The sequence below is a fragment of the Cyanistes caeruleus genome, chromosome 1 (genome assembly GCF_971803275.1).
Source record: "Cyanistes caeruleus chromosome 1, bCyaCae1.hap1.1, whole genome shotgun sequence".
NCBI classification, from domain to species: Eukaryota; Metazoa; Chordata; class Aves; order Passeriformes; family Paridae; genus Cyanistes; species Cyanistes caeruleus.
In genome coordinates, this window is record NC_141701.1 from 116,367,434 (window position 1) to 116,427,876 (window position 60,443).

Consider the following 60,443-nt stretch of genomic DNA (forward strand, 5'->3'; position numbering starts at 1 on the left):
AAAAACTAGTGGCACCAAACAACAAATAAGAGCAGATTTGTTCTGATCTGTTAATTATATCAAATTCTTTTATGGCTAGGATGATTACCTGAAAAGCCTAAGAAAATAGATGTAGCCATAATATATAGAGTCACTTAGGGTACTCAGAAAATAGAGTTAAATATTTCATAAATATTTGAGTTTTCAGAATTTTTCTTAATGAAAATTCTGAGAAAAACTATACCTTGAAAAAGGTATAGAAAAATCATCTGTGAATGGCAGGTGAGTGGACAAGTGTACACAAGGCTATGGAATAATTTTCCTCAATAATTTCTTGTATTAATTATATCACCTGGTAATACCAAGTAAATCACTGCCCAACAAAAACCTCGTTGTAAGGTATTTTCAAAAGACAGTTTCTGCTTTAAGATTTTCACTGCCAGTCAAAACATCACAAAAAGGGACTAAGTTCTTCCATCAAATTTGTGAGGAAAAGGAAGATAATTCTCTTTTCCCTTTAAAAAATGCAATCTGAAGAGTGGAATTTGCAAATATTATTTCTGGAGAACTCAGTAGCCTTTCATGCCAAGATAGTCTTGTCCTATTGCTGCCTGCTTCTTCTCACTTGTTAGTAGTCCCTTAGCCCAGAAGAAATGACAGTGAAAAGGTAATAGAAATTAAAATCAATTTTCAAATAGTAAAAATGGCATTTGAACAGCAATACAAATGGAAAAATGCTTCTGAGATCTATCTAATTGTGGTAAAGGCTTTTTAATGAGAAATACTATGTCTCTGCACTGCTTCATAATTCACTGTGCCATTCTCAATGCCTCTATAGTTTAAATACAATAAAATTTTAGTGGGATTTTGAATACTCCCCAAGTTAACAGGTAAGTCAATTTAATGTCATAAAAATAGATGTAACTCCAGAGATTTTAAATAGTTTAATCAGGTGTAACCATTTCTTCTAAAGTTCTGCGATATTTTCTATCATGCTAAAAAGCACTACAACATAGTCAAGTGTGGAGCTACAGGCACCTACAGTGACTGATTTCATTTCATGTGCCTGTTGCTGAGCAGTGAAGTCATTCTGCACAAGCCAACACGGGTTTGAGAAAATCTACAGAACCTCTGCCCAACAAAAAAACTGCTCAGGTTTGACCTTTGTGATCCCACCACAGCAAACCCACATAATTTCGATTGGAAAGGGAATAGACTTTCTGTTTTAGGTAACTTCTAGGCAAAAATAGTGCTCTCATGCATACAGCTGAAAGTTTACCATTGATTTAATATGAATATCCACAAAAAAACCCTTTTAATTAAAAACATTAATGCTTTGATTTGAAGAGGAAAACCATGATCAGTTCACCCTGCCTACCTGTGATGGAGCTACTACAAGCCCCTTTATCATCTGCCTGCCTGTGTTGATGGGCAACAGAAAAACAAGACTTTTAAACCATTTTTCCATTTGCCCTGCAATATGTTTTGCAGCAGGCAGGAGTTACCACCAGTGCTGCTCCAGTCCTTAGGCCATACTCATTTTTCAAGGCTGACTAAATACAGATCTGTTTAGAGCTTTATTTCTCTTTCAGATTTAATGACTTTCTGTTTATTTTGTATTTTATTGTGCACCCTCCTACATCCCCACCCACTATTTACCCCATGTGGTAACACAGCGGAAAAACAAGGTTTGGTCTTGTTCTGGGAATTTATTTTATGTTATTACTAGTTTGCATTTATTAACTGAGTCCTGGGGGAGATATGACATTGACAATATTTGTGATTTTATTGTAAGCCCTCTTATTCTGTGGAAAAAAAAAAACAAAGCAAAACCAAAAAAAACCAGAAAGGGGAAAAAATAAAAAGAGCGAGCTTAGGGATGATAACATCTCAAATTCTGGAAGGTTAATCTGAAAGAATACACGTGCATGCTTAGACAAAAGCAGATATATTTCTTTTAAAAATCAAGCAACTTTTTAAGCTGGTCACATTACTTAAAAGCCTGACTTGTGATACTGAACACTTTTGTGGAAGTATGGGGCAGTTTAGCAGAAATTGCTTGGGTTTCATTCCCTTCCAGTGGTGATGAAATAGAGAAGGATACATGCAGTAAAGTTAGTCTGATTCATTTTAGAAACCCATTTTTTTCTTTATTTTCCTTATAATTCATTGTTTATCCCTGTTCTAACAGATTTTTTTTCCTTTTATTTACAGCCTAAATGAAAGCAGGATGTTAAAGTAATCTTCCCAGAAACCAAATCCATGAAACAAATTTTACTACTTGCTTTGAATTGCCCCAACTTTCTTATTCAAGCTTGGAAAACTCTAGGTTTACTGGGCACTAAAGCCTCATTATCTATACTGAATTAAAGTTAGACTTGCTTTTAAAAGGTCATTACACAAAATGGTGGATAGCCATATTTTCACTCATACTGTTACCTCTTCAGCTTCACATTTAGTTTTTTGCTTTTACCTCAACATATTACCTTAATTACCTTTGATGAAACAATTTTCCAGCTGCAGTTGCTTTGCTTCTTTGAAAAAAAAAAATGGGGCTTGATTGGCATTTGTAAAGGAAGGTAGATTTCAAAAAATATTTAAAGACTGAAAATGTCTGTTATGTAACTAAAAAAAATCTAAAAATGGAAACAGTTTTTAGTTATTAATATGGAATTTTTAGAGCATGAAACAAATGGATCCTATCATGCATGAATCAGTATGAACTACTGAACATACCTTTTTATTCATTGCTGCATAAATATTCTGTGACTGATTATGATTCGTAGTGAATTAAAGAAAAAATATCAAATGGCTATAGAAATAGAAAATGATACCCTGACCTACTGGTTAGTCTTATTTGTATTGGCATGACATTCCCTGATAGCAATAAGATGAGAGGAGGGGACACTGATAATGATTTATTAGTGCTGTGGCTTGGTGAAAAACTACAAGTTTGACAGAACACCTAGAAAATACCATTTATCTCTTCTAAAAGATTTACCCATGTCTGTTTGGATACTATTTACACACAACCACATTTGTAATTTTGTCCTGATAGCTGAAGTAATGGGAAAGTAAACAAGTAAAGCCATAAGGATAAGCCAAACATACTCCATACCTGCTGCACAGAGCTGGTAACACATCCACTGAGTATATCCATGGGACCTGCCTGCACTGTTCTGTCAACTTTCTCTTGAGAGCCAAGATCAGCCTCAGACATAAGCAAATTGAAAGTGCCCCAGGGTGAAGGGACCCTGTCTGTATCCCAGCTGCTTGACCCAGGCACAGTTGCTTCAGACATGCTGATTATTCAACAGGCCTCTCTAGCACCCCTGAGAAATCTCAGGTAGCCCTTGAGTTGTGCCCCACTCGTGAAGCCCTCAGGCTGTTTGCCCTAAGTAATTGTCTGCCTCTCACCATTACCTACCAGCTCTTCTGTTTATCAGGAAAATGTGGGAAGGAAGGAGAGAGCATGAATCCAGACCCCTAGGCTATTAGCCTTCGCCAGTTTCCAAAGAACTGTCTATACCTGTATCTGGCAGCATGCAATAAAACAGCAGAACAAGTACCTGCCCCACAGGCTCAGCCTGCCTGAATCCTTGATGGAACACAATGGCCTTTCCCACTGGGGAGGGGACAACCAACATATCCCACAGTCACCCTCCATCACTCCCTACCTGAACATTCTCTGGAAGAAAGCTTTGCAACTTGGCCGTAGAGCTGAAAAGCCCACCAGAATCCTCAAAGGAAAATAGAAAATCCTCATAGAGCTTTTTTGGAGGAAAAAAAGTGTGAATTTGCACAAGGTACAAGAGTGCCAAGTCAGAAGATAAGCTCCTGGTTGTGTGAAATCGCACCAGCATGGACACTCAGAGAGAGTGATAAGTAAAAAAGAGGGAAGATAAGGAAAGTGGGTTGGATAATACTACACAAGGTTGTATCTTAGCTGTCAATAACTTCTCTTATCTCTCAGCACATCTCTGGCTTTGGATGCAGGCGGGCCTCTTACCACTTCAGCAGCGATGCACCTGAGCATGCCTCCCCTGGGCTTTGGGAAAAGCTGGATGCTAGGCCCAGGCTGGTCACCTACACCAGGGGCTTGTGGTTGGCCACCAGCAAGTGAGGAAATGGCCACTGGCCCAGCTGGGCCTGCTGCCGTGATCCATCATCAGCTGGTGCAGGCACTTGCAAGGGAAGGTGCTGCCAGGCAGAACAGGGGCATCCAGCAGCACAGAGCAGGGGGTAGGCAAGGGTGAGGAGGGTGAGGAGATCTCAGCACCCCTCAAGGCCAGAGGACAGGGTCTGCCTGCATGGCTGCCCCCTCTTGCCTCTGGCTGTGTTCAGTCACACACATAGACCGTCCCCATGGACCATCAGGAAGGTTTCCTAAGAGTGGGGGTGCAGGCCATCCTGCCCAGCACATGGGGTGGCAATACCAATTTCCAATGTAGGCATTTTTATGAGGCATTTTTGTGAGCATTTTGTGCTTTCAGGGCTGTGAAGTAACCGACCCCTCTCTGTGGGGCAGGTGACAGTGTCCTTTAGCAGGGGTTGACCCAGGAAAAGGGAGGACAGTGTTTCTCCAAAGCACCTCTGCCACAAGGCTCTGAAAATGTCCCTCGGCACCACAGAGATTGAGGGGAAGGACACTCAGGATCAAGGGCAGGTATGCAGCCAGGCAGCTTGGCATCAGTGGGCTGACTGTGAGTTAATCTACACAATACAGAGGTAACCACAGAAATGAAGGTATTAAACAAGGAGTGAGGAGGCGTTCATTTTTGTGACTATGCACAGACATTGTGAGAAAATATCTTCTCTTTCAATGATGTGTAAAAAAGCAACATAGCAGGTACCATAGAACTATATACAAAGTTTCCTTATTCTTTTACCCACTGACAACTTTACATATGTAACATAATACGGTGTATGTGCTTGCAAAACATATATTTACATCATTAGCCATGCACAAAATAATGAATTAATTAACATCAGAATATTTCTGATATCAAGATGAAGTGGTCCTGTTTGTGTTTTATGTTTAAAGGGAAATGCATATGTCAGAAATTATATTAGTCTTAGTTTCACACATAGATTAAAATTTCAAAACTTTGTGGCTAAATCTCACTACCTCAAAAGAAAGGAATAGAAATCCCCCTTTACTAGTCTTGTTTATCTTTCGCTGGTTTTTGATGAGTATCCTACTGTTATCTGCAGAGCATCCAGCACCATCACTAAAATTCAGTGGTGAATTGACTTATGGTGACTTTCTGTTGTGATTCCTCTGTTAAAAATTATAGAAGTGGAAGGAGAAAAAGAAAATACGATGAAGAGCAGCAGAGAGGAGCTTTCCACTGGTAGTTCCATGGAACAGTCCCATGAAAAATTATGCCAGGTTTGAAAATATATGTCAACACTTTTCTACCACTAAGAGTGAAAAGAAGCACCTATCATCCATGAGCTCCACAGTAAGAAAAGTGTGGTGCATACAGAACTCCACAGTGTTCCATGCAAATATTCCTATATTGTCAAGCACCCTATCTGTGACATCATGCCACTGTTTTTGGGTTTTTTTTTTCAAACCTACCTTCTACAGAGAAGTTTCTTTAGTGCCGCATATTAACAGTAGCTATTAATTCTTCTGCTCAGGCTGAACTCTTGGAAATTAGTAACTTGTTAAAAATAAAACCCTGCCAAACAAAAAAACCTGGCAGTATACTTAACAAAATGTAGTAGAACTTTTCTGCAAATCAAATGAAACCCTAAAAGGAAGGCTTTTGGAGTGATAGGCAGAGCAAACCTAGAAATGGAAACAGAGACAGGAAATGAGCAGGAGTGTTGGTTTTTCTTGGCTTATGACCAGGGTACTTAAAGAAATGTTTTCTTTCCTGAAAGTTAAGAGGAAGATAAAATATGAAGACAAACTATAGTCAGTTCAGACAAGGATTTTAGGACATCATTTGCTCTGAAAGCACATGACATGTTGCCATCTTGAAATAGCTAGATGAACCCTAGACTTTTTCCCTTTACCTAGTTGTTATCTCAGCTGGATATATTTTTTTGTAAGGATAACAAAGCCCAGTATTTCATGTGTGACTGGTGTGAGCCTTCATACCTGTATCTAGGTATTCATATTAATTTATTATTATTTAGTATTTTTATTTTATTTAATATTAGTAATTTATTATTGATTAGTGTTATTTATTAGCAGTAAGTTAAATATGTTATAAAGAGTAAGCTGAGTTTTGCCTCCAAAAGTGTTTCCTTAATTACATGTTTCTGAAGCAAACTATTTTATTAATTGACTTAAATAATAAAATATCATCATTGGAAGCTAAGTGTTATAGACTTTGCAGAAAAAAAAACAACTTTAAATGCTTATACATGGAATTGGCTCAAAAACTTCAGGAGAGATACATTTTACTACATCTTCTTGTTAGAAGTCCATTTTCCTATAAAACACAGATATTCTTATCCTGCATAGAATACCGTCTCTTCATTTAGATTCCATATATTTATCTTACTTTTCAAATTCTAGCCTGAATTCATGAATACTATAAAGGGAAAACTTACATATTTATAAATTTCCCCAAATCAGCTTTTTCACTGTTCCCAAGTAGATGCATTGTATTTGCCATCACTTCAAATCATTACTGCTTGTTTGGTAATATTTATTAAGGGTATTTATTCTGATAACTTTGTTTATCTAGATACCTATCTTTGTCTATCTAGACACCTAGAGTTAGATACTTGGGGATTTTTTCAGAATCAAGGGATACATGCCTCTTTTGACTGGAGTTCAGTAATCTCCTGGAGTACCCAGTTCTGATTCCATCAATTAATCTTGCTCTTATTCTTGATGGTTAAAGTCATCACCTAAATTAAAGCACTTCCTACATTATTGAAGCCAAATCTAGGGGATGTGCTGTCTTTAACACCAATTCCTGACCTTACAGCCCACCTTTCCTTTCCCTACTCTGTATATCCTGAAGAACTATTTTTGCCTTAAGATTCTGCCTTTGAGGCAGATAAAGATCCAAACAACCGCAGAAAGCTTTGTAATGAATGCCAACACCTTGAACTACACTCAGGAACTAATTAGCAGTTGATGTAGTAACAAGTCAAGAAGCTGTTAATTCACACACAAAAAAAAAGTCAAGTTTGCTTGAGTAATTCATTGTCAACACACTCATTTAGACAGATGTTTACAACTGGCACACATACTTAGTACATATGTACACACATCTGTCATGGGCTGTATATATACACACAGTAAAGTTTACAGGTGATGCTATCTCACTAAAGTACAACAGTGTACAATTTTTTAAATAGGACTGACCCTACTTGAAGAAAGCAGCACATATTTTACTGAGAAATATGTATAGGCAATGGACCCAGTCATTGCTAGGATCCTGGAGGGATGACTGCTTGTGTGTAGTTGAAGAACACACTGAAGGTCATAGATCCAAGTCTTTATTCCCAGCAACCAAAGGGAGTCAGTCTTCCCTCACACCTCTTTGAGAAGAGATCCTCTTCATGAGTAGTGCATGCCAAATGATATGGAGATAATACCTAACAGGATTTACTGCATTAGTATAAAAAATGGAGATTGGCCATGTGTTCTCATGACACTCCCAGTAGGTTAAGCAGGTTCACTGTGCTGTAGTGTTTCACTTGTAGCATTTTTCCTGGTTATAATTTCATCTAGAGCACAGAAGTGTTTTTGATAGGTCCCAGGCACTGTAGCTGGTCACCCCAAGTTGTTCTGCTCTGCTGCCATGCTCCCTGCTGCTTCATAGGCCTTGGGAGTTTCTGCGTACAGTGCTCCAATTTCCATTCAGAAATTAATGCAGTTGCATGGCTTAGAATCAAGACAGATGTTTCCCATGGTTCATTTTACTTCAGCTGTGCAAGCACCATTTTCCAAGAGTAGTTGACTAACATGGGCAGAACACCAGTGAATGTCACAGTGTCCCTAAATAAATATAAACAAATTGCCACCAGCAAATATATAGTCATGTGATGATGGCCTATGCCTCAGGGCACTGAAGGTTTGTTTACAAGATCACTGAAAACACATTCCTCCTCCTACATTTTTCCTTCAAGAAAATGTATTGGTATATTGCTTTCAGACCCAGACAGCAAAATCTCTCTAGTGCTGCAGATAATCAGTCACATCTTTAGGATGTCAAAAGTAAATTTTCTAGAACTGTGCTGGGTTTATCCTGGAGTGGTAGTGACAGAAATCTATGTGTGAGTTCCTCTCTGCATGAAGAATCACATGGAAAGCTCTCAAGAAATGTTTTTCTTAGCAGTAGGTAGTCTGCTGCTTTTTTTGCTAAGGGCAGATAAATCACTTTTTTTAGTGGCAATGAACACAATTCTGAATACTGTTTTCCTACATCATAAGATCCAACATAGATATAGTTATGAAAGTGTCCATATAGTTAGGGTTATAAAATTATCCTGAAAGCACTCTTCCAACACAGACCTGTTAACTTCCATCCCTTGTAATTCAGATACATAGAGCTGATTATTTATGGTATTGCAACATTTGATTAATCAGTACTATATTACTATTCATATGGATGTTCTAAAAAAGTAAAAGATCCAATTTTTTTTTTTTTTTTTTTTTTTTTTATTTGTGGAATGGAATAAAATTTCTGCTGTGATGGCATTAACACTAAGTTGTTCATCTTTACCCCAGTCATCCTGAACATCTCAATTATCTTTTGTAACCTTGGCTCATGATGCATTTACTGGACACTTGCACAGTGATACATAAGAACATCTGTCTCAGAGCAAACACATTATTTTGGACAAGTCTGTGTTCAGATATTCTGGAAAGCATTTAAGAACAAGACAAAACTGCCATACTATTTCCCCTCCCAGCTCAGAAATGTCTTAATGCTAGAAAAATGTCAATGGGGACTTAATTGGTGCTTTTGTCCAGTTGTATTCTGAATTAATGAAATATTTTAACATCCACAATGTCCTGTGCCAAGGAGCTGCGCACTTTAAACATACACTATTTGAAAAAGTATCCTCTCTTGGTTTGATTCAATCTGTTATCTGCACAGGAGTTAAGGTCTTTACAGCCAAAGTGGATGTGGGATTAAAATTGTGTATTTGAAAGATTTAGGACTAGAAGGAAGATACTGAAGCTAGAAGTGGAAAAGAAGTAATTTTTGTTGTGATATGAATTTTCTTTTCTTTTGATTACTGTGATAGGACAAAGAAAAACTATTTTTGCATAGGATGGAGCAATAAATAAACATCTGATCCCCATCAAGGCTTTACTTGGCATATTATAGCCCATATGGAGAACTACCTGGTACAGGATTTACATATGGCACATATGATACAATTTCTGGCATGACCATTGTACACTGGGATGATATAAGGAGATCCCATCTCAGCTTTAACATTTAGGCAAGGTGACTTGCTACCAGTGTTAGAATATTGTCAGGGCCGTATGGGACATCCAAGTAAGCAAAGAGCTGACCCCAGCAGCCAACAAAGTCATGTGGAATAACCTGGAAGGGTTTAGGCACCTATTGATTGTTCTATGAGGAGCATATAGCCCTTCACACTTTGCAGCAGGTCAGTCTAGACCACATCTCAGTGAACATATTTGCAAACTTTAGTATCTTGCATGTAATAAAAACTGTAACAAATGCAAACTGTAACAAAATTTGCAACAAATAAGCAGTGTGAAGAGAAAGTGTTTTAATATGTGAGGACTGAAGGTGAGTTGCCACAAATATGAAGTGTACAGTACAAATATGAAGTGTACAAAATGTACAGTGGCTCTTACAAACTAAAACTTAATTTTTTGGTTTGTTCCCACTGAGAGCCTGACACATAGATGTTTTGTAAAAAAAAAGTAGGTAGGTCTGTGGCTTTCATCCTTACTAAAGAGTTATTCCTGTTCTACTCCAAAAATTTAAAAATCAAAAGCAATATATGCAGAAGGGCATATTTGTCAGTATGGCTACCTATATACTGGGTCAATACAATATTCCTTTTGTACATGCTAGCATCATTTGTTTCCTTTGTTGATACAATGATTTTTTTATTGTTGCTGTCAGTAGTAAGGGTGATAATGGATTTGTTATTCATGGAATTATCTATCTATGACTGGGAAGCAGACCTGACTGTAGCACTCGTATTTCTATAATATATCTGTAATTATGCATTCAGGAAATTTGACAGTAAAATGTCAAAACAAAAGCAGATTTGCTCTGTTGAAGGTGCTTGAAGACAAACAGCGTTACATCAGAAGCTTGTATCTGGTTCAGACAGACTATTTACTGCAACAAAAAAAATAGCCTTTAGAATTACTTTCAGCCTTCCATACCTCATGTTAAAAGGCTACTGTGGTTCCCTGTCACTTATCACCAGGACAGGGGGCAAAGATGAACAGGAGTCACAAAATGAGTAAGAGAAAATGATCACTTCAGAAGAATGATTTCCTGTAGCTTTGAAAAGTGAGGGTTTCCTTCAGTATCATTTAGTAGTTATGGCTGAGTACCTCTCTAACTTTACAGGCATTTCTAACACCCATGTGAGGCATTATTGATTTTCACACAAGGCAATGCCTGTTTGTTTGTTTGTTTGTTTGAGCTACTGTAGTGCTCAGAGGAGGTTGTACCAAGCTCCAAAAAGAAGCAGTGATAAATTCCCTCACTCTATATGAAGGGCAATATTTTCTTTTCCCTTACCCTTCAGTATCTACAGTCTGACAGCTTCATATGGTGGTGTCTATGAATCACTGAACAGGCAGTGGGAGTTAATTCTATGAAAAAAATTAGAAGGTGATACATTTCAGACTATAGTTGAAATGGGAATTTAATTGTCTACCTGAGAGGAAGTTAAAACCAAAATAGTTTTTCTCACCAAAAGAATTTAGGCTTACTGCATTCAATTTTTCAAAATTATATGATTTGATTACTGTTATTTCCAAGGACTATAACAAAATTGCAATTAGCACTAACATCAGGCTGAATCTTTTTGCTCAAATTTTTTACATAGATGGTAAGAAAGGACTGAAGAGGAAATCAGGGTTTCTTGCTAAAGACACAGGTGTGACTTCTGTACCTGCATTGAAGGTTTCCAGCAGACCCATATGTAGAGAGGCATCTGAGCATTCAGTCTGGAAAATCTATGGTGGCTGTCACACAACACTCTCTCTCTTCACCTTCTTAATTCTTATTTTGCTTTTGACAGTTGGTAAGTCATCTTTTTAATGGCTTGCCACAGTTTTAATGCACAACTTCAGACCAAATTGTTTGAAACCATGACTTAATTCATGGAATCTATTAAAAAATGTGTTGACAGCCTTCATTCCAGGAAGAAAATGTTAATTACTTGTATCACAGTAGCACTCAAGATTCAGGCCATATTGCCCTAGATTATAGATATGCATAGTTCTTGTATCTGTTTTTTTGCTCAAAATGAAATTGACTGATGTGAAATACTGCCACACTTATTTTGCACAATACAAAGCTAGCTGTTATTATTGTACACGTGAGGAATGGTGACAAAGGCATGTTAAGCGAGCTGCAAAGAGGTCTATGGCAGACCAAACAATCAGTTTCTCTGGCACATTAAGAACGAATCACCTTTCCAGAGGACATAATGTCTATATGATACTAAAGAAAGCATATGATGGAGAAGCAGGACTTTTAATAATAGGCATTTCCTACACGTTTTTTATTCTGAAGCTCAATTTTGAGATATCTTTGGGTTTGGGTCTCAGAAAAAAAGTACTCTACAATGCCACCAGACCCAAAATACTTCCAGCTGGGATTTTAAAATCTGGGCCACCCAGATCAGTGGCCATTTGCGAACATTTGCTCTTACAACTGTGATTTGACCTATATAAGAGAGTAATTCAGAAAATGTCTGGAGTCTTATTTTGTTCAACAGATCTGTAACTGATATGGGCTAATGAAATATCATTCACCATAGTTCCTAGCCAGATTCACAACAACTTCTTGGTCCATCTGTTCACTGAAGACACAGCATTTTACATATCTCTTTGTACCCATATTTGTAAAGTCTGTATTTAACTTACTTAAATATATTTATGATCCTTTCTTCATCAGAAATACAGAAATGAGTGCATTTGAGAAATAGAAAATAATGTAACTTGAGTACAACAAAAACATAAACCCCCCACTTTGAAAAAAAAAACCAACCAAAAATCAAAATACCAAAACCCAACATGCTTGAATCTTTACTGCATAATCTTTTCCTATTCAAAAATGCATACTTAGGTGAATTCAATTCAGAGTTGCTCTTTTACCAATAAAGAACTACACATAGCTAAATTGAATAGCACATGAATAACAAATAGGCTAAATATTGATCATTCAAAATATTCACTAAGTACTTAGAAATTTTAACTACTTTTAAAGAATGACAACTTTGTCTGCTAATGACATCTTCAGCAAAAAGGAAATGCAATTAATATGTAAGGATTTTATGAAACTTCTCTGGATCATTATTATTATGCTTTTACATACATATTTTTCTTGCAGATACTGGTTACACGTTGGAGAAATTATCATATTTTTTAAATAAGCTGTTCACTCATTCATTAGAATTTCTGATTTTTAAGTTGTATTTCTTTGTTTATAAGGTATAGTTAAAGGCAAGGGCTCTTTAATTTTTTTTCAACAATTTCATTTAGTGGATATATATATGAAGCCATAGCATTTAATAAAATGTTCCAGGTCATAAACACTGAAGATTTTCATTGGCTGGAATAAAAAATGGAATATTCATGAAAGAGTTAAGTTTCTCTTTATCACTGTGGCTGTTCTCTTTTATTGTCTTAACTGCCAGGAAATGAAGCCTGATTATAAAAGACTGATGGAAAAAAAAAGTTAAAGGAGCCCACATTTCATTTATGAATTTTTAAAGAGAGATTTGCACAGGTAACTCTTATCAAGACTGGCTAGGTATAAACAAAAGTGTGTGTAAATATATTTATTTATAATAAAAAAATTTGAATCCCCAAAGTTTTAGTGTCCCATTGATATACTTTTCTGTCTTTTTTTGAGTAAAAAGCTGTTGGTGAAAAGGGGTTAAATACAGCTTCTAAATGAAAAAGGGTTTTATTGTGTCAAGTGTCAGGAAGTGAGTAGAGGTGCAAAGGAAAGAGAGAGCGAGAGAATAAGATCGTTAGAGCTGATACCATGAAGTGTAACATAAATTCAGAGATGACAGAGCAGGTGAGGTCTTTGAAATGCAGCCGTCACAGTAATGTCACCTACAGCTGAGAATCCATGGAAGAAAAAGAAAGGAGAAGGAGAAAAAAAAACAAAGGGAAAAAAAAGAAGAAAAAGCATAACTGCAATCCAAATGTGATCTAAATACAGAGCAACAGACTTTACTACAGAGCAACAGACTTTACTATGTGGAGCCTACTGAAATGATTTTTTAAAAAAAAAAATTCTGGTAAGCATTGAGAAAAATAGTAATAATATCATGCAGACCCTTCATAGGAAGTATGTCATCTCTCCTTAGCAAGTAAGTTGCTTACAGTGCCAGATTCTGTCTTATAGAATCAAATTAGATACATAAATTGCATGAACATTTGGCCCTACACATATTGTTACTTTGACTGTTCCTTTTATCTTGTCAGATACCACAAACTTTGACAACTTTATTTCTACTCGCTCTGATAAATTCTCTAGTAGTGCACATAAGTGTCCATATTTGCCCCAGTTGAGAATGTTATCTTATGCCAGATATACTTTTATTTTCATGTGAAGCTTCTTCATGGTTATCCAAGGGAATGATGTCAGGAAATTTCCCTTCTATTATTTTCTCCTACTATTTCAACTCATAAGCAACATGTTGCTCTTAACTCTCTGAGCTATGCTCATCCCATTGATTTTGCCTGAGGGCAAAATCCTGCAGTCAGGATTACTCAAAGATCATAGGGAAGTGAATAGGATTGTTACTCCTATAAGTATAAAAGCCCCTTGTCTGGTTTAATATACAAGGTGGGCCAAGTTTTCAGGTGGTATAAATCAGTGTAGCTCCACTGCAATGGAGCATGTTTCAGCCAAGGAAGTGGTGCTACATGGGCCACGCTTTCATGCTATAGCAGAGATGTTTGTTACACAGGAAACACACTTGATGCTGCAGCAACCTTGTCAATTAAAACAAAAAAGGAAACTTAAAGAAAAACTAACGCTGATAGTTAGGACTCCTTCAGTCCAAATGTTGCATCTAATTAAGATAAGAGAACACATAACAAACCATATTTCATCAAAGACCAAAATTTACAGGGCTCATGCAAGATTCATTCCTATTTACATTACATGTCAGATTCCTAGCAATTTCTTTTGCTATGATTGTACTAGCAGCTACGTTGCATCTTATGAAATCTATTTAAGTTTCAGAATTTGGAAGAGGACTATGTACTTTTCAAGAAAAGTATTAGAAAGAAAGGCACTAGAAGTCAGAGTGAAAAATGTGCGTTATCTAGAATAACAGAGAGCATGTCAGACTAGTAAACAAGAGAAGCAAGGCACACTGAAAAACTCAACAAGAAAAAAAATATTTCAAATTCGAACATCTGTGTGTTACCAAGCACTCTAAAAGTAAAAGAGTTTTAAAAGTTTGCCAGAATAGGAAGTTACTTGACAAGCTTCAGTGATTTATATGACATTTGCTTGGCTGAGAAAGTTAACATGGGACAATATTCTAATAATTAACATTTAACTTGCCATGTGCAAGCGATTATTTCAGTATCATCTTTTTCTTATACTTTCCTATAGCTTACCTATAATGGAAAACAAGGACTAAGGGGAAAAAATAATTTAAAATATATTTTATAAAATAAATAGTTTCTACCTAACTGAATGTTTTTTAAAATGATATGATGAACATAAGAGTCAGTTTAATTACGCTATGAGACCAAACCAAAGTTGACTCCTGAAGGAGATACTGGTATAAGGCTGCAAAAACAGGTCAGTGCAGAAAAATCCTAATTTGTTTTCATTGATGACAACTAATGACAAAATATCCTAATTTGGACAAGTTATATAACAAGCTCCTTTGTCCTGAAACCTAAGCACCCTAATGAATCAGTTGCCCATGTAACATATTTTTGGAGGACTTTTTAAAGCTGATGTATGAACTGAGGATATTTTAGACCTCTGTACCCAGTACTCACCCAATATTTGTGATACAGCTCTTTTCACAGCTATCAACAAATAAACTTGACAGCTTTGAGCAGGAGAGGCTGGAATAAATGATCTGTGGAAATCTCTTCCAACCTCAACTATCTTGTAATTCTGTGATCTTTTCAAAGGAATCTCTGTCCTCTTTTTAGTATGCTCTGTTTCAAGCAAAGGTTCAGCTCAGATTTAAATGTCTGAACTCCATTTTTGCTCTTACATGCACTGGTTTTTTTTGACAGTGAGATGTCTTTGACAACATGGAGTTACCTTGCAAGCTTTCTACTATTTCTGTAGTACTTTTGCTACTGCATTTGACTTGGCAGAGGAAAAAATCCCAAAATAACTGGTGATTCTTTGTTTTGAAATGCATGCCCTGATCCTTTTATTTCTGTTGTTCTAAACTGTATTTCTATTGTATTCCATTTCTACCTTCATTCTTAAATGTATTCTGACCTTTTTACTCTCTGTGACTTCTGCAGTAAATAACACTATTTCCATGCAGTATTCCCTTGCCCTTGGACAAGAGATAAATTGGCAGATAACTTCTCAGATTCTACTAGAACTAAGCAAAAAAGGATCGCAGTCTTCCTTAATTACCCAGATATGCTATGCATGTACTGAACACCAGACTGGGCCTTTTCCACTGATCTTTCCTATTGCAGCTTTTTCTAATGTACAGATTTGAGATCTGGAGTATGGCAGGACTGGGCACATTGGTTCTCTAGTGGCAAGGGACTACTTAGTGAAAATAGGGTATATTAGATAAATACACAGGGCTTGATCCCAGATTGAAAGGATAACAAGACAACTTGGTTTAAGAAGTTTTAGACACAGACAGAGTGCTGGGCTTTATGCAGGATATAAAGCATGTTCACAGAAGGAGGAAAAACCCTGTGTAACAGATGTGCCCTCAATAACTAGGCCTCCGAGTACAACTGCCTTCTGTAGACCCATGTGAAAAGAAGCTCAGCAGGAAGATAATACAGCTCTTGCAGTTTCATGATTTCTCACCAGAACTGAGCAATAATTCTTATTTCCTAGTGTCCACTGAGGTCGTCACCTGCCTGCCCCTCTCCGTGACCTCATTTGTAGCAAATCTCAGCTAAATCAGAGAGCATTCTTACGCAGCCCAGGGAGGCTCATGGAGCAGGATGTCATGCGGGAAATAGCCATTCTCAGCTATCTGTAAGCACATTTTCCTCTTTACAAAGGCACTGGATGCTGCAGTGCTGGGTACCAGTGAAAGGCTGCAGCTTGAATAATGCAGATAAAGCAAGGGATATTCACAGAATCAGTTAAATATTTTCAGTAATGACAGAAATGGATAAAATAGTGAAGGAGAAAGAAATAGAATCCTCCAGAGCGTTTTATAACTTGACTAAAGGTATCATGGATAGCAGGGACTTTACAGGCTGTCAGCATTAACATTAGCAGTTTTTAACCATGACCTGAGCTCTGACAAGCTGTTTCCACACTGTCAGTCTCTCTGCTTGAGCTGGCAAGTCATATATACTAAAACTGTCCAGACTTTATCTGTGCAGTTACTTAAAAAGCCTATCTGGTGTGTGTGCCTGTCCCACCAGTACAAAGAGAGCCTGGAAAAGTCTGAGTGACCTGTTAATCTGAGCAATCTTATTGGATAGTTAAAAACAAAATATCAACATGCATCGTCAGGTTGGCTTGAGACTCTTCATTGCCTTTCTACTTCAGCAGATTTTTTTTTTTTTTTAGAAAATACCTCACTGCTCTTTAGAGCAGGCATTGAGTAAAATACTATTTATTAAAGAGAAAGATAAAAGGAATTTCCCCACTTAACCACTAAAATGTTAATTTAAAAAAAATGTGTTGAGTAGGGTGAGTAGTGATTTAGAGGTATGTATGTTTCTGAATTTAAGTATCATCTGGACTTTTTGCTGTGCCTGTGGATTCAGTAGCACTTTTCAAATACCAGCTCTGGCCATGCTACTAGAGTGGGTTACAGTGTGGCAATCTTACCAGATTCCCAATCAGGACAGCAGACTAGACAATGGGGAGCTCAATGCTTTTCAATGCAGATACAGCACATAATGCTTCAACACCTCTACATATTTTGAGATTGCTCTCTTTTGACAGTTTATACCTGAGTAAATTAATTCCTTTCTTCTTTAACCATCTAAGAGATCCTAGAATAAGAAAACTGCAAACTAAATAAATGTGTGAGTGTAAACCTGATGCTAAGCATGATGTATATGAACTTTTATATGTGAGGCACTGGAACCAGTTGCCTGGAGAAGTTGTGGATGCCCAACCTTAAAAATCTTCAAGGCCAAGCTGGATGTGGCTTTGAACAACGTGGTCTGATGAAAAGTGTCTGTGCCCACAGTAGGGGGATAACTTGATGATCTTTAAGGCCCCTTCCAGCCCAAAACATTCTATGATTACTACATACATAGATTGATTAGTAGAAAGAAAACTTTGGCCTGCAGAATTTTATAAGAAGAAATAATACGTAGTAAAACCACAATGACCTTTAATGCTTTGAGCAGAATTTGCTTTCTAGGAGACTTTTTAAATAGAAAAACAATTGCTCTCTCAGGTAGTGACTTTACATTAAGTATCCACTACAGAAAAAAACCAAACAAAAACAAAAACCCCCCCCCAATGATAAATAAGAAACAGGGGATTATGGCAGTCAAAAGTTACGTAAATGTATATTGAGGGGAATGTGTGCATCTATAAGATTTTCTTGTCTCTTACAGTGGTTTAGAGACCTTCATCTGGAGGCCTGGTGACCTTTATCTCCCCAGATATCCTCATAAGAAGAAAATGTCAAGTAATTCTCACTGTTAATAAAATTCTTAATATTAGGTCAACTGCACAGCAAATTCTTTCCTCTGCAGTCTTGGTCTGGGAATGTGAGGTCACTGCTGTTACAGTAGTATACATTTCCATAGGTTTTGTAGAGAAAAAATATATTTTGCTTTGTATACTTCCCTAATACAAATCCTAGCCAATCTCACAATGGAAAAGTTGGAAGCTTTCTTTCGAGACTTGATAAAGCAATGATCTTTGAATTATTTTCTAAGTTCTAAGGCTCTTTTGCTGCAATCTCCAACCTGTCCAAGGAAATCTAAAATAAAAGACAAATAAGTTGTTAATGACATTTCAATTACAGGTAAATATAAAGAGGCAGGATCTGATTCTCCACCTATACAGATTTGAATAATCCTTATTGAACTTAACTGAAGTGATTGATTCAATGTGATTTTTTAAATTAAAAAAGGTTTCTCTCATTCTTGTTTCAATTAAATTAGTGAGTTGTGAATTTGAAAGTGATTTACTTTCATATCTAGTGGATTCATGGCTTTATGGGTTTTTTTTGTTTATTTTACTTTGTCCAAGTGGTCAATGAGCACCATCAGATCTTAAGCTCACATCTTTTAATGGACCTCATATGCTGAGACACGAGTTGTCAACAGTTTTCACACCTGAACTTCCTGTGTAAAACAGGTAAGCTCTTGTTATTATAATTTGAAAAAATTGTCTGAAATGTAATGTTTTGAAAACTATTTTGAAAGTCTTGTAGAAAATTATTGTAGAATTGCCAATTTACACACCACTAATTGTTACTTATTAGAAAAGTGACACCAGATCTAAAATTTCACCAGAGCTAAAAGCACTAGCCCAAAGTATTGAATCTTGATTTTCAGTTCCTAAATCTAAGTAGAATTTAATAGTCAAGAACTAGATTTGTCTGTGGCCTGAAAGGCTACATCAAATCATCCATGAAGCAAAACATCCTGAAATGCAATTCTGCAGACTTCAGGGTTCCCTCTTAATTTGAAAATCGAATGTTGAACTCCGTATGTAAGTACAGTGGAATGCAACAGAAATGAACCATTTAAAGCAACAATGCAGAAGTAGGCTAGAGCACATATTCAGACTTGTCTTGAAGCACATTCTTAGGTATGTACCTCTGAAAGGTAAGCTACTAATTATTGTAAAAGTCTTTCTGTCGTCAGCCACTCTAATGGCAGAGCAAGCAGTTGATAAATAACTAAGCCCATGTCTCTTCCCATAGAGATTTATTAGCAGGGGAAGGTAAGACATGCAAGGTTTGTTTTTGTTTGCTTTTATATGTTTTGTGTAGTTTATGTGTAAATCTGGTCAGATCAAGAAGCAATTTTTTTATTAGTTTTACTCTGCTTTTAATTACCTTTTTTTTTTTTAAAAAAAGGATTATATTTCCATGTTTAACTTCTTACTGTGTACCCTCAAGGAAAAGAAAAGCTAGTGACCTTGAAAGGAAACCATTGAAGGAGAAAAGTTTTTGGATCCTACAGTTTCTTCCTGGGGTCATTCCAGAGTCATTAAAAAGTCCCTTTTCCGAGTGGGCTGTTCAGCTATTGGACTGCTGTGAGGCAGCAAAGCCAAAAGATCACACACAGAACAGCGGCTGATGCTGGAACTGGTCACAGCAAACTCTGCGCAGGGGAGGTCATGGTTCTGAAAAGTGTCAGCTGGAAAATGCTTTGAAATCTGTACTTGCTGCTTTGCAACAACTTTCTTCCCAAAATATCCTTTGCCAGAGGTAAGGGGACAAACAAAATTTATATATCAGGCTAACCTCATCAAACTGTAAATAAAATTGCACCAACAGGCCAGCAAACTTCTGCACCCTGAATATTGCTTTTCAAGTGAAGGACAGTAATTAGCTGAAAAATGCAAGGTTGCTGAGCTGTTAACATTTCTGAATTTATTTACGGGGAAGCAGAGTTTGTTCTGTATCTCAGGAGTGGCTTATATTAATGAGAGTTTCTCTAATCTTTTCCACACTGGAAATAAGGTGTTAATAGTTCTAAAATGAAATAGTACCTAAAAGACAACTCAGTCATTTTCTTCATAGTTCAAAGTTATTTGCATAAGATATATCACCCTTTGCAAATATTTACTTTGCTATAGCCAAAGACTCTGCAAATTATATGTGATGGGTTTGAACTCCTGTCTTTCACACTTGTCTTTGAGTCTGTGTCTTTCACTCTCTCTTCCTGGGCTCCAGAAAGATGCAGAGAAAAAATAATTTCTTTCTCAAATAAGATCCAACCTGGATTTCAAAGTGAAAGACCTGAATTCTACCTATAAAATTTGATTGCAGGCTGATTAAATAGATGGGGGGGGGGGGGGAAAGGAGCTGTATTCATGGGCTCATTACAGGCACAAAAAGGGGATGCTCATACAGACCATAGAGAATTTAAAAGATTTATTTATGATGTATTACTGTAATTTTTAATTTAGACATGCAAATTTTTTAATTTGCACTGACTGCTTTGCCTTAATGGTTTTGATTAATACTTGGAGGTAGTGTTTGTGAAAGAGATTTATACTGTGATTCATCTGCAAAATAATCAAATCATTACCAGCTAATGACAAAGCTGTGAAAAATGATATAGATATTGTGTAACTCCCAGCTATTGCCGTGTACATGAAGGTGCCCAGTTCTTTCAGTAAATGTGGACTTGTGTTAATAACTGCTCTGAAGTTTGCTCTAGGTCCCTTCTAATTTGGTAACAAAAAACATTGATCTTAATAACACTGCCTGATAAAAGTAGCAGTGATTAATATCTCTGAACCCTACATTCCATGAACATGCTGAGGTTGGAGATACCCCTTCCTTTAACCCAGAAAGGAAACCCCATAGAAATTTATGCCTGTCTGTGCATCTACTTCAGTACTGTCAAACCATAAAGTCTTGTCATAGAGAGGACAGTCCTCAAAAAGAGTAGCAATGTCTGTGGCTTTAATAATTAACAAATAAAAGTAAAAATTATTGCCTGTCTGTTTCTAAGCATTTTGCTTTTAGAAGTTTCTTGATTCCTATCATGGAATTCTCACTTCATCTTTTATTCTTTTCTGGGAGATATGTTGCTGTAAGACTAGTGAAAGAATCACTTGAGTCCTAATATATGGTATTTTCTGCAACATGAGTGCATCATCACAGACATACATGTATAAAAATCCATGCATGAAAAGTCCAAAGTCTTCGAACCATCTCTGGATGAAGCAGAGACAATTTCAAAATAACCCCATAAAATTAGCTACCAAGATATTCTTTGGCTTGAGCTCAAGCTTTTTATGGACTTATAGCAGAATTTCCTTTTCCCTTTTTTTTTTAGGCTTTTCTGAAAGAGCAGATAAATCAGAACTTTCTGCTGAAAAACAGGAAGAGAAACTAGCTGCTTACCAGCTTGTGAATTTATACCTCTAAACCAGTTTAGATCAACAGATGTAAACTAGAGTGGAGCTATTAAAAACAGTAAAGTTATATGACTTTAAACCAGCTGCTAATCTCATCCCATTGGTTCAATCAATCTAAGGATGAAGCCTCACTTCAGGACTTAAACTCAATTTAACTGCACATTGCTGTCTCTCTCCTTTCCCTTGCCAAAGCATACCTTACTGATATTTCACTTGTATCCAGTGCTGATTCAGTTCAGCTCACTGATCTGACAGAAGACTAACAAAAAAATACAGTTAATTTATTGATGTGACTCACTCTTCAGCTGTGGCATTGCTGTAGTTGAGTATGGGAAAGTATGGGAAGCTGGGGAGTGTGTGTTTGTGTGTGTGTGTGTGTGGAGCAGCCTGCCCTTTGGACAACAATCTTATTGTTAAGTCAGGTGAGGCAATAAAACCCCCTTTGTTACTCCATGGTGCAGTTGGGGATCTCAAGCCAAATAAGAGTCCCACAGAATACATCAACCTCCTTTAAGCTCTCATTTTCTAAGCAGAGCCACTGTCAGATCTCTTCATAATCATAAATCTATTCTTTGATTTTTCTTACTGCATGACTCATACTCTCTATCTGCCTTTCCACAACAGCCTCTAAAATTTCAACAGCCTACTTATGGATTAACAGTAACATCTTCTCTTCTGCCAAACCATCCTATAAAAGTGCCTGGTTGTCTGATAGAGTGATTCAGCCATTATCACTTGAGTAATCAAAACCTAGCCAACTCCCTGCCTTGGAGGGACACCAGTCTGGTGTACACATACTGTTTTTCAACCCCATGACTCTGTTCACCTATGTTCCCTTTTCTGATCACAAATTTCAAGTGCCTGAGTTTACATACCAGCTTAGATGACTCACAGATGAGCAAATTCAAGCCTGACCTACTATCTGCCAAATAAATTCTTCCTTCATGGGCAGAGTTCAAAACAAAGTCAGTCCTGGACCACAGCTGACTTCCTCCATTTGGAGAAGCAGTCTAGAGGGCGAGCCAAATTCTAACTCTGAGCAGCCAGGAAAGCTTAGTTTAGATGTGAGCTTTACTCTAAATTAATGCAATAGAAAGTCTGTGAGTACCTAAATCCTCTCTGTAGAACTAGAACTATGCCACATTTAAGATCACTTTTTCTCTAATGCACTCTCAACTGTGAGCAGAAAGTCTGTCCACTTTACCACTGAGCTCAAGATTTCACTGCACAGTCTTTTTTCCTCAATGCTCTTAGCAGCCCCCTAGCTGCTTATTCATTCTCAGCTTTTGCATTACTGTGGTTGCTCCTACTCTGTCTCTGTTCTGGGAAAGATGAATTCTACAGAAAAAGGCGCTTGCAGGTAAAGTGGGGCAAATGAAAGCAAGAGGCAACCTGAGATGTAAAAAATACCTACACAAACATGTTAAGAAAAAATTTGTTTGTTCTACATAAGCACTCAGTGAGACAAAGTGAGTTACCTGTGAGGCGCTGCGTGGTGGGTCCCTGGCTGTGTGTTCCTGTATCCACTCAATTACTACTCCTGAGAATGTCTTGGGGTAGAAAGTCATTAGTAGCAAAATGTCACCTCTCATTCTACCTTACTTACCTTCCAATTAATTAATTAGGTCTAACTTTAAGTATCCATCACACTGCTGATTCATTGAAGCCAGTGTGATGTCCTGCAATTACTGAAAAAGCATTCCTTTTCTCTCCTGAAAAAAGGGTCAGTCTAAAATTGTTGATCTTGCCTTCATGAAACCCATTGATTTCAATACCTAGTAGTGATTTGGTCCAGAGGAATGTGCATGCACTGTTATTTTTAGTCCATCCAACCTGCAATAACAAGAAGTATTGCCATGCAAATTCATACAGAACTGGGGTTAGATCTGCAAAGTGATTTGACAAATGCTGTGTTGTAAATATTCCAATACCTAACTTTTAGACACTGTGTTAGGAAGTTATGCAGCCTGGCTTGTCTTGTTTGCATAGAGAAAATTTGGCACCTCTGAATAGAATTCACAGAAGACAACAAAGCAAAGCACAGAACTGCTGAAATAAATACTGGCAGAAAAGGATTTGGGCTGCACCGCTAAAAATTCTACCTGGTTTTTGAGCCTTCTGGAAATAAAGGCCCAAGCAAGGAGCATTTACACATTTACTCGTGCCATGGAAATTAGGTACCATTATAAACTCAGTAGTTCAAAGTTAGATACCCAGTAAATCCAGGAGCTTTCAGAATTGACAAGCAACTGCGCCATAAGTTTTAAGACATTCAGTCTATGCCCCTGTTGAAGTTATTCACAATTGCATCCACAAACAAGTTTCTGGAGTCTGACCTAATTCAAAGCCCAGAGAAAAGAGTGAAATTCTTAAATCGAACAGCTACTTTATTATTCAAGCAAAACTAGGACTTAAAATATATATATATAATCATATATATTTTAATAATTGATAATGTGCATTTGTGGTTTCTTTCACCAAATTTTTTACAGCACTTGGGTGGGTAACCATTTCTTGAAAGATCTTTCTAGTGGTAAATATTTCATATATCAGGATATCTTAAAACTAATTCAATTACATATTTACCACAGTGGTCTCTACCATGTATTCACCATTAAAAATAAAGAGAACAGAATTCAGTAATATATTACTAGAACATAACCTTAGGCGAAGATACTTTTAAGAGAGCATATGATTATTGATCTAAGGTGGCCACATTTAATGAATCTTAGAAGGTTTTTCTGGAAAAAAAATACTTTACCTCCAAACACATCCACTGTCATTAACTTCTTACATGATAATTTGACTTCTTGTTACTTATTTCTTATTTTCAAGGTTTATGTTTTTGTTCCTCAACACACAGATGGACACACACACGTATATATGTAAAATAATGCTATTATCCTTTATTCAGGTTCATTTGGCACATTACATGGGAAAAAAAACAAAAGCATTGTGCAAGTCTTGAAGACTGCTATACTGGAGCACTTAAAAAAGAACCACTGAAGCCAGTAAGAGTTGCAAGTTTCCAATAGGCTTCATTAGGCAAGACACTTACAAGTCATGGAATAGAATTTATGAGGCAGGGTGATGGTGGCAAGGGACCAGAAGTTAATTTTGTCTTCTTTAACATAATCACGTAGGTATGAACAGTTCATCCTACATTACTGCAGCTTCAGAATAGAGCTTCAGTCCATCTAAAAACCTCAATTTCTCTTAGTGTTATATCTTTTTACAATTTGAATATGTGATTTCAAACATTTCTGCTAAATATTACCGGGCAGATCATGATGAGTTTGTACCACTGATACGCAAAATCCACTGGTTTCAATCTACATGTGGATGAGTGAATCTGTGTAGCAGATTTGTTTCTCATAGTTCAACAATCTCCTTTTGAGTCTGCGAGAAGAAAAATTTCAGTTTGAAATTCAGACTTTTCTCAGATCTATTGTAAAACCACTAATTTACAAATGATTCACACTGAAAATGGCCAGTTCTGAATTGTGAAAGTCTAACTGTCTTTGGGTAAAAATTATGTTGAAAATCAGAGACAGAAAAAGAAATATACCATGAAAAGTTTGCACCTTTGGTGGTTTTTCCAGCATGTGTGAAACCCCAATCACTTTAGTTTTGGTTTTCACTACCAAAAGAAAAAAAAATAAAATAAAAGAGCTAATGACACAGTACAATTTCCCTTTAAAGCTAAAGGAAAAAGGTCATATTAAATTAACAAATACTTTTGAAGCCTCAGAGTTGGTTTTTTTTCCTTACAGAAGTACATGTTTCTATTACTGCAGCTGGTTTGAATCTGTCTGGAGAAGTTGACTGCATATTGTTGATATGTTGATACAAGTGCTCTGGAGTAAAGTTTAACACTGCAGGGCACTACCAGTACCAGCCAAACTGCAGCATTGCTCTACTAAGATCCAAGCAGGCATCTCCTGACTGCAGAAATCCAGTACAGCTAGAATCCACCTTACAGTCAAGGCTTCATTTGGAAAATTTCACGTAACCTCTGTGCCACATGTCACCAGGTCCACAAACCACCTAAAGCTCCCTTGCATGCTCCAACAAAGTTGTAACCAAACACCAGTTTACAGAGATGTGCAGTCCTGCAAGAAGAGGAGAGGTTCTTTCCAACAGCAGATTACTGAGATTTAATATGTCACCCCAGTGATTTTAGCAAGTAAAATCACCCCCAAACACCATAGAAAGGCAATATATTCCTGCCAACCTGACTATGTGGGTAGTGGAGGGAGAGAAGATGAGCTCCTCCTGGGAAGGGAAGAAGTAAAGAATTTTCTTCCTGGTTCCTCTGGGAAACCAATAAGAACTCTGAAATACAGTCTGCAATATGAGGAAGATGCACATAAAGCACAGCTCAGTTGTAGGTCAGCTACCCTTGGTTACACCACCTTACTGGATATCCAAAAACTTGTATCACATTTTCCTTGTTCCAGAATTTCCCCTGTTTATGCATGCAGACTCTTTTAAAATTTATCACATTCAGTAATTTCAGTTCTTTACACTGCTATTATATTTGGAAAAATAACTCCAAGCACAGTGAGAAATACTCTGCTAATATCCACTCTATATTTATTCACAGCAATTTTAGAACCATAGTTCTTATGCCACAAAGACCTTTTCAGTTAAATACTGTTCTTTGTCTTTAACACTTAGTCCTGAACACAATTCTTAAGAATCATCCTATCCCCTCCCAACCTTTGTTTGTCTAGGCTTAACAACCCATCTCATTTAATCTCTTTTCACAGGATTAATTCTCCATTCCCACAAACATACCAGTAATCTTTCTCTGCTTATGTTTTAAGGTCATCTTTCTTGAACACAAGTGACCAAGACTTTGCATGAATGAGACTTTGTCAATGCTACGAACAATGAAATAACATGAAAACACCTAAATGATAGCACATCTTACAATTCTAATGGACTATACAATTGCATTAGACTTTCAGAGTTGCTCTGCATGGCAACTTATAGTCATTACCTAGATAAAATAGTATGTTCATTTTTTTTTTCTACTATCTTCAACTGATAAATACATATTCTATTCGAGACCAAGGTCCTTAAGTTCCTGGCTTTGCAATCTGTGCTGGTAAATTTCATCTCATTGCATCACTTGCATCAACAAAATCATCTGGTTCTCCTTTGCCTGATGGTCCAATCTTTTGTTAAGATGATCCTTCCTCATTTTATGTTATCTGTACATCTCACAATTACACACTGACTTTTCATTCCTGTATCTCCTATATCACTAACCAATAAGTTAAATGGGATCATTCCCAAGACCAATCATGAAAGCAAATGTAATAGTTAGTTCACTATTCTTCTGATAGTTCTCCTGTAAGAAATAATTACTACCCTCAACAATCAAGTTCAGCCCATTGTCATTGTCTGTGAAATTTAATCTAATCTTTGTATGGCACTTGTAAATATGCATATTAAAAAATTCTTGGTTCAAGGCTTATAGACTATCAGTATAAAGACTGGATGTTGTCCAAATTCTACAGTTCTGAAGTACAGAACACTAATTTTTGCTTTTGCTAAGATATAATTTTTATTGCTCTACTCTCATTTCCTTTAGATATCTTTTGTTTTTGTAGATTGAAATTGTTCAAAACAATCATGCAGCTCTGGAAAATTTTCAACTTCAGAAGGCTTTTGAAATGAAATGTATCTTTGAGTTTTTATATATATAGAGTAATGAAAAAACTTCATGCTGCTCATGCAGAAAGATTGGGAAATTCGAGAACTTCAGAACCACTGCTCAAGGAGTCAAATCAAAATTTAACCTCTAGAACCAGGTCTACGGTAATACAGAGACTTATGAGAGAAAAACCAATGACACAATACCTCCTGATCTTTATGGCCTCAGAGGAATAAACAAATGACAAGTATCTGGGAAGAGAACCTTCCTAGAACCTATGGCTGAATTTGCAAAGAAAGAATGGTTGTGGTGGATAGGCACAGAGAAGAATAGTAATCTATTATTATACTCTTTAGTCATCACCTTCACTGATGATGAACACATGATGGAAAATATTTATTTGATATTTGATTCAGTCCATGGTAAGCCTCACCTCCTCCCTTGACACTCCACCATCAGCATATAGAACTAGTTCCAGTCAGGTGTTTATATTATTATGTTTATATGGTTATTTATATGATTAACAAGCTTCAGACATTTATTTTCTGTCCTAATTCAGAAAGACTTGAGAATAATTTAATTTGATTTCTATAGAGACTGTTAGTTTGAAAATGAACAAACATCTTAGAGAGAAAAGAGTTTACAAACAGCAAATTCTTGGTTAATCCAAATAATTCTATACTCTTCCTTACAATTTTTCCACTTAACAACATCGTCACCCCTTTGAATTCAAATAATTCTGTTTCTGATAATGATTCAAGTTCTCAAGACCTGAATCTTCCTTCTCAATCTATTAACTTACTTCCCCATGTATCCCAAAATTGTCTTTCTAAAATCCTAAGCTTTGATTGCCACCTTTATTATTGTAGTAGATAAGCATTTCACAACCACAGGTAAAGCTACCTTTTAAATTCCTGCTTCCTTTCAATAAGAATAGTTTCCCTCTTTTACAGAAACACAGTAAGGTAAAATTAGTGCCGTGACTACAGAATCCATGCCTGAAATGAGACCCAAACCCCATTCCTGAAAGCATCATACATATGATAATTCCCATTCAATTTTAGTCTGAATATGGGACAAAATTGTGCACTGGGCACAATAGTAGTCACCTAAATATGAAATATAAACCTTAACCTACTCAGTTTCTCTTAATTGTACTCCATCCATTAGTACAAGGCACTTTTTTTCCCTGATCCTCAGTGCCTCTTTAAAAAATATAATTTTTACCTGCTTACGTAATCTCAAGCAACTTGAGACTTCAGGGTGCACGCCAAGTGCTTCAAAAGGCACGTATGTTCAGATCAGAATGTGTACAAATGAAAGCATGCTGATACAGTTGCTGATGTATTTCTGTCTCTATTTCTTGCATAATATCAGTGCTTGGGCTCCCCTCACTTCTTTGGAAGGTACAGTCCCTTGGGGCTGTGGAGATAACAACAGCAAACCAAACCACCTGGAGACAGTATTTAGTAGATGATTAACCCAATAGTGAATCAGAATGTTTGAAACAGAAACAGCAGGAAATAACTTGCAAGTGGGTAACAGGATTTAATTTCCAGCCCCATCCAAGTTAACGCTTAATGCAGAAATTCATTCTTGATATTTATGATCTTTCTTGAATAGTTCTAATGTCATTTATGACAAATTTTGAGATGAGAAAATGATATGGGACAATGTATCAGCATAAGAGTCATGCACAAACCTGTTTGCTTCTGTGCACTTGCATTTGCTGGAAATTTATAAAGATTCTTCTTTGTGATAATAGGAATAAGAAACCTGTAGAAACTTACCTCTTCTTCCTTTAATGCTGACTTGAGAGTTTGGGGTTTTTTTCTTGGAATAGCTATGCAAACTGAACAACTGAGGTGGGAGAACAATAAAAGTACTCATTGTGGCTTTATTTATTGCAGAAGCACCAAACAAAAAAACAGTGTCAATCAAGTCTTAATATCTGTTGCTAGGAGAATAAATTAAGAGAAGCTTACAGCAGTCAAACTCCAAGGATGTTCCCCTAGTGTGGACAGAGTGAACATGCTCAGTGGAATCCACCTGGCTTCATCAGAGCTGGCAATCTTCCCTACTACCATCAGGGAGTCATTTGGATTCAGGTTTCTGCTACTTGAGCTGAGATGAGGTGGAAGGTCAGAGTCTGAGTGGGCTTAGGAATCATGGCAAAATAGTCTCAGTGGGTCCCAGCTTAAGGGCCCTGAAGAGCCTTTGTGGACAACACCCATGGACCTGCAATCTCTACTGAGCAGGGTCCCAAATCAATTTTGGTTTATGCATTCACAATATTTTCTTATCTGTATTTTATCTTATTCGCACAAGCAAAGTTATATATTTAAAGGAGACCAGAGATTTGGGGGAAGAGGGCATGTCTTTGAATTTTTTTCAAAAGACAAATATTCATATTTATGTGACATACATAGGAGAAGTTCTGTAAGCAGTTGGAGATCAAGAGGAAGCTACATGGGAACTTTCAGTGTTTCCTGTTGTCATCTTGACAAGCCTAAATTCGAGAATCCATCAGGCTCCATCGGAACACAGCCTTAAACTGAAGTACAATTGTGCCTCACTGTAAAGGCACTTGGACTGCTCATGATGATGCACGTAAATTAGGCATGAATCTAAATGTGATATGGGACTATGAAAATTCCACTTAAAAAATACCAGGAGGTTCTGGAGTATGTTAATAAGTTAAATCATTGTGGTTTTTAATTTTTTTTTTTATTTCAGTCACTGTGCTACTGCTGTAACATTGTAAAGCCTTCTGGATTTGTGATCTCTGACAAAAGTCAGGGGGAAAAAAATCCTTCAAGGCAGCAGCATACTAGGTAATGTCAAATTGAAAATAAACAAACAAAACCCCCCAGTAGCAAAAACCCCAAACAGACCAAAACAACAACAACAACAAAAACCCATAGCAAAGTCACATTTCTCCCCATTTCAAGCAAGATTTTTCTTTTCTTTTTTTTTCCCACTAAAACTATTAAATAAATATGCTTGTACTTTACCAGTGTGCTTGCTGCAAAAAGTGCAATCTATTTGTACAGCAGAGAGAATGAAGGACTTAATGCTTAAAGGCACAAAAAGGGTGTGTAATAGGATTCTGGCATCTTCCCAGACAGCTTGCAGACAAATTCAGAGATGAACAGAGAAGTATCCTTTTTGAAGTATATTTGGCCAAGGTCTCATTCACAAACAGATAAAACCAACACATTTCTGCATGATAAGGGTCAACAGAATAGCGTATTAGTTTGAGAAGAGAACCCATCTGCAATTTTCTTACATAAAAATATACGAGGACACAACAGGAAAGCTGTCAGCATGACAGTTGGAGGATTCTGCCAAGGAGCCAGATGCTAGTGTCAGAAGAACATGTTCCACAGCTTGGCATCTGGGTTCTCTCATTGCCCTCCAAGAAGGAAGAAAAGGAGGAGTGATAAGATATGCCTAAATGAATAAAACTACAAGCAATTCCACCACCACCCCCAACATGCTCAAATCGCTACTTCTTTTAGAAAATCCTCAGCTACATGTTCTCCTACATCTTTTAAATTAAAATGGAAGGTGATAAATTTAACCCACTTGTGTTTTAGTATGTTGAAAAAGCATTTGCAGTTCTGAATACATAATTCTCACATGATTTTAACTGCTCATGTGTGTAGCTGTGTGATATATTTTATTATTTTTTTTAGCTTTCCACAATTTTGCTACAGAGTATATTTCAAGCTCATTTTTATCCCATGTCATTCTTGGGGCATATAATACCACATCTATGATTTACAGTTAAGAATAATTACAGCTTTATTCTTTCTCTGAATAGTTACTAACTGAGAAAAGCTGAGAAATATCTAGGGCAAAAAGCTAAGGGTTGGTTTAAGAACCAACAAGTTGATGAAGCACCATCGGGAATCACCTCATTATGTGTGTAGGGAAGAAAGACTGTTCTTAAGATAGTTTTGAGAAAGACACAGTTGCTGCACAGCCCCCTTAATGATTCTGTTCTTAGAGTAGCAAGGCTAAGGCTGTGTTCAGAGTCCCAGGTCCTTTAGTCAGGTTGCCTTGCTATGGGCAATTAAGTATATCTCTTATCCATGTTCCTTCCCTGAGTCTATCCCCATGATGTCTGAAAGTGGCAGCCTTGACTTGATTCTCAGGTGCTGCTGGATGTCTCCCTTTCTTCTGCTGACCAGCTCTGATTAGGGAGGATGGAATGATTCCCTTCATTAAGTTGGTTGAATCCCATACACAAAGATGAAAAAAACTAAGACCAAACTCCTGATGTTTCTGACATTCCTGTACAGAGACAAGAAGGTAGGAATCATGTACTTTCACCTGTCCTACAAAATAAACTAGCTGCTCTCCTCTGAGCTGGCAGAAGCTTCTAAGATTAGATATTTCAGAATTCCAAGTGACATTTACCTCTGTACCTTACTCTAGATAGACATGAAGTAGCCACATAGCACTGATATTCCAGAAGGCATGGGAATGATTTCCACCTAGGAGTATTTCTAATTCAGACAAAATAGCAGATGATTGGTCTCTCTTTGCACTTATTTAAATGCAGTTAAAGTCACCTTCAATACCAGTCCATGCCCAGAATCTTGAGGCAGAGGAATGAAGCAGAAGTACTACAATTTTCAAATTTTACTCCCTCTCCATGCAATAATGTCAGCTTGATTGCTGGTATTTGTTCACAAAAGCAATGGTTGATCCCTTTCAGGCATTCTTCCTACTTCTCTTTCAACACAGCACCTGCAAAAATGATGAGGGGAAATGTTTTTTTCAAGTAACAGAGGAGAATTCAGAAAACAGTATTGTAAGCTTGGTCCCATGTTGTCTTGTGAGCAAACTGCCAGAAGAAACTGTTACAATTCACTGTAGGGACAAAAGGATAAGGAAAGCAAACTATCACTGCTACTGTAATACCTACTCCTTGGATTCAAGACAAAGTATGCACTTAGGACAAAAACTTATGTTGTTTGACCTCCAAATCAAGAAAATGCTGTCCATACAAACATAGTCAATGAAGTCTTTAAAATCAAAGCCTATGTCAGAAAAGTGAATCTCCATATTTGCTCAGGAATAAACTTGCTCAGCTGAAATCAAAAGATGATTTTAGTCACTGTCTATACTTTAAAATTCATTTGGGATCTGAAAATCTGAATATTCTTGTTGCCTCTTCCATCAGAAGTGGTAATAAAGCAACTGCTATTAGAATTGCTCCAACAATGAGATGTGGAACATGACATGAAAGAGATCTCAGATCAGTTTTCTATGGCTGTCACAGAGCTCACATTATAATAGGAATATTTACTTTTAGTCAAGTGGATACAGTGCAAAGGAATATATGAGAACCAGCTGAGGAAAAGGTCCATTTCTGCAATAATAATCTCCTATTTTAATTTGTTGCTCCAAATTTTATCTACATTATGTTCTTAGAGTTACTGATGGGATTTAGGGCTGAGTTAAACTTTCATAGAGAAATTATGTCTCCTAATCTCCTGTCACTCTTAAAAAAAAGTAGAAAATTCAGATCAGCTACTGCTGACCCCAAAATTAACCTTTTCCTGCTGAAAGCAGAAATAAATCTGATCCAAAAAAGGAGAAAAACTTTGTCATTCATTGTATCAAACATGTCATGTTTGACAGAAAGGGACATATTAAAAAATGTTACCAAGTCCATTTTTTATTTTAATCTCCTTTTTCTTTTTATGAAGTTAAAAAATATCTGACCTTGTCAAGCCAAGGCTGCTGGATTCTCTTTTAGTTTACTGCTAGGACAGGAAAAATGCTGATCTTGACACCTCTTGGAAAGACATCAATAAGAAGCCTAGATCCATCTACTTTTATTGCTACATGATCACTAGGACAACCTTGTGAAGGAAAACTTTTTCACACGGAATATGCAGTAGAAAGATGTATATAAATGACAAAACAGCAAGAGCCTGGAAATGCACAAGAAGTGGTGCTGATCAAAGTTTGAGGACATTTGACATTATACGATTCATCTGATAATGGACAACTCTCTGTGACATGAAATATATTAACAGAGCCTCAAAGAAAAGCAGAACACAGCAGGAATGGTGTGACTTAGAGGAAGTTAATAATAGGGCACTGTTTTGTTTTCAATGAAGTATTAGGCTGACATTTCTTGATTCCCATTATATCATCCCAAAAACTTTTTCTCAATGTGTCTGGGAAAAAATATCTTACCAATGGTCAGAGCAGAACTCTAAGCAACTGTTCAAATATCGTGGTTGATCTGGTGGACATGAAACACTGCACTGGGGGACCAGGGGAACAGGACTCTGGATTCAAAGTGCATACAAGGGCACAGGCAAGATGTTTGACTTCAGGGTAAAGTAAGAGACCCTGCAAGTAAAAAGGTCCTGAGTGCTCCCCCTAAGGGGCTACAGTATCCCTAAACTGGGATACTTTGCACTCTGAGGTCTGGTCCAGGAATGTTAGCATTCCTAAGAAGCCTAATATGATATTTTCATTTTCAGGCCTGTTGTGCTAAAACAAGTCAGAAGTATTGAAAATCTCAGAAGACTTCCAAACCATCCAGTACTGCCAAAGAGTTCTGCTGATGTACAACGAAGTCTGTAGCAGCAGACCACCCCAGCTTTTTCAGTGTCCCTCTCAAATTTCAAAATCTTCCCAAGATCTGTCCATGACATCCATGATTTATTTGTTTCTACCTGCAGCAGCATTGTATATTTTATGTGATAAGTTATGAGGAAATTGGTTCAAAAAGGAAAGTTTTAAATTCCAGTGCAGTTCCTTTGTTTCAAATTACCAAGAAATGAGAAATGAGAAAAAGAGAGTATGAGTGCTATGCTTACTTTGCACTTTTTATGCCACTTTGATTCATGAGAGAAAAATTTCATTGTATGTTTAAAGTCTTTAAAGATACATATTACTAACAAGGATTTTTACAATCAGTGAACAATTGTTTGGTTTCCTCCTTGCCTCCTCCCTCCATACCCGACCCCCCCAGATACCACACACAATTTTAGGAGAATATTTTGTTGGCTATAATTAAACTATGTGTGTTAATTAGGATTAGATTTTAAATTCACTGCTTGGAAAGTAGAAAAAATACAGGATCTGAATGAGCCCAAATTGAGATGACACTTGAGTTTCCACAGATGTTTCCATAATCCTAATTTCAAATTGATTGTACTTCCTGAACAGTAAGAAGCCATTTTCAGTTATTTACCCAGATATGAACCACTTTTTTCAATGGGTAGAAAAATGTCCAGTCCCATTTTTGACTTCTTAAAACCAAAGAAGATTTTTGACTGGCAATAAGTTCCACCAAACCAAAGTATCAAGATCTCAAGGAGGACATTTGTAAGGTTATACAGAATCTCCAGTTCATATCAATATTATTGCTGCTGCTGTTGGACAGAACACAGGAGGCTGATCCATCACACCCATATGTGCCACCATATATTTACACTCCTGTGCTCACAGTGGAGATCTGTAGAATCTATCATATAAAGCCAATGCAACCTGGCTCTGCACCAGGAAAGCCTAAATTATTCATCATGAAACCAAGTAGAGCCTGAGGGCTACTTTGACTTAATGGCAGCTGGCAGTGTCCCCAAGAGACTAAAATAGCAGCCATTAACCCATGCGCTCATTTGGTATTTTTTCCCTTCTCTTTTATCATAATCTCCAAACCCATGTCAGGGAGGGTTGGCATCTCACTCTCTACAGATATGAACTCCTCTTGCCTGGCAGCTGATGGAGTCTACTGGAGGAATGGCATGGCACAAGAACAGCATGCTCCATGAACAGATTCAACACAATAACTTCATTCACAACATTACTACTGGCCTGGTAATGTTGGACACAGATTTACAAACTGGCTGCAGAGAGGAGCTTATCACTATTATTAATGTATGCCCTTCTGGTCTGGCCAGGCCTTAGAATTTTTGCTGAAGGAATTCATGTAATTTAAAGCCCAGTCCAACCTGATTTGGGAATAGTCCTAAATGATATAACTCATAGTTTGTTCCTGGCCACATCTGTGTCACAGAATGTTCCAAAAACATCAGAAAGGATATGTCTGAGCAAGTTTTTAATTTTCTTTCTAAAAATTTCTAAAAGAATTAATAACTTTTAGCAGTGAGTAGAGCTGGGCTTGTGCAGACAGCTTTCATACAAGCTTCTCCATACTGCTGTGCCAGTGATCTGTAACATAAAACCAAGTAAGTGACAATTAATCTCTTTACACAATGGAAAAAAAAAAAAAATCTATTCATTTTTCCACATTGAAATATTTTTCTAATTTCTGTCTCCCGCTTTATCATCAATTATACAGCAATGCTGGATCAAATGTGAGTAACGGGGTTGAATTTCACCAGCTTGTGAATAAGGAACATGATAAGACAATAGCATGACTGACTCTGGCACAACTACTCATTCTTCCATGTGATGTATTTTTGTTTTCACTACAGTATGAGCATTTTTTTTTACAAATTTAGGCCATGCTCCACCTTTGCCTCTTGCCAGAAATTCCCTAGTCTATGTTTATGTATCCTGAGTGTAAAATCAGAATCGCATTGTAAAAATTTGTAAAAAAAATCAATGGTACTTTTGTGCAGCATGGGACACTGGAACCACATTGTACAAATAGCACACTGCACAAAAGTACCCACTACTCTCAAGGGGAAAGGAGAGAAGGAAAATGCTGCATGGATCAGCCAGCCCTTGAGGCAACTGTTTATTTCAGAAGCAAAAACAAGGAAACCTTATATGAGTCATAGATCAATGCAGTCTTTGGATTTGCATTTGAAGAGCCAAGCATCTTGAGTCAGTTGAATCCATCGTGCCTTTAAGGCAAACCAGCCCTAAATCTGTACCTGACTTGCCTGGTGAGATTCTGTCTCTCTACTGACTCAAACCATATTGGGAGGCAAAAGTAGATGCTGGGAAGAAGAATTCAGCATCAAGTACAATTCTCAACTTCAGGTTCATGTAAAGCCAAACTGCAGTCCTACCTGTAGAAGGCATCCAACTCAGAACCCTGTAAAACAGAGGACCCTGTAATAACAAGTAACTAACAAAAAATAACAAGGATTTTGTTTATTTACAATCTTGCATCTTCCTCTTGTCACTAAGAACAAGAACAGCTCTTCCCAGTTTGCCTAGGAGCAATTATTCTATCTAGAATAATGAATACAAGAAACTCTTTAGCAAATGCCATCATCCATTTTTCACCACCATCAGCAAAAATGGCACCTTTGACTCACATTCAATTGATTGAAGTTTAAGTCCATAAAAGCTGCCCTCACATCATGCTTAGTGTTACTAATTTCATTAAATGTCAAAGTAACTGGTAATTAGTTCAATAGAATTACTAAATATTATTACTTCATATAAAATGGTCCATAACCTTTCTGCACATCAAAGCCTGTGATTTACACCAAAATCATTGCAAGTCAATGCTTCCACACACCAGTATAAAATCAAGATGCCATACAGTGTATTCAGCTAAAATGAAATCCCTTTCGTTGATTCCTCCTCTTCAGTTTTTCTGTGCATGCACTTCAATATTTCTGAGAATTTTAGGCTAACCGTATCAGTGGGCTGAATCTTGCCTAAAATAGACATCTTCAGATGCAGTTCTAGCAATGCAAGCCATAATAACAACAAAACACCTTCCAGTACTCTCACAACTGTAGACATAAAGGCCCTATCATGCCTTAAACAGTCAACTGGTACCAACTGCAGTGGGAGTCACATGAAACCGAGGTCAGAATTTGGCCTACAGATAAAGAAGTAGTGCCAGCAAAGCGTTTCCACTGAAAAGTCAAAACAAGTTTACCAACTAAACAAAGTCAATTTCCTGAAAATGACAACAGGTATAGGTATAATTTCAAGAACAACTTGAGGGTTTCATCAGCCCTCTCTTTTTTTCACTGCCTTTTGAGAAACAACTCGTTTTATCAGAAACTGCATGTGTGTGCTTGTACGTGTGAACAAAGAGTTACTACAGAAGTGAAGTGGTAACCAACCTGAGGTTTTTCTCTTTTGTTTCCTGGCTATGTAAGCCTTTTTTTTTTTTTTTTCTTTTTTTCTTTTTTTTTTTTTATTACTGTAATTATAAAATTGTGGGAGCGTGTGGTATGTTGACCATCACATACAGGATTTTTACTGCAAAATTTTGTTAGTGGTTTTTCACGTATATGAGCGCATATGACTGTAAATGTTCAGTGTACACATGCACATGCAGATTTTAGTGCTGTGGTGTATCTGTATGTGTGTGTATGCACACACATACACAGAGCAGTATGCACACAAAAATACATTGTGGTAGAGCTGTGGTAGCTGCAAACAGATCGAAGTAGTTGTACAGCTATTTGCGGTAGGTTGTATTCAGCAATATTCCATAAAATCTTCTTTGGTATCTCACATGGCAAAAGCAAAGCAAAATAGAAGTCTTTATATACATGGTCTTTTAGTGGCTTTATCAGACAATGCAGTCCAGTGTTTGATAGTTAAAGGCTGTAAATACTGTAAAAATGCAAACTTTATAAAGCCTTTTTATATCTTCTGGTAAAAGATGTGAAGCATTGGTACCACTTCTAAACTCTACATTTACTGAACCACCTCTGGGATTCAAAGATACTCAATCCATGCCTTAACTGACAAGTTTATATATGTTATTACTTAACAAGACAGTAAAATGCATACTTACTGAAGATTAATCTAACTGATTAATACCCCTAAGGAAGGGTTCTGGTTGGTCTGTCAGGTCTCTGACTGCCTGAAAAACAGTTCCAGGAAGGTTATTTGTATTTAAGATACCTTACTGAGAAGTTGTTCTTGGTGCATAATTTTCTTCTTTTAGAAAAAGTAGATTTTTTTTTTTTCTTCTTAAATTAACAAATCAGGAAGTTGCTAACTTTCCGGAAACTTCAGCTGAAAATAATAAAAAGAAAAGCAGTAGTTTAGTTGGGAAAAAAAAAAGTCAGGTTTCACAGAAAGTGGAGACTTGGCACATACTGACCTTTTGAAGGAAAGGTAAAGTTACAGTCTACCCCCTAAATACCTTGCTTTCATATTAAACAAGTATCTTGGAGGAACAAGTCTCAGGATACCTTGCATAATTTTGACACACTGTGTCAAAGTGGGAGCGAGTAAGTGGGAGAAACCCAGCTTGAATCTTTATCTTCGGCTTCCTGGAGCATCAGCAAAACTCCTTTTCATCAGCCAGCTCTGCCCCACCTCCTGTCCAGCCTCTGCCCCCCCACCCCGCCTTCCTTTAGCCACCTCTCGCCTAGGAAAGCTGAGCAGTCTGCCCCCTAAAGCTGCTGGATAGACAAAGATACCTGAGTGAGTTTTATACCTAGAATACACGGCAGAGTCACATTGTCAAATCTGCTCTTTAGCTTTACCAAGGAAAACCAGGGAGTGCTGAAACTTCTTTTTTTCTCCTTTTCTCTGAAGCCTGTGTTGCAGTGTATGTTGTTAGCATCTGGCTGGTGGCATCCTCCTCATATTCAGAGTCCTCCTCACTCGTTGGTCACAGCCTCCTGGAGTGACAGCTAGGTTTGCAGTATGCACTTTTGGTTGCCTGTCCTCAGACAGCTGAAGTCAGATTCCCAAAGTTAATCAGTTTCCTGGAAAAATGTAGCATTAATTTTAAATGCAAATTATTGAAATGTACAACTAGTAATTCATATTTTCTAATTAATAAATACTGTGTGCATGATGCATTAGTAACACTATTAAATATTTATCTATAACTGGAGATATTGTGAATTATAATAAATTGTGAAGGGATTCTATTAGCTTTCTTTAAAGATAAATAAAATTAAAATTGTGATCAATATAATGAATACATTACATTAAAATTCCTCTTGCCTCACAAAACCATATCTGTTTATGTGTTTTATGAACAAATCTCATAAAAATGTTAGCAATATTTAAAAACAAAATATGTTAAATAAAAATAAAATCTACTATGGAGTAAATTTAAATATTTAATGATATAATTAAGTCTTATTAATGTAATGTTCTTAATTTTTTTAGATTAAAAATTCACAAGAATTGTCATCCTCTTTCATCTTAATCAGATGGTGTGTTTGTCATAATTATTTGTTATGTATTTTCATTAACATTTGATGAATATTAACTTTGCAAAATAGAACAATCTTTTTCCTGAACAAATCTGCTGGAGCAATATAAGGCCAAGTGCCCTGTGCCTCTGCTGCAGTGCCACTGAGGAGGCAGTAGAGTGACAGGAGGATTCTCACCAGCTTCAAGGACTTCTCCCTCCAGCCCATTGCCAGGTGCTCCTTCATGCATGAAGACAAGCATGCTAAGTTTGGGTTTTCATGTCCAATTTTCATTTCTGCTCATCTGGGTCAGACTTGTAGCCATGGCAAACTGATATAACTTCATAATTATCCCAGTTCAGAGAAGGCGAAACTTCAGGATCAGTCATCCTCTCCTGATGCTGCCTCTCTCCGCATGCCTCTTCAGAGCCCAGCTCACTGTCAAGCCCCTGAAATAAGCACAGGGAAGATTTGGAGAAAGTGATGTAAGACCTTTGAGGGTGTCTATAGCTTAACTTTCCACAGCTTTTCAAGTCTGCTAAGCATTACTCCTCTAGAAAATGATTGCATACAGGCATCATCTAGCCCTGAGCTGTGCACACTGCCCATGCAGTAGTGGGGATGACCATAGACAGTGAAGGCAGTGGAAAATGAGATCCTCTTTCCTGAGGGCTCTGTTTAGCTTCCAAGTCTTTTATCTTGCATGACTCACATCAGTGGGACTGCATGTCCAGTAACACATGACTACAGGAATAGTTTTGATGAAATAGTGGCCTTTTGCATTATTTCAATATGTTAAGTTCTGAAACATCTACAAATCTGCACGAAATCTTGTTACTTGCCTTAGCAAAGCCACTGCAATATCACCCCATGATCCAAATATTTTAAAGTTGAATAAAGAGAAAGCTAAAATACTATTAAAGACTGGGAATTTAGACATCCAGTCCTACATTCCACCAGTCCTACATTTACACAAAACCGTGGCATCAGATTATTTTTAAAGACTTGATTTTGTCTCCTTTTCAATTATGAAGGATAAAATAAAATTGAGTGACTGAAAGGAATAAATAGATAATGAAGTATTGGGATTTTTTTTTTTTTTTGTGTATAGAAGCTCCTTATTAAAATTACTGTTTTCTTCAACTACTTAATTTAATTTCTCTTAAGCAGGTTTTTACTTGTTCTGCTCATGCTAATGTACGGGTATCAGATGTGTTAATATGACACTTCATGGGTCACACCCTGAACTTGAAGAACCACTTTAACCTCTTCATTACCCTGTGGACATAGCCTGCACCTCCTCCCATGCGGCTGCTCACCCTGACCTACAGAGGCACGATGTAGTTTACAAGGGTGCATCAGCAGTCAGGAGGCATCACGGGGTTCATCTGTCCTCTCTACCCTCTGCACTACTCTTTGGGATACTTCTTCACTACTATGACTGCTGCACAAACAAGGCAGGTGATCACAGTTATTTTGTAAGGCCAAAGCTAAAGCATTTCTTTTTTGTCTCTTGTCATTGGTTTATTTTTTGTCAGTTGAAGCTAATGGAAATTAGGCATTGCACAGGAATGTTTTTAAGACAGAGAAAATGCTCATTTCCCCTACAAGAAATCTCTCTCTGATAGACACATACACTATGACAGTATACACAATATTTTCATGGACTAACCAAGCACAGAAGTTATCCATGTCCTAGAGAAAGAGTCAGTTAGCTGAGGACTTGTTTGATTGTATGATTAGGGCTGAAAACAAGTTTTATTTGACAACTTGAAAAAAACAGAGGCAGAAGCAATAGGGTGTCAGAGGTGTGATGGGGGTCACAAAGACAAGAGCTACTAGAAAGCACAGGCCAAGGGTGAACAGGCAGGAAGCAAGTGGGAGACAGGATCAGAGGCAGGGGAGCTAAAGCAGGAGGAGGGACACTTGTGTAAACTTTTTGTGTTATCCATACAAACTCGCAGTGTAGCTGAGTCACCAGACAAATGGAAGACATGATTTCTGGGTAAACTCCAGAAGAAAGCAGCAATGCCTTTGTTATCTTAATGGTCATTTTATGGTAAAAAAATCTTCACTGGCCACCCTCCAGTTATGGAGTTTGTGTATTTTACAGGCATTTGTGAGCAGAGACAATAAACTGTCTGGTTCTCTTTCTCTTTACATAAATTTAGAGACATTTTTCCACTGTCTACTGTTTAGAGCAAGTAGGTAAGGGCTAAGGGACTAGAGTTCAAGTTACTGGCTCACTATGTGACTTGGAACAAGAAAATCAGAGAGATGGCAAACTCCCCTCACTTCCCCAGCATTACCTTATAGTGCCTTTGTACCTCTTGCTGTTTAATGGGAACAGGAAGCATTTGGTGGGGTACTCTCAGATCACGGAGGGAAATATGCTTAAATTATGGAAAGTCAATTGTCTTTCTGTTTATTATATGTAGGTGCAACGACTCCTCAGGCAGGTTTGAGCATTTTTTGCAATTAGGTTCAGAAACAGTCTTTTGACTCAGCAGACCTCTGAAGGTAGAAGCTGGTAATTTCATGTGGACAGAGAATGCACCTAACAGCAGTGGGACTACAGATCTCTGTAGTTGTTGAATTTCAGCAGTAATTGCCTTTTCCATTTCACCTTCCCTTTGAAAACTTGCAAGTATTATTAACATAAAAAAGCCTTAGGAAATTTTGTGGGCTGTATTTTATGGAGAATTCTGACACAAGATACAAATCTTTTCCAGCAGTTAACGCCTTCTCCAAGGCTGTTGAGACAGATGAACAAAAGAGGCAATCCTCACAATGGCTCAATCCCTCTCAATCACTTAACCCAAAATAGTAAAACAGATCTACAGGCACCTAAATGCTTGTGATCCTGTGGACATCAGTCAAGGAATCCTTGCATTTTAATCAAATCTTTACTCTCAGGCAAACATGTCAAAACTCCAATGTATTCTTTAAGGCTTCAGTAGAACTGAGGGAAGAAAAACTTCTTTATTTTCCAACCAGCCACAATGAATGAGCTGTGGAGCACAATCACACTTCGTATCAATTCCCTGGCTTTCCTGTTCAGAAGTCATAAGGGGAGCTAGAGAAGGGTCTACTTTTTCAGTCATGTAGGCTTTTTCTTATACCTGTGCTATTGATTCATCCTTCCCATTCAGAAATAAAAACACACTGAAACTGTAAGCCAGCCCTTGTTTAGAGTAAACCTGTTGCTGCCCTTGAAGTTTTACCAAGAAATTTTGTTTATTAGGAAGAGATTATAAGGGGAGATTAGGAAGTGACCTCTCCATTTATTTTTCTTCCTAGTGCACTGATTGTGAAAAGAGAAGCTATGCTTTCATTCAGGTTCATTTGTTCCTTACAAGAAAATTAAAACATAAGACATAAAGTAGGCTGGCTACTTCTATGGGCTGTTAAACTGTCCTGTCCAGCAGCAGGAGAGGAATACATTATGTTGTCCATTTTCACAGTGAAAGTGGGGATTCAGAGAAAATGTCTCCTGGAGGTTTTTTTAGTGTTGCAGCTCCAATGTACCTCCAACAAGGATATGAGATACAATCTAATCTACGGTGAACGATCAGTGAGGTAATTAGAGAAAAAGAGATGAACACAAGTATATTCCCAGGCTTTTGATGCTGTCTTTGGCAGGTACTATTCTCCCTTTGACACCTCTTAGATCACACATTAACCATAAAAGCAGCCACGCCCATCCACTAGTTACTAATAAAGTCCATTGTATGATTGTATTTCAGAGATAAATGTTATTGATTAAAGGCACAGAAGAAAAAATAATCACTTTTTAGCTAAATGATTTTGCTGCCACTTCGTTTGTAATTTTATTCTCACTTCACCAAAAGGCAACAAATGCTTAAATTAATGATACACCTTAATCTGTATCAAGTAAATTAATATGAAAGAGAATTCTGAGAACAATGTCTTTATTGAGGAGCAGAATCACAGAAGTACTTAATTGCTACAGCCAGCTCATCTTCCAGTGTCAGTAGCAGTGAAGGAGTTAATACTTGGGTGTTAATCAGACAGAGAATTTCCTTGTGACATGAAGTGCTTGTAGATAAGCAGTAATATGCCTTGTTTTACAGGTTTTCTGTAGCCGGGGCAGGGTCCCTTGCTGCGCAGCATATATTGAGAAAGACGGATACACAGAACAGAGGTAATAGCTTTCCATGTCACAGCAATATAAACCAGACAGTTTTTATAAACTGGAAACATGGTTTTAATAGTTCTATACAAGAAATATCTCTCTGAAAACAATGATATAGATGGGAATTTTTTCCCCTTCCAAAGCAGAGGTGAAAAGGAAAGCCAAGCAACCCACATAAATCTATTCTCAAGCCTCACGGGAAACCCCATAGGTGAATTATGAGTCATAATAAGAATTATTTGTTGTACTACTGTATGCAATCAATCAGCAATTCAGACGTAGAAGATTTTTACCCTCTGTCTCTATCAGATAAACCCCATAACCCTTTCAGAGGACTTTAAACCAGATGTAAATTGATGTGAAGCATGAGCAACTCCCAATACAGCCATATTCAGAGTGACACTTCCCCTCCTTCAGGGGTTCTCAAATTCTTCCACTCAGAATATCAAAGCTACCAAAACAGGAAAAAAAAAAAAAAAAAAAAAAGAAAAAGAAAGAAAAAGAAAAGGCTCATCTTCCCATGCTCCCAACTGCACAGTCTGATGGCTCCTGGACAGGTGGAAAATCCTGGCAGAGGAGTGAGAAGAAGCTGGGGGCTTATGAGCAATGGGATGTCCTAGAAAATAGTGAATGGCAACATTTTTCAATGAAGTCCTGCCGAGGAGACAAGATACTGGCAACATGTGTGTGTGTGTTTATCTCTCTTGAAGCCACACAGGCCTCAAATGAAATATGAAGTGGAGAAAATATTCTAAAGAGTGAATAGTGCAGTAGGAGTGAAAATGCAGAAAACACAAGGAAAGGTAATTCTCACTTTGCCCTCTACCCCTTGCTTGTCCCAGAGTCTCACTAACAGGCAATTACTATAGATGTTTTCATGCAATGCTCCAAAACACTGAAGTTGAGACTTTAACTCCTTATAAAGGAGAGCATATTAGATGACAGCCTTTCTGCTACTACACATTAATTTATATTTTCCCTCTGAAAACTCCACCCCAAATTTTGTCATGATCTTCTACAGCACAGAGGAAAACATAGAAAACACTGAAAATGCAAGAGATTCTGTGAACAACAGAAAACCTTGGTTCCTTATGGGTTTGGTTGAGTTTATCTAAACAAAAAATGTGCACTGTCCTAAACAGAGGAAGTAGTGAAACAGCTATCCAGGCTCTGATTCATCCCATTGAGATCTCTGCATTTTGGGTAAATGTGTGTGAAATTTGTCAGAGGACTCTGAGCTACAGACACAATATCCTTCACATATCCCCCAGGGAAGCCCAGCCAACCACAGCAGCAATCTCATGAAGAACCTTCCCCAGTTCATCCCCAAAGGCAATTTCATAGCCCACAAATTCCACAACCGTCTGATCACATTTACATTTTTCCAGCTTGGCAAACAGGTTATTATTGTGGAGGCATTTGAGGACAAGTTGAACATGCCAACTGTGTTGTTTCTGGGTTCCCAAAATAAATGTGGGTGTCATCCAGACATGCTGCTACATCCTAGTCTAACATCTTCCTCTCAAAGTTGTAAATAAAATGCTGGAATGTTGCTAGAGCATTAGAATGGCAAGGAATAGGACAGGATTTACCTGTACCAACTGCAGAAAAAGATCTGCTCTCAGTGGCCTGTCAGATGAGTTTATGCTCCCTGAGAAGGCATGTTTGTTCAAGAGTTTTAAATAGTTAATTAGTAAGATGCAGAGGCTATTAACTCTTAACTGTGGTTAGAGCAGGGCTTAGACACCTACAAAAAAATCTTCAAGAGGCCAGAACATTATTTGACAAAGTCATGGTTATCCACTTAAGGCATCAAAATGGGAATTCCTTGACAATCCTTTAAATGAGGTAGTCCCATGTATCCCCAACTTCTGACTCAGATGGCAAATATCTTCTAGAGCCAAAAAAAATCACTGCTTCTGAAGTTAACAGGTGAATCATGGTATCTGCCCTCTGATAATATTCATACCACGAAGACTCACAGGCAGTTAGTATCGTTAGCTTGTGGCTCCAGTGTGGGGCACCAGCGATTACATAGAACTTCCAGTTTGTTGCTTCCTGTTATGAGGGAATCCAAGTCTCTCTCAAATAAGCCAGTCAAAAGAAATCTGAGAACCATACTCTGAAATGAACCAGAATCTGTGGAAAGAGCAGTGGATGAACCCAGAATTGCTGAGCATGATGGGGCAACATGCAGATTGTATCAATTCAAACAGAAGTGATTTACTTTGGTTTTGTATAGTGAGTCATGAAATACAGGTCTTAACATTAACAGGTATGAGAAGAACTGAGAGCTGTCAGGTGACTCCAGGATCATGTTTGAACTGAAAAAAAGCACAGTATAAACAATTTAGAAATCCAGAATTACATCTATATTCAAAAAGTCCCTGGATATCCTTCATTGGACACAGGGGGGAAACAGAATGACAAAGGATGAGGAAAAGGCTGAAGTACTTAATGCCTTCTTTGCAACAGTCTTTAACCACAAGACCTGTTGTCCTCCTGGTACACAGTTTCCACCTTCCTGAGCTAGAAGACAGCAACAGGAAAAGAAAGGATTCCCCCAGAATCTTCAGTGGTGACTTGCTGCACCACTTAGATACTAACACATTTTTTGGGATGGATGGATCCCACAAAGGTACTGAGGCAGCTGGCCAAAATGCTCACCAAGAACTTTCAATCATTGATTGGCAGTCCTGGCTCACTGGGGAGGTCCCAGTTGACAAGAGGTTAACAAATCAACACCAATCTACAAGTGCAGGAAGGATGATCCAGGGAGCTATACCCCTGTCAGCATGACATCAGTGCCAGGGAGGTTATGCAGCAGATCTCGAACGCCATCGCACAGCACACATAGGACAACCAGGGAATCAGGCCCAGACATCATGGGTTTGTGAAAGACAGGTCCTGCTTGACTAACCTGATCTCCATCTATTACAAGGTGACCCGCAGTGGATGAGGGAAAGGCTGTGGATATTGTTTACCTGGACTAATAAAGCCTTTGATACCGCTTCCCCTATCATTCTGGAGAACTGTCTTTTCATGGCTTGGACAGGCAAACACTTTGCTGGGTAAAAAAATTCCTGGATGGCCAAGCCCAGAGAGTGATGGTGAAAAGAAGTACATCCAGCTGGCAGACAATCACAAGGGGTATTCCTCAGGCTCAGTGTTGGGGACAGGCCTGCTAATATCTTTATCAAGTATCTGGATAAGGGGAATGAGTTATTGGAACTCTGCAAGTTAGGGACATGATTTAGTGGTGGAATTGGCAGCACTGGGTTAATGGCTAAAGGTCTTTTCCAACCTTGATGATTCTATGATTCTACATTGAATCTAGCCATCAATCAAGTTTAGGTGCCTGATCAGAGTAAGGTTTGCGAAAGAAAGAATCAACAAATTTCACTTTTATATAACTTCTTAAAAGAAAATAACTTCTTTTAGCGGAATTAGTTGCCGTCAATCTATCACACACATCTCGTGCAATAGGGTCTACAAGGGTTCTCTGTTCACCCAGTGGGTGGCACTCCACTAACCTGAATTATGGTATGTGGTGAGCAAGTTAGGGAGTCAATGTATCAGTAAAAAAATTACAGCAGTCGTCTTTCAGACAGACAATGGACTGCAACTGCCAGTGAAATTACACCAGCTTTCATCACATACACAGAACAAGACAAACTTGAACTGAAAACACAAACAACAACAACCAACTAACCAAAAAAGACAACATGATGCAAATGAGCAAATTCACTATCATTCATGCACTTTATGTCCTTCTGCCTTCCTCTTCCCAGATCTTAGACAGTGGCCCTTAATCTAAGAAAGCTACAAAAAATCTCAATTTATTTTGTAACTCTCAGCATTTGAAGACTAACAAAAATGAAGTCACAAAGTTGTAGTGATAATCTGAGATAAACCAATAGGCAAGTCAATATGGAAAATAAACAGTGAGATGAGGTTATTGTTCCCACAAATGGACTTGTGGGTTAGAGACAACAGAGGCTTCCCCCACATTTACAAATATTGAACCCCAAGCAAAAATTTTACTTCAGCTGTTTTCCTCACCTCCACCTTCTTAATCACCTTAATCCACCTCTGTAAATACAGGTTCAAATGAAGGCCATTTGAGGCACTGGTAACCACTTACAAAAAGGAGGCTACCACTAGCTTCCCTTGACTGTATGCAAGCCCTGCTGGAAGAGCAGCCCAGAGTTGTGGTGTCTGTTGGTTCCTCAGTGCAGCACCCTTTTTATGACTCCCTGCACTTTCATTTCCTCTGTTTCCCAGTCACAAAAACAAGCAATGTCCCTTCTTTCCCTGTCAGCCCCCCATATTACTTCTTGGGAAGGTCTCACTTGCTGGGGAGTGCTGCAGGCTCCACTACCCATTTGAAGAGCTGACTCCACGGTGCCAGGTTTTGGCCAGGGCTCACCACTGTCCAGGCCCACTTCCTAAAAACCTTGATGTCTCTGCTTCCACTAATATTTTACTCTTCCCTCTCCTACACCTTCAGCACTGTTCTATTAGGGACAGCCCCTGCACATGAATGCTTATGCCAAGCAGTGAGCACAGGGATATTGAGCTTGTTATGGAACACACAATAGTAATTATTTTAGCCATCTCATTTTTTCAGCAATATCTAAGTTAGTACACCACGGAGGCAAATATAGCCTAAATCCTGACCCAAACAGTGGTTCTGACTGCCAGCTAACATAACTCCATGTTTCCAACAAAAACCACCAAGAAAAACAACACTGAAGCTCATTCCTTGTAAATTTTATCATGCGGTAGCAGCCATAAAGCATGTCACTGCTATTACCAACCTTTTCTGAATTTAGTGAGGCAAATTAAAGGTGAAAAGTTTCATTTTTTTAACCAAAAGCCCAATCTATTCTGAAGCAATGTACTTGCATTAATAAGTTTAAATTCAGATCATCCCTTTTGAGGGCATTCTGTCTAGGCTATCTTGTGGTGCTATATTACTCTATTACTCTGTAAATGTGTTTTTGAAATATTCTGTTCCTTCTCCATTACCACCTCTTCCTTACTCTTGGGACAAAAGGATCTTTTCCTTGACATTTTAAAGCATTAAAACAGCTTGAGGGGTAAAGAAAACATTTTTCATGTAATCTTTGAAAAGTTTAGTTGTCAAGGAGACCAAGACCTTAGCGACCAGGAATGGAGGCCTTTTCAGCTCACTAACATGCTTGTGAAAGAAGATGTAAGGATGCCAGTATACCTGGAGGCAAACATACTTAGTGTTTCAGGAGTGTCTTGCTTCCTGACATACCTTTATTACACAACTAAACAGTGACTCAGATTTTCTTCTCTTTGGATGGTATCATCTGGTGAGAAAAACATGGTTAAAGGACCTTACTTGGATGATATATTGCCTCAATAAATCACTGAATTGAGGTATGCTCTGGAAATGTCATTCACAAACTGACAGTTTCCAAAGAAGAACAGGTCCAAGAGCATATTTTATATAATTGCAGAATGAATGACAGTCAAAAAGTAACAAATTGGAAGGATGCTTTCCTAACTCCAGGCAAAAGGGACACCATCAAATGAGTCTCTCTCTGATATTACTTCTGTTGCCAGGATAGGGGCATGTCACACAATGCCCAGGCTAAGACAGAGAGAGGTAGATGCTTGGCATTTTCAATTTTCACAAAAGTAAAATTTTGTTTGCAAGTTTTATGTCTGTCCCTAGTCTGTTTGCTAGCATTGGGACCTAGAAAAGTGGACAGCCTTTCACTGGAGACAATGCTTTTGTAAGATTAACCACTAAACCAAACTAACTATTTGTAAATATTTTAGAAGTAAATGACAGAAAAAGCATTTGAAGACTGAAAGAACCATGGATTTGCACCACAAATACACTTAAAATTGAATAAAACATAATAAATAGCTAATATAATTAAGAACTGTTTTGTGACAAAATGCATAGATAAGCATGTGCAAGAAACATCAGAATAAAACCCAGGAACCCTTAGAGATCACTATCAGAACCAGAGTTAGTCAACATCTTGGTCAATGGTCTAGAGAATGCAGTGTATGGAAAATAGCAGGGCCTTTTTCAGATAGTCAATGGCCACACTGACCACAAGGAACTCCAAAAGCCAGTCCAGAGAGTCTGCACAACACACAGGGGCCGGTGAGCTTCCATGTGGATCATTGTGAAATTCTGTATCAAGGGAAGAATGACCTAAATTTTGCTTACCTGATTGTTGTATGCAGAACAGCTTCCATTAGTGGAAATGCTAATGGAGTCATCAGTAACAGCTTTTTGCAATTCTGAGTTAAGTTTGCAACACCAGTCATAAAATGCTGGGTGTCATTAGAAAAGACAGTCACAACAAAACCAAGAAAATCATTTTACCACTGGGAACACCTTGCTCCACCCATATTTTAAATGTGTTTGCAGTTCTGGTCTGCGCATCTTGAGACAGAACAGAGCAGGAGACAGACTAGAATTAGGAAAAAAAAGCCAAAAAAAAAACCACAGAGAAGAGCAACTAAAGTGATAGAGAGGGTGTACCAGTAAATTTACAAACAAAGAGAATAAGGAATCTATATATGAGAAATATATGGTAAAAAGAGAACAACTTATTAAACACCATAGTACATGTGCTATTTGAAATATTGTCCTTTGTATATTTGGTTTAGTTTTTTTCTTGCTCAGTGCATTTCTTCTGAAGTCCAAATGTGTTTTCCAACTTATTGGCCCATTGTTCAGGGATCTAGTTTTAAGTGTACTTTAAAGACGTAAAATTGCAGACTACAGCAAGTTGCTACTCTGCATGAGTGCTAATAAAATACCTACCTAGCAACAACTTCTTGTTTGAATGAAATCACTCTTCTGTGTACACCATAGCCTTGCAAGCCATCACACTTGTCACATCCTGCCCAGCAGCAATGGCCTGGAATAAATATAAGGAAAACTTTAATATAGCAAAGAACACAACCACCACCACTGGTGTATGTGTCATTAAAACCAGCATTACCAAGCAGAAGAAAGGTGTATGGTGAGTCAGTTTAACTCATGGTAAAATAAAGAGAGAATAGCTACTCCTACTGCAAGGAAAGAGCATTTCTTAGCTGAAAAGCTTTTTAAGGTTACTTGGATCCCTTGAAACACATTGAACAACCACAATATGAATTCTCAGTCATCTGATCAGTTCCACTCCTCTAATGCTTCCTAGATATTTAGCATTTGTTCATCAATACTTATCTCTCAGCTTACCACAAGGCAGATTCCATGCTATGGTTTTAAAGTAATGGCAGATAACAGACTTGTCCACATTCTATTTAAGAGTCCCATTTTCAAAAGAATTGAGTTAGCTTGCACTTGTTTTGATTTTCCTTTTATTTCAAGTACTTTTAACTACTGTCTTTCATTCACAGCTTTAGGGTATCAGCTAAAGCAGATCTAATTCCTTGAAATGTTTTGGTAGACAACTTCTTGCAAGGAAGTGGTCGTTCAATCTTGATTTTTTGTTGAAAGGAATTATGGTTTTTTCTTGCTCATTTGGTAGCTGGTTTTCGTACCAGCAGTGAGACAGGAGGGGCAAAACAAGAACTGTTTTTCATAACAATCACAGTACATTTTTGTTCAATAATACAGGGATTGTCCAAGCCAAGCTCAGCAGCATTGTGTGGCCAACAAAAAATTTCCCAATGGAAATCCCAAGTTTATATTTTTTTAACCCTCATGAACTTCTGCTTTTTGCACCTCCACCAGTGTATTCAATAAGTGTATTTTATTCAAAAAATGAGCACACTCAAAAGTTTCAACAATTTCTTTCAAAAATTAAAAAATTCACACACAACCTATTTTTGTGACTAATAGACACTTTCATGCAATGCCCTCTCTCTTTCCTGTCCAGTGAGCAGTTTTGGAGAGATTGTTTAACTAATACCTTAATTTTGTGTTGAAATAAGCATGCTTTTTGGGAAAAAAAATAACATTTATGGCTTTTATGCTAATTCATAATTTTATCATAACAGAAAACAGACAAAAGAGTTTCTTAACATTTAAATTTCTGGGTTAAGGAGAAATCTAGAACACACACACACAGAGCCATTTGTTTCCTCATTGAGTTGACATGACCTTGCACATGAGTACAAGTGAGGAAGGACAGGAAATATATAGGTCTTTTAAAATAAAAAATAGGATTCTACTATAGTTGACAATCACAATCTTCTTAAGAGGATAAAAAATGATATTTCAATCCCACCTCTGTTTAATTTTCCTCTCCATTTGGGGGACTAAATGTGATATTGTTTTTTGATCCTTACTAATTATTCTCCTTTTTTTCCCAGCCCCAAATCAATTGGAGCATCATAGCAGTTTTCAAATTAGTTATTAGATTTTTTTTTCCCTGATTCATTTCAGACACTTTTATTAGAAAAGTGATTGATATATTAACACCATTAATTACTAATTTGACCCATTAATTTTGTCTATCTGCACAGACCTAATTGAAACAGCCTACACTGATTCTAGGATCTCATTTTGCATATCGAAAATTAATTTTCAGGTACTCTTGACTGCTGAATCTGTGTGATGGTGAAAAACACTGTTCCCACCTCACACATCTGTTTAATATTCCCACTCTTCTTTCTCAGTCCCAAAAAGACCTTCAGATTCTGCCCCTGAAAGATTTCTATGATCTTCGTTCTCCTCCCTCAATAAACAAGAGTATCTCAATAGGCCTCCATAAACGACAGTTCCCGTTCATTTGACATAATTTGCCTTTCCACCATCAAGCTAAATTTCTTCAATAGACTCTTAATTATTCTAACCCCATTATCTAATGCTATTATAAATGTTTAAACAATATTTGATATAGTCCTGGTCCCACTGAAGTTAATGGGAATATTGTTGATGCCTTAATTAAGATCAAGATAAAATTTATATTGTTTAATTTGTCACACATTACTGTTGGGTAAAAACAACCTAGTTAGTATTCAGAGGTACTAAACAGACCCAGCTCCCAGACTAGAACTGGCAGGGCCTCAACACTTCTCAGGAGAAGTCTGGGAGCCTGTGCTGCACAGTGGGCGAGAAGAGAAGGGAGCAGTCGCAGGGTCGTGCACTCTGCTGTGTATCGGCAGCCCCAGAAGGCTTCCCACGCTCTGGGATGCTCAAAGCCTTTAAATGGAGCTCTCAAGTCAGGAATCATCAAAAGGACAGGAAAAATAGAGAAGTGAGAAAACGGAGAAAAGCCTTCCCCAATGTGAGAACAAATGAGATACATTTTTCCAAATTATTTGATCAAAAATCTGGACAATTTTAAGTGAAGCATTTTAAAAATCTTTGGCAAAAGATACTGTGTGCATTGATCAGATCTGGTTCAAAAAGAAATACATCTTTTAAACCAGAAACTAAATATTATTAGTATGAAGATTTTTTTGGCTGGTGACCATTTAGCTTTCATTAAAATTTAGAAAATAAATTACAAGCTTTTTTCAGACTATCAGTAAAAGCCTTGGTTATTCTTACACTGTGAATAAAGCCATTCACTTAAAAAAAAAAAAATGAACAGAGAAACTAGAATTTAATGTTTCTTACAGGTCTAATATTGTATTCTGTTCTCTCATACAACGCCAGCTTAAGCAGAAAAGAACCAAGAACGGATTAATTTGTGACATCTCTGTTATTTTCACTGGCAAGATATGATCCCACCTACATGATAAAATCTCACAGTGCATTATTTCCAGGCATCTGTGGAGGTGCCCCTCCAGAGGGTCTGGCTTACCAGAGCTACACATTCCACAGAAACATCCAAAATTCTGGTGAGACCTCAGTTCTGTTCCTGCCACTGGGAAAGTCCAGCAGACACTTCCCCATTTCTCTACAGATATATTCATCCCAGTAGGTGGTGACTTATAGGACTATAATCAATAAAGGCTGCCCAGGGGCTGTTTCACCTCCAGTTCTGGGGAAAGCTTAAAGCAAAAAGGTTTGCATGGCCAGATTTTGGTAGTGGAGTTTTACAGGGGTGGCTTCTGTGAGAAGCTGCCAGAAGTTTCCTCCATATCCAACTGAGCCAATGTCAGCCAGCTCCAGGATGGACCTGCCACTGGACGAGACTGGGCAACTAGAAATGGTGGGAACATATTTTAAAAGGAAAAAAAAGAGTTACTGTGCAGATGTGATTGCAGACAGAGAAAAAGCTGCAAGAGTGAGAATTCGTGAGAGGACTAACACTGCAGACACCAAGGTCAGTGAAAGAGGGAGAAGAGATGTTCCAGGCAGTGGAGCTGAGATTCCCCTACAAGCCCATTGGGAAGACAATACCACAAAGACTTCAAGGATGCAGAGATACACCTGCAGCCCATGGAGGAGACCCATGCCAGAGCAGGTGGGTGCCTGAAAAGAAGCTGTGAATCCTTCAGAGGCCCATGCTGGAGTAGGCTCCTGGCAGGGACCTGTGGACCCATGGAGAGAGTAACCCACACTGGAGCAGCTTTCTTGACAAGACTTGTGAACCCTTGGGAGACACACATTGGAGCAGCCTGTGCCTGAAGAACTGTGCCTCATGGCAAAATGACCCACATTGCAACATCTCACAGAGAACTGTTACCTGTGGGATGAACTCATGTGGGAGAAGTTTGTGGAAGGTGAATTTCTGCCTCCCTGTGGGAGGGACCCCACGCTGAAGCAGGGGAAAGACTCCTCTTCTTGAGGAGTGGCAGAAACAACAAGTGATGAACTGACCACAGCCCTCATTCCCTGTCTCCCTGAACTGCTAAGGGGCAGAAGGTAGAGCTGGGAAGGAGGGAAGGGTGGGAGCAAGGTATTTTTAAGATTTATTTTGCTTCTCATTCTCCTGCTCTGATTTTGTTAGTAATAAATTCAGTCAACATCCCTAAGCTGAGGGATCATGCTTTGCTCATGATGGTATTTGGTGAGTGATCTCTCCCAGTCCTCATCTCAACCCATGAACCTTTTGCTATATTTTCTCTTCCCTGTCCAGCTGAGGAGAGGAGTGATAGAGAGCCTTTGGTTTGTGCCTAGCATCCAGCCAGGGTCAGCCTACTATAATATTGCTTCTGCTTCAGAAGGCAGAGGAGAAGAATGGGCTATTGAAAGGAACCAATGGCCCAAAGAGATGGGCATTTATGCCTAACACCTCTCACCCTGCCCTTCTCTCACTGTTTGTAACCCATTTGTTACCATGTCATCTCCTACCACCCTCAAAGAAAGCCAAGCTTCAACTTCTTCCCAGGAGCCAAATGGAGAGGTTATTGAAACTCTGAACACAAGGTCCCTTATCACTGCAGTACGTCTGGATATGATGAGCACAGCAGCAAACTCTGAAATGCAGGAAAAAAGGTCATAGGTGATTTAGTTTTAAAATATATGTGCAAACAGAAAGGATGAAATTCCCTGGTGGGCTCATTTGCTGGGATTTCAACATGTATCCAGAGCTATCAGGTCTGAGCCCTGATAATGACTTTCTGGTTATCAGAAAAAGGAATCCTAAAAATACAGCGCTTCAAATACTTAAGCATTCTTGATTTTTTATTTCTTTTTAATTAAGACTCTGATTCATCCAGTCCTTTACCTCCTCATGAGTCTTCAAATGTTGCCCTCTCTTTCTAGCTTGCTGGAAGTGTCTTGCCAGCGAACAGGATCTATTCAGTGAATTCAGAAGTAAGGTTGCTTTGTCACAGAGCTGCGACATGTGATGTCCTACAGCTGGAGGCACTCAGAGGCTCATTTCTGTCTCCTTTTCATTGATTCACAATATCGCACAATGCAAAGAAAAGGATCTAGAGACCTACCCTACACCACTCAGGAATTTGCTTTGGGAGTTTGCTCTTCAAGAGCTCTCAAATGATCAAAGTATCAAATGATACTACCCCTTGTTTGAGACAAAGGTGAAATGTCTTCAAACTGGTCCCTAGACAGAGATTTCTAGACCAGTAACAGAATTCTGAATTATTGGTAGGATCTTGTAGCCTGAACCTCCTGTACGAGCCCAGAGGAAGAAAGTCGTTCTGCAGTTCAGACCTTCATTTTACATTTGAGTTCCCATTTGTTTTTTTAACTGCTATACTGATTTGCCCCATGACATTCTATTCCACTGTAACATATACTGAGTAATCAACACTTGCTGCCCAAATTAACCTACCTATTACTTGCTTATATTAGTCCTAAACATCAGTGTAGCAAGCAAATCAATGAGGAGTCCATGTCCCTTTCCTAGACCACTGTGGTCTTTGACAGTAACTAATGTCAATGCTATGCTTTCATCATCCTCCTAATCTTATGGTTCTATAACTCTTCTCTAGCCTGATATTTATTTGTATTGGAAGAGAATAGCAAATGCATACTACAAAGTGCTTACTACAAAGCAACACTTGTATATAAAAGCACTTTCAGGCATTTATAATATTTACTGCAGGTCATCAAATATATTCCCTGCTGTGAAAGATCGTCTTTGTTGTTCTTAGACTCTTCTTCTCCTTTTTTCATCTTCCACAAAGAGAAACATCCTTATCTGTGCATACCCACTCTAACACAAACTGTAATCTTCAGCTTTTATCTGTATTGTTCTTGGGGAAAAATACATCACTGCATATGAGCAGACCTAAATCTGAGTAAAATATGTTACAAATCTATTAATCTCCAGCAGTACAGCTCTTAAACATGTTCTGGGCAGGTTTCAAATATCTGCATTGTTTGTCAGAGCTATAAACAGCTTGATATGGAAATCAAAATAAAAGCTTGATATGGAATGAGGTTTTATTTTTTAATTTATTTATTTTTTAAGAAGCACATAAATAGGTATTTTCTTAATGTCAATTTTCTGTCATGACACTTTAAGAAAAACTCAAGAGTATAGCAAGACCTGACTGAAAGATAGCACTGCTTAGGATCTCCAACTGCAAATGAGCATCTACAAAGATCACAAGCCTGGAAGTGACAAGAGATTATCCTTTATTCTTCATCTCTCTTTGCCCTTTGGAAATGCTAACCTACTGTATATAAAAACTGTGCATAGCCTGCCTGGTGAAAACCATCACCAAACACCTCTAAATGGTTTTCCACTGTGTTAATTTGCTTCTTGGCAGTCGCTATTTTTAAATGCTATTGCATTACACTTCCACAGTTGAGCTCATATGTAAGATCAGATTTTATATTCAAATATTCAGCTCAAGAAAAAAAAGAGATCAAAAAATATGCCTGTTCTATGCATATTGATCTCAACTGCCACTTCCCGACTCTTAAACTGAGAGCTAAACCAATCTCCCAATGACGTTAACTAAGGTTGCTCTAAGCTCAGTTGCTTGTCATCAGCCCACAGAGACAGCTGGGTGTCTTGGGATGGCGGGATGTGCTGCTGGCCGTGAGCAGAGATGCAGCAATTCTCAGCACCAAGCAGGACTCGAACTGGTGGGATCCCTCAGTCTTGGCATTCCTGCCTTACTGCCATCAGACCACAGCCATGCACTGGGCTGCATGACAAATATTTTTTTTATTATTTTATTATTTAAAGGAAACAAGTATGCAAAGCCTAATGCAAGAAAATAGGAAGTTTGTGCATCCTAAAGCTGCAATTCTGTTTATAGAGGAAAATGCAGATTTAAAAATCCTCATGTTTTTCTGGGATGCTTTAAGGACTATTGAGTTCTATTCAGAATTACTCAGATTGTGGATTTGAATATTTTTCAAGTCTGGATGTAAGATCTTTAGTTTTGGTGTCTATTACACAGGAACACAGTTTAAAATACCCAGTCTTTAAAGCATAGGTGTTTAAGAATAGGCAGGTTGGACAAAGGATTGGAGATTTCTTGAGAGCTCTGTTAAAATAAATTTTTCATTGGGCACCTATCTGTTGGTAATTTCTCTGAACTTTCAAAAGCTTTTCAAAATTTGTTTTGACTTCTTTATTTGAGCTTTTAAAAAAATCTTAGCAGATTATAAACAAACCAATAAGTAGAGAATTTGCATTATTAATAAAGGAAGCCTCACCTTAGTGGCAGTTTCTCTAATCACAACACCTGTACTATAAATAATGGAAAGAAGGACATCTCCTGCCCTCAAACAAATAAAGTTTGCTTTCTAACTTACGGTGATTACCGAGAGATAGAAAGCTTCATGCAGAGTTCACTCTCAAGTTTTCTGTGGGTGATTAATCAATAGGAAAAGAGACTAACCCCAAGTGGGCTTCTTGTGCCATGGAACTTCATCATACCTTCCCTTCCTGAAAGGCTCAAAGAGACAGTGAAAGAGAAGGGAAGGGAGTTAAAACTGACATTGGAAAGAAGACTACAAAGTAGGTAAGAGCTTGCACAGCTGTAAAAGCAGATCTGAGAGAAGACAACCTTGACCTACTTCACACATGCAGTTGAAGTCTAGACCAGTTAACACAGCCAAGTGCATTGTCCTACACCTGCACTGGGGCAATCCCAGGCACACCTACAGAGCAGAGAAGTGATAGAGAGCAGCCCTAAAGAGAGCTACATGGGGACGATGGTTTGTGAAAAACTCAACATGAGCAGGCAGTGTGTGCTTGAAGCCCAGAAAGCCAGTGGAATCCTGGGCTTCATCAAAAGGAGTGTGGCCAGCAGGTCGAGGGAGGGGATTCTGTCCCTCTGCTCTTGCAGAGATCCCATCTGGAATGCTGTGAACAGGTCTGGAGACCCAACAGAAAAAGACATGGAACTGTTGGAACAAGTCCAGAAGAGAGCCATGAAGTTGATAAGGGGACTAGAGCACCAGTCAACACTGGTAGAGTGATAGACCTGAATTCCTACCTGGATATTTGAAGAAGCACTGCTTCAGCTATTACTCGAGTTATTCCGCTACATGTTACCAAAATGAAAAACAGGTAGGTTAAGCCTATGCTTAATCCTACAAGATGCTGAGCAATCTAGTCTTAAATGAGATGTGACTTAAACATTTTAGAGGCCTGTGAACAGGTGTCTCTTTTTCTAAAAAGATTAAGTCCTTCCTTAACCCCACTGCTAAGCATGTTCACAAAAGGCAAAGTTCACAGCAAGAGTTCTTTAATTAAAGAAGAGAGCATATTAGCAAACAAGGCAAGCTTTTAATTGCAATTTCACAAATATTTAATAATATAAAGAGAGTATTACATACCAAATAATAGTGCTGCCATGATACTATTAATCATTATGTTCATTTTTCCTGAAAAAGAGCAGCATTCAATCTCAGATTAGTTATCTCAGTATCACAGAGATGGTAACTCATTCAAATCATGTCTTTATTTCATGGCTACAGAAGCACATAATTTTGCTAGAAAAGTGAAACAGCAGAATCTCACAGTGCTTTCTTCTTTTTAAGCATACAATGGACTAAATTCTGACCTTGGTTACACCCATATAACTTCTGAATTGCATAGCTGAAACTAACAACAAAATAGGGCCAACTTTGTGAGCCTTTCTACATATGCTTAATTGAGCTAACCAAGCAGGATAAGGTTTGGTGTACAAAGGACTTTTGTATTTGATTTTATTGTAAAAAAACTTTTTTCCCCATCTCCGCCCCACTTCTTAAAAAAAAAAAAAAGACGAAGCAAGCAGGAACAATGCTAATTACATTTTGTATGCAGTAAGAATGGGCAGGAGGATGGGGAGGCATGGAAAACAGGCCCCTGCAGAAAATGTGTGGTGGATGAAAACAAAGTTCTCCTGAGATGGATAGAAGTTTCAGTTCCACAGGCTTCAAAATGAATGGTTCAGATGTTGTGAACACAATGGATAGTAATGATGATTACTTTTGCCAATGCCTATGGTGATGTTATAAGCTAATTATATTAGTCATTTACGCAAAGGCAAGATGCCTTTGATAACTACTATTCGAAGCAACAATTCAGCATGTTGAGTCACTGTTAAGTCACTCTTCGAGACAGACTCCAATTCAACTTATACACAAATGACTCTCCAGCAACTTTCTTGGACACAGCAGTTTTACTCTGCATTTGAACCTTTATAGAAAAATCCAGCTCTGGCTATTTTACTATATATATTCCTTTTTATTTTTCACAGTTTGTCTTAATCACCTAATCCTCACTTTGTGGGACTGCATTAATGCACATACTGTATCTGAAGATAGCTGATGTCCACAAAAAATATTTAGTCTCCATTTAGCTTTATCTATTTTGACATTTACCACTCTGATTCTTCTGAGCCATTCATTTTTCATTAAATGATAGGGAAGCCAGACATATTACTCAATGGGGAACATAAGCACCAAAATACTGTTTGTATCACTGAAAAAAATTCTCCTTTAAATCCCTCTTGAGGAATATAAATAAGCAGCAGCTTTTCATGAAAACCTAAAGATACCCATCTTATTGACAAACCAGGGTCATGCCCACAAATCCCATCAAATTCCCCCAAGGTATGAACAACTTTTCAAAGACAGGAAAAATAAAATGTTAATGCCTGATGATTTTCAGAACCTGTCTCCAGGATTTTCTAGATGTTTCTGTATCATTAGAAGAAGATAGATGTGGCAACTAGCTATCTATTTTAATATTCCAAGTTACATTCTCTTCCTCAGCTAAAGATTTTCTTTCTGAGAATGAGACTGTGAGAGCATTTGAGCCTCCAGTCTTTGGACCTACTGGTCAAAGATCCTTCTCAATCTTCACCCAAAATGGTCAAGACTGAGAGGGGCCAGCTGTTTTAATTTGTCTCCTTGCACAGATGCTTACCAAGGCCTCTGCCAGCAAAGCTCTGTTCTGCCATCGTATGTCAGTAAGCAGATCATGTCCTACTATCCTAACACAGATCTATCATCCACAGTGAAATCTTTCTGTTGGAAAACTTTGTGCTAGCAAATAAATCTTCAGCACAGAAGTCAGTTTTCGTATGTGCATAAAAGGGCACTTACTCAAGACAAGGGCTTTTCTATAGATCTGTAAGTCCACAGTTCTACAAGGCCATAAGTGTCACAAACATCTAAATCCAACACCATTTATGGCTGCAATGGTAGTAAAGTGAAATTTCTGAGCCCTCCCAAGCTAATGTAGGTTAAAAGTCAATGAGACAAATGACAATCTTTGTGCCCATTTCAAGAGCTGCATGTACATTTGACTGATCAGTCTTCCAAAGGATAAATGCTCCAGAGCCTTCCCAGCCAGGAGCTC

General features: G+C 37.9%; 2 long non-coding RNA genes across 2 annotated transcripts; both read right to left on the reverse strand.

Annotated features, from left to right (window-relative positions):
* Window positions 1-30,742: 30,742 nt before the first annotated feature.
* LOC147655844 (uncharacterized) lies at window positions 30,743-35,590 on the reverse strand. The gene is made up of 2 exons (XR_015276801.1): window positions 32,818-35,590; window positions 30,743-31,836 (listed from the first exon to the last, which is right to left on the reverse strand). It is a non-coding gene; the product is annotated as an uncharacterized LOC147655844 (long non-coding RNA).
* A 2,205-nt stretch (window positions 35,591-37,795) lies between these two features.
* LOC147655845 (uncharacterized) lies at window positions 37,796-58,478 on the reverse strand. Its single transcript, XR_015276795.1, has 5 exons — window positions 58,430-58,478; window positions 50,138-50,234; window positions 39,357-39,607; window positions 38,447-38,720; window positions 37,796-38,019 (listed from the first exon to the last, which is right to left on the reverse strand). It is a non-coding gene; the product is annotated as an uncharacterized LOC147655845 (long non-coding RNA).
* Between the last annotated feature and the right edge of the window lie 1,965 nt (window positions 58,479-60,443).